This window comes from Eucyclogobius newberryi, unplaced genomic scaffold (assembly GCF_026437365.1).
Source record: "Eucyclogobius newberryi isolate DKJ021-1_F unplaced genomic scaffold, fEucNew1.0.hap1 SCAF_7, whole genome shotgun sequence".
NCBI lineage: Eukaryota > Metazoa > Chordata > Actinopteri > Gobiiformes > Gobiidae > Eucyclogobius > Eucyclogobius newberryi.
Window position 1 is genome coordinate 16,196,057 of NW_027316389.1, and position 72,089 is coordinate 16,268,145.

A 72,089-nucleotide genomic window follows, 5' to 3' on the forward strand; every position below is an offset into this window, starting at 1 on the left:
GTTTACGTCAAACTTTGACGAACTCCTCCTAGGGCGTTTTGCCCACCGACTTCAAAATCGGCGTACGTCCTCTGGACAAGTGGGGCATCTAAAGTTATTCAATTTTTTGAGATACCTTTTACGGTCTGTGTGCGGCGCAGCCGCAAAGTTGGACAACTTATTTTGGAATATTGCAGGTCTAAAAATTGCTCCCATTTGATCAAAACCAGTCCGATTAGGACCAAATTTGAATCAGTTGTTAAACTTTCTAGTTTGGACCAGTTTAGGCTGACAAAATTGAAATGGCAGTGATAGCGCCCCCTACAGAGTGACCTTTGAATTAACATTGAAGGTCAAAAATTAGTTTTACCAAAATTGTCTAAACTTTACCCAAAATTCTATTTTGCCGTCCCGATCACAAAAGCCAATCACAAAAATGCCTAAATTTTTACGCCGTAGTCGTAGCGATGACAGAAACCTCCCATGTTATCCCTATGGGAAAACCACAAAATCTCTCAAATTACCACATTTTTATGTTTTACACTTTAACGAAGTCCTCCTAGTGCGTTTTGCCCACCAACCTCAAAATCGGTGTACGTCCTCTAGACAAGTGGTGTATCTAAAGTTATCCAAATTTTAAGGATAACTTTTACGGTCTTTGTGCGACGGAGCCGCAAACGTTTCCCAGAATTCTGACTATTTGGCCTTCAGAGTGGCCTATAAACAATAGAGTTTTTCCAAATGACATGATATTTTGAACGAAATTCTAATTTGCCATCCTGATCATAAAAGTATGAGAGCCAAAGTCATATTTTGTACGGCGTAACCGTAGCGTTGACAGAAACATCCCATGTTATCCTTATGGGAAAATCGTAGAATCGCTCAAATCACCACATTTTTACGCTTCACACTTTAATGAACTCCTCCTAGGGCGATTGTCCGATCAAGTTCATATTTGGAGAATATCATCTACACAAGCGGGGCATCAAAACTTACCCATATTTTGATTCTAAGTGCTACGGTCTCTGTGTGGCGGACCCGCAAATATATGTCAGAAATGGGAAAACAGCGAAATCTCTAAAATCACCACATTTTTACGCTTCACACTTTAACGAACTCCTCCTAGGGCGATTGCCCGATCAAGCTCATATTTGGGGAAAATCATCTACACAAACGGGGCATCAAAAGTTATCCATATTTTGATTTTAAGTGGTACGGTCTCTGTGCCGTGGAGCTGCAAATATACTGTCACAAATGGGAAAAACGCCAAATCCTTGAAATGTTCACATTTACGCTTCACACTTTAACAAACTCCTCCGTGGGCAATAGCTCGATCAAGCTTTACTTTGGGAAAAATCATCTACACAAGCGGGGCATCAAAAGGTATCCATATTTTTATTCCAAGTGCTACGGTCTCTGTGCGGCGGCGCAGCAAATTTGACTGACACTTGTGTTCATTTGCACTGGATTGGCCATGTCCAATGTGTCGCCGTCTGTCAAGTTCTTTTTTTATTCAAGACACAATAAGGGCGCCATCTTTATCAAGTCGAAAGCGCAGAGTCGGAAGGCCGGCGGCCCGCGAGGGCCGTTGGATGCCGCTTGCGGCTTTAATTTTTCTTGTTCTTCTTCAGCGCTTTGATCTCTAATTTGACCCCCTGAACATGCTCAAAAACTCACCAAACTTTGCCCAAAATTCAGAATCGGCGAAAAATTTTATTTTTTCTGGGCCATTTTTTTTTTCGTTAAAAAATGGCGCGACAGCGCCACCGACAAAAGTCAAAATACATTGCGCCTATGGGAGACGCCCCGAGGTCAACTTTGGCGTAAAGCTACGAAATTCGGGACACGCATTCCTCTCGTGAGGATAAACAAAAAAAATCATTGTGGCCACGCCCCCAAACTTACCCTATGGCCGCCATCTTCCTTTGAAAATGAAAACAAGCTGAGTTAGCCATTTTGTTTACGTCAAACTTTGACGAACTCCTCCTAGGGCGTTTTGCCCACCGACTTCAAAATCGGCGTACGTCCTCTGGACAAGTGGGGCATCTAAAGTTATTCAATTTTTTGAGATACCTTTTACGGTCTGTGTGCGGCGCAGCCGCAAAGTTGGACAACTTATTTTGGAATATTGCAGGTCTAAAAATTGCTCCCATTTGATCAAAACCAGTCCGATTAGGACCAAATTTGAATCAGTTGTTAAACTTTCTAGTTTGGACCAGTTTAGGCTGACAAAATTGAAATGGCAGTGATAGCGCCCCCTACAGAGTGACCTTTGAATTAACATTGAAGGTCAAAAATTAGTTTTACCAAAATTGTCTAAACTTTACCCAAAATTCTATTTTGCCGTCCCGATCACAAAAGCCAATCACAAAAATGCCTAAATTTGTACGCCGTAGTCGTAGCGATGACAGAAACCTCCCATGTTATCCCTATGGGAAAACCACAAAATCTCTCAAATTACCACATTTTTATGTTTTACACTTTAACGAAGTCCTCCTAGTGCGTTTTGCCCACCAACCTCAAAATCGGTGTACGTCCTCTAGACAAGTGGTGTATCTAAAGTTATCCAAATTTTAAGGATAACTTTTACGGTCTTTGTGCGACGGAGCCGCAAACGTTTCCCAGAATTCTGACTATTTGGCCTTCAGAGTGGCCTATAAACAATAGAGTTTTTCCAAATGACATGATATTTTGAACGAAATTCTAATTTGCCATCCTGATCATACAAGTATGAGAGCCAAAGTCATATTTTGTACGGCGTAACCGTAGCGTTGACAGAAACATCCCATGTTATCCTTATGGGAAAATCGTAGAATCGCTCAAATCACCACATTTTTACGCTTCACACTTTAACAAACTCCTCCTAGGGCGATTGTCCGATCAAGTTTATATTTGGAGAATATCATCTACACAAGCGGGGCATCAAAACTTACCCATATTTTGATTCTAAGTGCTACGGTCTCTGTGTGGCGGACCCGCAAATATATGTCAGAAATGGGAAAACAGCGAAATCTCTAAAATCACCACATTTTTACGCTTCACACTTTAACGAACTCCTCCTAGGCCGATTGCCCGATCAAGCTCATATTTGGGGAAAATCATCTACACAAACGGGGCATCAAAAGTTATCCATATTTTGATTTTAAGTGGTACGGTCTCTGTGCCGTGGAGCTGCAAATATACTGTCACAAATGGGAAAAACGCCAAATCCTTGAAATGTTCACATTTATGCTTCACACTTTAACAAACTCCTCCGTGGGCAATAGCTCGATCAAGCTTTACTTTGGGAAAAATCATCTACACAAGCGCGGCATCAAAAGTTATCCATATTTTTATTCCAAGTGCTACGGTCTCTGTGCGGCGGCGCAGCAAATTTGACTGACACTTGTGTTCATTTGCACTGGATTGGCCATGTCCAATGTGTCGCCGTCTGTCAAGTTCTTTTTTAATTCAACACAATAAGGGCGCCATCTTTATCAAGTCGAAAGCGCAGAGTCAGAAGGCCGGCGGCCCGCGAGGGCCGTTGGATGCCGCTTGCGGCTTTAATTTTTCTTGTTCTTCTTCAGCGCTTTGATCTCTAATTTGACCCCCTGAACATGCTCAAAAACTCACCAAACTTTGCCCAAAATTCAGAATCGGTGAAAAATTTTATTTTTTCTGGGCCATTTTTTTTTTCGTTAAAAAATGGCGCGACAGCGCCACCGACAAAAGTCAAAATACATTGCGCCTATGGGAGACGCCCCGAGGTCAACTTTGGCGTAAAGCTACGAAATTCGGGACACGCATTCCTCTCGTGAGGATAAACAAAAAAAAACATTGTGGCCACGCCCCCAAACTTACCCTATGGCCGCCATCTTCCTTTGAAAATGAAAACAAGCTGAGTTAGCCATTTTGTTTACGTCAAACTTTGACGAACTCCTCCTAGGGCGTTTTGCCCACCGACTTCAAAATCGCCGTACGTCCTCTGGACAAGTGGGGCATCTAAAGTTATTCAATTTTTTGAGATACCTTTTACGGTCTGTGTGCGGCGCAGCCGCAAAGTTGGACAACTTATTTTGGAATATTGCAGGTCTAAAAATTGCTCCCATTTGATCAAAACCAGTCCGATTAGGACCAAATTTGAATCAGTTGTTAAACTTTCTAGTTTGGACCAGTTTAGGCTGACAAAATTGAAATGGCAGTGATAGCGCCCCCTACAGAGTGACCTTTAAATTAACATTGAAGGTCAAAAATTAGTTTTACCAAAATTGTCTAAACTTTACCCAAAATTCTATTTTGCCGTCCCGATCACAAAAGCCAATCACAAAAATGCCTAAATTTTTACGCCGTAGTCGTAGCGATGACAGAAACCTCCCATGTTATCCCTATGGGAAAACCACAAAATCTCTCAAATTACCACATTTTTATGTTTTACACTTTAACGAAGTCCTCCTAGTGCGTTTTGCCCACCAACCTCAAAATCGGTGTACGTCCTCTAGACAAGTGGTGTATCTAAAGTTATCCAAATTTTAAGGATAACTTTTACGGTCTTTGTGCGACGGAGCCGCAAACGTTTCCCAGAATTCTGACTATTTGGCCTTCAGAGTGGCCTATAAACAATAGAGTTTTTCCAAATGACATGATATTTTGAACAAAATTCTAATTTGCCATCCTGATCATAAAAGTATGAGAGCCAAAGTCATATTTTGTACGGCGTAACCGTAGCGTTGACAGAAACATCCCATGTTATCCTTATGGGAAAATCGTAGAATCGCTCAAATCACCACATTTTTACACTTCACACTTTAACAAACTCCTCCTAGGGCGATTGTCCGATCAAGTTCATATTTGGAGAATATCATCTACACAAGCGGGGCATCAAAACTTACCCATATTTTGATTCTAAGTGCTACGGTCTCTGTGTGGCGGACCCGCAAATATATGTCAGAAATGGGAAAACAGCGAAATCTCTAAAATCACCACATTTTTACGCTTCACACTTTAACGAACTCCTCCTAGGCCGATTGCCCGATCAAGCTCATATTTGGGGAAAATCATCTACACAAACGGGGCATCAAAAGTTATCCATATTTTGATTTTAAGTGGTACGGTCTCTGTGCCGTGGAGCTGCAAATATACTGTCACAAATGGGAAAAATGCCAAATCCTTGAAATGTTCACATTTACGCTTCACACTTTAACAAACTCCTCCGTGGGCAATAGCTCGATCAAGCTTTACTTTGGGAAATATCATCTACACAAGCGGGGCATCAAAAGTTATCCATATTTATATTCCAAGTGCTACGGTCTCTGTGCGGCGGCGCAGCACATTTGACTGACACTTGTGTTCATTTGCACTGGATTGGCCATGTCCAATGTGTCGCCGTCTGTCAAGTTCTTTTTTTATTCAACACACAATAAGGGCGCCATCTTTATCAAGTCAAAAGCGCAGAGTCGGAAGGCCGGCGGCCCGCGAGGGCCGTTGGATGCCGCTTGCGGCTTTAATTAGGCCCGAGCCCCAGCAGGGGGAGGGCCTATTGCTCCCGCAACGCTGCCGAAGGCAGCGTTGCAACTGTCTGACCAAACATGCGGGCGCAGCCCGCATGTTTGGTACCCCGTCGCCCCTGGCAAGTACAGTGAACTAGCCAATGCCGAAGGCATGGATCATGCATACTTACTCCTGCTATGACAGAAATAGTCAACAATTAGTGAATGGGCGTAGCCCATTCACTAATTGTTGACAACAGCAGCGCGAAGCGCTGCATTCCTCCAAAAACCCTCCTGGCATCGTCCCGTATGCGAGAATCCATGCCGCAGGCATGGGCCATGCTTGTATCTGCTCAAATCAATGGAAGTCTATGGGGAGTGGGCGGGGCATCCCGACGGAATAGGGAGTGACGAGCGCGTAAGCGCTCGTAATGATAATTCCACCCCATGGCGGCATCGGGAAGGCTTAGAGCTTTCAAACGATGTATCATTTGTTGTTATAGTAAAAACGGCTATATTGTTTTTGCTAAAAATATTATTATTATTTTTCTTGTTCTTCTTCAGCGCTTTGATCTCTAATTTGACCCCCTGAACATGCTCAAAAACTCACCAAACTTTGCCCAAAATTCAGAATCGGTGAAAAATTTTATTTTTTCTGGGCCATTTTTTTTTTCGTTAAAAAATGGCGCGACAGCGCCACCGACAAAAGTCAAAATACATTGCGCCTATGGGAGACGCCCCGAGGTCAACTTTGGCGTAAAGCTACGAAATTCGGGACACGCATTCCTCTCGTGAGGATAAACAAAAAAAAACATTGTGGCCACGCCCCCAAACTTACCCTATGGCCGCCATCTTCCTTTGAAAATGAAAACAAGCTGAGTTAGCCATTTTGTTTACGTCAAACTTTGACGAACTCCTCCTAGGGCGTTTTGCCCACCGACTTCAAAATCGGCGTACGTCCTCTGGACAAGTGGGGCATCTAAAGTTATTCAATTTTTTTGAGATACCTTTTACGGTCTGTGTGCGGCGCAGCCGCAAAGTTGGACAACTTATTTTGGAATATTGCAGGTCTAAAAATTGCTCCCATTTGATCAAAACCAGTCCGATTAGGACCAAATTTGAATCAGTTGTTAAACTTTCTAGTTTGGACCAGTTTAGGCTGACAAAATTGAAATGGCAGTGATAGCGCCCCCTACAGAGTGACCTTTAAATTAACATTGAAGGTCAAAAATTAGTTTTACCAAAATTGTCTAAACTTTACCCAAAATTCTATTTTGCCGTCCCGATCACAAAAGCCAATCACAAAAATGCCTAAATTTTTACGCCGTAGTCGTAGCGATGACAGAAACCTCCCATGTTATCCCTATGGGAAAACCACAAAATCTCTCAAATTACCACATTTTTATGTTTTACACTTTAACGAAGTCCTCCTAGTGCGTTTTGCCCACCAACCTCAAAATCGGTGTACGTCCTCTAGACAAGTGGTGTATCTAAAGTTATCCAAATTTTAAGGATAACTTTTACGGTCTTTGTGCGACGGAGCCGCAAACGTTTCCCAGAATTCTGACTATTTGGCCTTCAGAGTGGCCTATAAACAATAGAGTTTTTCCAAATGACATGATATTTTGAACAAAATTCTAATTTGCCATCCTGATCATAAAAGTATGAGAGCCAAAGTCATATTTTGTACGGCGTAACCGTAGCGTTGACAGAAACATCCCATGTTATCCTTATGGGAAAATCGTAGAATCGCTCAAATCACCACATTTTTACGCTTCACACTTTAATGAACTCCTCCTAGGGCGATTGTCCGATCAAGTTCATATTTGGAGAATATCATCTACACAAGCGGGGCATCAAAACTTACCCATATTTTGATTCTAAGTGCTACGGTCTCTGTGTGGCGGACCCGCAAATATATGTCAGAAATGGGAAAACAGCGAAATCTCTAAAATCACCACATTTTTACGCTTCACACTTTAACGAACTCCTCCTAGGGCGATTGCCCGATCAAGCTCATATTTGGGGAAAATCATCTACACAAACGGGGCATCAAAAGTTATCCATATTTTGATTTTAAGTGGTACGGTCTCTGTGCCGTGGAGCTGCAAATATACTGTCACAAATGGGAAAAACGCCAAATCCTTGAAATGTTCACATTTACGCTTCACACTTTAACAAACTCCTCCGTGGGCAATAGCTCGATCAAGCTTTACTTTGGGAAAAATCATCTACACAAGCGGGGCATCAAAAGGTATCCATATTTTTATTCCAAGTGCTACGGTCTCTGTGCGGCGGCGCAGCAAATTTGACTGACACTTGTGTTCATTTGCACTGGATTGGCCATGTCCAATGTGTCGCCGTCTGTCAAGTTCTTTTTTTATTCAAGACACAATAAGGGCGCCATCTTTATCAAGTCAAAAGCGCAGAGTCGGAAGGCCGGCGGCCCGCGAGGGCCGTTGGATGCCGCTTGCGGCTTTAATTTTTCTTGTTCTTCTTCAGCGCTTTGATCTCTAATTTGACCCCCTGAACATGCTCAAAAACTCACCAAACTTTGCCCAAAATTCAGAATCGGTGAAAAATTTTATTTTTTCTGGGCCATTTTTTTTTTCGTTAAAAAATGGCGCGACAGCGCCACCGACAAAAGTCAAAATACATTGCGCCTATGGGAGACGCCCCGAGGTCAACTTTGGCGTAAAGCTACGAAATTCGGGACACGCATTCCTCTCGTGAGGATAAACAAAAAAAAACATTGTGGCCACGCCCCCAAACTTACCCTATGGCCGCCATCTTCCTTTGAAAATGAAAACAAGCTGAGTTAGCCATTTTGTTTACGTCAAACTTTGACGAACTCCTCCTAGGGCGTTTTGCCCACCGACTTCAAAATCGGCGTACGTCCTCTGGACAAGTGGGGCATCTAAAGTTATTCAATTTTTTGAGATACCTTTTACGGTCTGTGTGCGGCGCAGCCGCAAAGTTGGACAACTTATTTTGGAATATTGCAGGTCTAAAAATTGCTCCCATTTGATCAAAACCAGTCCGATTAGGACCAAATTTGAATCAGTTGTTAAACTTTCTAGTTTGGACCAGTTTAGGCTGACAAAATTGAAATGGCAGTGATAGCGCCCCCTACAGAGTGACCTTTAAATTAACATTGAAGGTCAAAAATTAGTTTTACCAAAATTGTCTAAACTTTACCCAAAATTCTATTTTGCCGTCCTGATCACAAAAGCCAATCACAAAAATGCCTAAATTTTTACGCCGTAGTCGTAGCGATGACAGAAACCTCCCATGTTATCCCTATGGGAAAACCACAAAATCTCTCAAATTACCACATTTTTATGTTTTACACTTTAACGAAGTCCTCCTAGTGCGTTTTGCCCACCAACCTCAAAATCGGTGTACGTCCTCTAGACAAGTGGTGTATCTAAAGTTATCCAAATTTTAAGGATAACTTTTACGGTCTTTGTGCGACGGAGCCGCAAACGTTTCCCAGAATTCTGACTATTTGGCCTTCAGAGTGGCCTATAAACAATAGAGTTTTTCCAAATGACATGATATTTTGAACGAAATTCTAATTTGCCATCCTGATCATACAAGTATGAGAGCCAAAGTCATATTTTGTACGGCGTAACCGTAGCGTTGACAGAAACATCCCATGTTATCCTTATGGGAAAATCGTAGAATCGCTCAAATCACCACATTTTTACGCTTCACACTTTAACAAACTCCTCCTAGGGCGATTGTCCGATCAAGTTTATATTTGGAGAATATCATCTACACAAGCGGGGCATCAAAACTTACCCATATTTTGATTCTAAGTGCTACGGTCTCTGTGTGGCGGACCCGCAAATATATGTCAGAAATGGGAAAACAGCGAAATCTCTAAAATCACCACATTTTTACGCTTCACACTTTAACGAACTCCTCCTAGGCCGATTGCCCGATCAAGCTCATATTTGGGGAAAATCATCTACACAAACGGGGCATCAAAAGTTATCCATATTTTGATTTTAAGTGGTACGGTCTCTGTGCCGTGGAGCTGCAAATATACTGTCACAAATGGGAAAAACGCCAAATCCTTGAAATGTTCACATTTACGCTTCACACTTTAACAAACTCCTCCGTGGGCAATAGCTCGATCAAGCTTTACTTTGGGAAAAATCATCTACACAAGCGGGGCATCAAAAGGTATCCATATTTTTATTCCAAGTGCTACGGTCTCTGTGCGGCGGCGCAGCAAATTTGACTGACACTTGTGTTCATTTGCACTGGATTGGCCATGTCCAATGTGTCGCCGTCTGTCAAGTTCTTTTTTAATTCAACACAATAAGGGCGCCATCTTTATCAAGTCGAAAGCGCAGAGTCAGAAGGCCGGCGGCCCGCGAGGGCCGTTGGATGCCGCTTGCGGCTTTAATTTTTCTTGTTCTTCTTCAGCGCTTTGATCTCTAATTTGACCCCCTGAACATGCTCAAAAACTCACCAAACTTTGCCCAAAATTCAGAATCGGTGAAAAATTTTATTTTTTCTGGGCCATTTTTTTTTTCGTTAAAAAATGGCGCGACAGCGCCACCGACAAAAGTCAAAATACATTGCGCCTATGGGAGACGCCCCGAGGTCAACTTTGGCGTAAAGCTACGAAATTCGGGACACGCATTCCTCTCGTGAGGATAAACAAAAAAAAACATTGTGGCCACGCCCCCAAACTTACCCTATGGCCGCCATCTTCCTTTGAAAATGAAAACAAGCTGAGTTAGCCATTTTGTTTACGTCAAACTTTGACGAACTCCTCCTAGGGCGTTTTGCCCACCGACTTCAAAATCGGCGTACGTCCTCTGGACAAGTGGGGCATCTAAAGTTATTCAATTTTTTGAGATACCTTTTACGGTCTGTGTGCGGCGCAGCCGCAAAGTTGGACAACTTATTTTGGAATATTGCAGGTCTAAAAATTGCTCCCATTTGATCAAAACCAGTCCGATTAGGACCAAATTTGAATCAGTTGTTAAACTTTCTAGTTTGGACCAGTTTAGGCTGACAAAATTGAAATGGCAGTGATAGCGCCCCCTACAGAGTGACCTTTAAATTAACATTGAAGGTCAAAAATTAGTTTTACCAAAATTGTCTAAACTTTACCCAAAATTCTATTTTGCCGTCCCGATCACAAAAGCCAATCACAAAAATGCCTAAATTTTTACGCCGTAGTCGTAGCGATGACAGAAACCTCCCATGTTATCCCTATGGGAAAACCACAAAATCTCTCAAATTACCACATTTTTATGTTTTACACTTTAACGAAGTCCTCCTAGTGCGTTTTGCCCACCAACCTCAAAATCGGTGTACGTCCTCTAGACAAGTGGTGTATCTAAAGTTATCCAAATTTTAAGGATAACTTTTACGGTCTTTGTGCGACGGAGCCGCAAACGTTTCCCAGAATTCTGACTATTTGGCCTTCAGAGTGGCCTATAAACAATAGAGTTTTTCCAAATGACATGATATTTTGAACAAAATTCTAATTTGCCATCCTGATCATAAAAGTATGAGAGCCAAAGTCATATTTTGTACGGCGTAACCGTAGCGTTGACAGAAACATCCCATGTTATCCTTATGGGAAAATCGTAGAATCGCTCAAATCACCACATTTTTACACTTCACACTTTAACAAACTCCTCCTAGGGCGATTGTCCGATCAAGTTCATATTTGGAGAATATCATCTACACAAGCGGGGCATCAAAACTTACCCATATTTTGATTCTAAGTGCTACGGTCTCTGTGTGGCGGACCCGCAAATATATGTCAGAAATGGGAAAACAGCGAAATCTCTAAAATCACCACATTTTTACGCTTCACACTTTAACGAACTCCCCCTAGGGCGATTGCCCGATCAAGCTCATATTTGGGGAAAATCATCTACACAAACGGGGCATCAAAAGTTATCCATATTTTGATTTTAAGTGGTACGGTCTCTGTGCCGTGGAGCTGCAAATATACTGTCACAAATGGGAAAAACGCCAAATCCTTGAAATGTTCACATTTACGCTTCACACTTTAACAAACTCCTCCGTGGGCAATAGCTCGATCAAGCTTTACTTTGGGAAAAATCATCTACACAAGCGGGGCATCAAAAGGTATCCATATTTTTATTCCAAGTGCTACGGTCTCTGTGCGGCGGCGCAGCAAATTTGACTGACACTTGTGTTCATTTGCACTGGATTGGCCATGTCCAATGTGTCGCCGTCTGTCAAGTTCTTTTTTTATTCAAGACACAATAAGGGCGCCATCTTTATCAAGTCGAAAGCGCAGAGTCGGAAGGCCGGCGGCCCGCGAGGGCCGTTGGATGCCGCTTGCGGCTTTAATTTTTCTTGTTCTTCTTCAGCGCTTTGATCTCTAATTTGACCCCCTGAACATGCTCAAAAACTCACCAAACTTTGCCCAAAATTCAGAATCGGTGAAAAATTTTATTTTTTCTGGGCCATTTTTTTTTTCGTTAAAAAATGGCGCGACAGCGCCACCGACAAAAGTCAAAATACATTGCGCCTATGGGAGACGCCCCGAGGTCAACTTTGGCGTAAAGCTACGAAATTCGGGACACGCATTCCTCTCGTGAGGATAAACAAAAAAAAACATTGTGGCCACGCCCCCAAACTTACCCTATGGCCGCCATCTTCCTTTGAAAATGAAAACAAGCTGAGTTAGCCATTTTGTTTACGTCAAACTTTGACGAACTCCTCCTAGGGCGTTTTGCCCACCGACTTCAAAATCGGCGTACGTCCTCTGGACAAGTGGGGCATCTAAAGTTATTCAATTTTTTGAGATACCTTTTACGGTCTGTGTGCGGCGCAGCCGCAAAGTTGGACAACTTATTTTGGAATATTGCAGGTCTAAAAATTGCTCCCATTTGATCAAAACCAGTCCGATTAGGACCAAATTTGAATCAGTTGTTAAACTTTCTAGTTTGGACCAGTTTAGGCTGACAAAATTGAAATGGCAGTGATAGCGCCCCCTACAGAGTGACCTTTAAATTAACATTGAAGGTCAAAAATTAGTTTTACCAAAATTGTCTAAACTTTACCCAAAATTCTATTTTGCCGTCCCGATCACAAAAGCCAATCACAAAAATGCCTAAATTTTTACGCCGTAGTCGTAGCGATGACAGAAACCTCCCATGTTATCCCTATGGGAAAACCACAAAATCTCTCAAATTACCACATTTTTATGTTTTACACTTTAACGAAGTCCTCCTAGTGCGTTTTGCCCACCAACCTCAAAATCGGTGTACGTCCTCTAGACAAGTGGTGTATCTAAAGTTATCCAAATTTTAAGGATAACTTTTACGGTCTTTGTGCGACGGAGCCGCAAACGTTTCCCAGAATTCTGACTATTTGGCCTTCAGAGTGGCCTATAAACAATAGAGTTTTTCCAAATGACATGATATTTTGAACAAAATTCTAATTTGCCATCCTGATCATAAAAGTATGAGAGCCAAAGTCATATTTTGTACGGCGTAACCGTAGCGTTGACAGAAACATCCCATGTTATCCTTATGGGAAAATCGTAGAATCGCTCAAATCACCACATTTTTACGCTTCACACTTTAACAAACTCCTCCTAGGGCGATTGTCCGATCAAGTTCATATTTGGAGAATATCATCTACACAAGCGGGGCATCAAAACTTACCCATATTTTGATTCTAAGTGCTACGGTCTCTGTGTGGCGGACCCGCAAATATATGTCAGAAATGGGAAAACAGCGAAATCTCTAAAATCACCACATTTTTACGCTTCACACTTTAACGAACTCCTCCTAGGCCGATTGCCCGATCAAGCTCATATTTGGGGAAAATCATCTACACAAACGGGGCATCAAAAGTTATCCATATTTTGATTTTAAGTGGTACGGTCTCTGTGTGGCGGACCCGCAAATATATGTCAGAAATGGGAAAACAGCGAAATCTCTAAAATCACCACATTTTTACGCTTCACACTTTAACGAACTCCTCCTAGGGCGATTGCCCGATCAAGCTCATATTTGGGGAAAATCATCTACACAAACGGGGCATCAAAAGTTATCCATATTTTGATTTTAAGTGGTACGGTCTCTGTGCCGTGGAGCTGCAAATATACTGTCACAAATGGGAAAAACGCCAAATCCTTGAAATGTTCACATTTACGCTTCACACTTTAACAAACTCCTCCGTGGGCAATAGCTCGATCAAGCTTTACTTTGGGAAAAATCATCTACACAAGCGGGGCATCAAAAGGTATCCATATTTTTATTCCAAGTGCTACGGTCTCTGTGCGGCGGCGCAGCAAATTTGACTGACACTTGTGTTCATTTGCACTGGATTGGCCATGTCCAATGTGTCGCCGTCTGTCAAGTTCTTTTTTTATTCAAGACACAATAAGGGCGCCATCTTTATCAAGTCGAAAGCGCAGAGTCGGAAGGCCGGCGGCCCGCGAGGGCCGTTGGATGCCGCTTGCGGCTTTAATTTTTATTATTTTTCTTGTTCTTCTTCAGCGCTTTGATCTCTAATTTGACCCCCTGAACATGCTCAAAAACTCACCAAACTTTGCCCAAAATTCAGAATCGGCGAAAAATTTTATTTTTTCTGGGCCATTCTTTTTTTCGTTAAAAAATGGCGCGACAGCGCCACCGACAAAAGTCAAAATACATTGCGCCTATGGGAGACGCCCCGAGGTCAACTTTGGCGTAAAGCTACGAAATTCGGGACACGCATTCCTCTTGTGAGGATGAACAAAAAAAATCATTGTGGCCACGCCCCCAGACTTACCCTATGGCCGCCATCTTCCTTTGAAAATGAAAATACGCTGTGTTAGTCAATTTGTTCACGTCAAACTTTGACGAACTCCTCCTAGGGCGTTTTGCCCACCGACTTCAAAATCGGCGTACGTCCTCTGGACAAGTGGGGCATCTAAAGTTATTCAATTTTTTGAGATACCTTTAACGGTCTGTGTGCGGCGCAGCCGCAAAGTTGGACAACTTATTTTGGAATATTGCAGATCTAAAAATTGCTCCCATTTGATCAAAACCAGTCCGATTAGGACCAAATTTTAATCAGTTGTTAAACTTTCTAGTTTGGACCAGTTAAGGCTGACAAAATTGAAATGGCCGCGATAGCGCCCCCTACAGAGTGACCTTTAAATTAACATTGAAGGTCAAAAATTAGTTTTACCAAAATTGTCTAAACTTTACCCAAAATTCTATTTTGCCGTCCCGATCAAAAAAGCCAATCACAAAAATGCCTAAATTTTTACGGCGTAGTCGTAGCGATGACAGAAACCTCCCATGTTATCCCTATGGGAAAACCGCAAAATCTCTCAAATTACCACATTTTTATGTTTTACACTTCAACGAACTCCTCCTAGTGCGTTTTGCCCACCAATCTCAAAATCGGTGTACGTCCTCTAGACAAGTGGTGCATCTAAAGTTATCCAAATTTTTAGGATAACTTTTACGGTCTCTGTGCGACGGAGCCGCAAACGTTTCCCAGAATTCTGACTATTTGGCCTTCAGAGTGGCCTATAAACAATAGAGTTTTTCCAAATGACATGACATTTTGCACTAAATTCTAATTTGCCATCCTGATCATACAAGTATGAGAGCCAAAGTCATATTTTGTACGGCGTAACCGTAGCGTTGACAGAAACATCCCATGTTATCCTTATGGGAAAATCGTAGAATCGCTCAAATCACCACATTTTTACACTTCACACTTTAACAAACTCCTCCTAGGGCGATTGTCCGATCAAGCTCATATTTGGGGAAAATCATCTACACAAGCGGGCCATCAAAAGGTATCCATATTTTGATTCTAAGTGCTACGGTCTCTGTGTGGCGGACCCGCAAATATATGTCAGAAATGGGAAAACAGCGAAATCTCTAAAATGACCACATTTTCACGCTTCACACTTTAATGAACTCCTCCCAGGGCGATTGTCCGATCAAACTCATATTTGGGGAAAATTATCTACACAAACGGGGCATCAAAAGTTATCCATATTTTGATTTTAAGTGGTACGGTCTCTGTGCCGTGTAGCTCCAAATATACTGTCACAAATGGGAAAACGCCAAATCTTTGAAATGTTCACATATACGCTTCACACTTTAACAAACTCCTCCGTGGGCAATAGCTCAATCAAGCTTTACTTTGGGAAATATCATCTACACAAGCGCGGCATCAAAAGTTATCCATATTTTTATTCCAAGTGCTACGGTCTCTGTGCGGCGGCGCAGCAAATTTGACTGACACTTGTGTTCATTTGCACTGGATTGGCCATGTCAATTGTGTCGCCGTCTGTCAAGTTCTTTTTTAATTCAACACACAATAAGGGCGCCATCTTTATCAAGTCGAAAGCGCAGAGTCGGAAGGCCGGCGGCCCGCGAGGGCCGTTGGATGCCGCTTGCGGCTTTAATATTCTTTCTTCTTTCTTCTTCTCGGGACCAACCCCCCTATTTTTCACCCAGTGAACGAAAAGTCGAAAAGTCACAAAAATGTTCACACCTCTAAAAATCGTGCCTCTCTACATTCTGGCTATTTCCCTTTTCTAAAATAAAAAAAATTGGCGCGTCAGCGCCCCCAAATGTACCAAAAATGCATTGAGAGATGGGAAATGACCCAAAAAAAATCTGATCGTAGAATCATGAAATTTGGCGCCGAGGTAGATGGTGACAAGAGAAGTAAAAAATATTATTACGGCAACGCCGTCCGCCCAACCAAATGTCGGCCATATTGCTTCAAAAATGGCTAAACATGACTTCGGAGTTTTTCCAAACGTCGTACTTTTCCGAACTCCTCCCAGGGCGTTGGCCCTAAAAAGCTGAAATTTGGTGAAAATGCTACTGAGGAGTGGGACATCAAAAGTAATCCAAATTACATTGATACCTCTCACGGTCTCTGTGCGGCGAAGCCGCAAACTGTAGCTAGAATTTCAGAAATCTCCCATATTTAAAATTTCTGCCGTTTGCGCAGATAAAGTCCGAATTGCGTCAAATTAGAATCAGTTGTTAAACTCTTTGCCCTAAACCTACTTGAAGTGAAATAAATTAATTTGGAGCCACAGCGCCCCCTACAGATTTTATATGGAGGTTAAATGTTTAGTTTTGCGAAATTATATGAAATTTGACACACAACTCAATTTTAGAATGCCCATCAAAAAAGTCAATGAGACCCATGTCATAATTGTTATGGCGTTGCCGTAACGATGACCGAAACCTTCCATGTTATTCCAATGGGGAAATCGCCAGAACATGTTTACACTTTAGACTTTCACAAACTCCTCTTAGGGCGTCAGCCCTATTAACCTGAAATTTGGTGAGACTCATCTTCAGGGGTGGACCATCAAAAGTTATCCACATTTTTATTCAAAGAGTCACGGTGTCTGTGCGGCAAAGCCGCACATTTTGCCAAGAATTCAAAATAAAATTGCTTTTTGATGGTAAAACAAAGGGGAGAAGATGTGACAGCGTCACAGATTCAGCAGTAGGCGTAATAAAAGGACAATTGGGGCGCGTTAGCGCCCCCTCCTCTTGCGGCGTGGCGGCGGCGTAGCGAGGGCCGATCATTGCCGTACATACTTCCATACTTTACAGTGATGTAAAGTCTGGATACCGGTTTTATCTTGAGTTCAGGTAGGTGTGATTGATAGGTGGATTAGCCAATCAGGAACATGCATGGTCTGTCCATTTAAACTCATGTGGCTGCTTATGAGGAGAAAATAAGGAGGGGAAATCACAGATTCCTGCTGAAAACGTGAGCAAAGCTCAAAATGCTGTTAATCTGAGGTGATTTAAGTTTGATTTAGGTTATAAATGATGGATGACCAATGACGTTATTAGTTTCCCATGTATCAATTAAATAAGATAACCTGATTGCATGGCTCTGTATGAGTTTGGCCTAAGATGAAGGGAGGAGGTGGTGACCAGACTTTTGAATAGAATATATAAAGAGAACCAGTCTGGATCCCGGGCAACATCCAAACAGCACGCGACAATGTTTTGGTCCAAAACTAAACTCTATTATTTAGAATTACACGTTGTATCTTCTCACATTAGTGTTAATCAAGTAAATTTGACAGATTAAACAGCATATTATAACATAATTCTCTGTGGAGCCAATCTCATGGATTTACAGCCAGGGCCTTACAACCACTTCAGTTCAATCAATAAGATCATTGAGAGTCATTTTAATTCTGGCAGCAACCTGGAGCAGAGGACGATCGCACACCCTGATGTGCTGGAAGTATTAGCAGCCACATGTTGTGCATGTTTTAGATTGATGAAGTGAACGTGAGTAATGGTAAATAAAAAAACTCTAAACATACAACTAATCGAGGTAGTTTTCAGACATAATCTTTTGACTACTTGTGTAATATATTTAACAGTACAGTACATCTTTGTGGTGTATGCTTTGGAAATACCATTCATTGTGTCTTATTTACGGTAATGTTCTGTCAATCAAATTACATGAACTTTAAATCATAACTCAGATGTACAGACAGTTACTTTGTACTTCTACTTGAGTAATAATACTTTGAAGTAACGCTACTCTGGTTATTAGGAATCAAGCAGAGTATTAATGTGAAGGTGTACAGAAGATGAGCAGCCTAAAGATGCAAGATCACACAAACATGGGCAAATCTACACACAACCACAGCTCAGTTTTTGATGAGAAAACAACAGCATTCACCCATAAAACAACATGTGAGACTCATTTGCGTGGTATATTTTTACCCCTAGAATTCGTCTGATTTATTCTCAACAAGGCCCTCCAGAACCCAGCCAACTGCACTTGTACGGCGTCTCGGAGGAGCTGTAATTTCAGCAGGAAAAGTGTGTGCGTGTGCCGTAAGGTTAAAGAGTGGCTGACAAGTGAAGGCAACCACAGCGGAATGCATTAATTAGTCTGAACTGAAAGCATATTTATCAAAGGGTAGGCCATATGGGAGGGTCGGAGCGCACCGCGGTTCAGGTTAAGAGAAAAGGCGAGATTCAAACGTGTGTTAATTCATGAAATACGCATGTAAATGGATTATTACAATGGTGCTCTAGTCTAGGCCTCCTGCTGCCCAGCTACAGTGTTCTCTCCGTGTTCCCTGACAGCGAGAATGGCCTGCTTATGTTAGGATCATTTCAAATGTCAAAACCTCTGACTTTGCTCACGAGGACCTTTTAAAACATTATTCTACAATCAATATTTGTGCAGATAAGGAGACTGTTCAAATGTATTATGGATATTGCGAGTGTAATGGACTGAGACTTCATGAACAAGAGAATATAAAAATGCTTTGACAAAACAAAAGATAAATTAGTAACAGATGAAACGTGCAAATTATTGGAGATAAAATGTAACTTGTTTATTGTTAATGAGAGCACTTTTGCATGGTTTTGTTGTGATGAGTTGCTGTTTTTGCAGATGATGTCACACTAGTTTATTAGTCTTGACTGAGTTGATTGAGAGGAGTTAGACAATGTGAGCATGTGACACAGAATCTGACAACATTTGTGTTTGAATGTGTTACTTAATTTAGGCCGAGAGCAATCATTTTAAAACCTGGTCCAGGATGGCATGATTTTCATTTCACATAGTGACATCATTTATCAGTGTTTCCCAACCAGACGTATAGCACACACGCACTTATGCAAGTGTACTTCTGCAATTTGATGAAATGTATGTTAAGTTATTTATTTATAGCATATTTTAATTATAATGATGGTAATAGTTCTTAATAACACAGTGCAAAAAAAAAACAATACAATAAGGTCCAAATAGTAAGATTTGTATAAGTACTAGTAAAACATAAATGGTAATAAAAATAATAAAGAAGCAAGAGCCTGTCATTAGCAGTCACTGGGGATCAATGATCAGAGTACAGGGCTTTACTTTATGCATGTGCAGTCACCACTCACTCCTGTTCATCTGGATCATTAATTCAATCTGTGTGCGCGCTCAGGTCTCAGAGGCGTCTTTGAGATAATTGTTCTCATCGACTTGAATAATTATTTGTTTGCTGATTTAATTATTCTCACATTTAGAAAACAAATGAACAAGCCAGTTTTGTATGTACCTGCTTAGAACATTGATCAAATTCACAATGTGCATGTTACGAGTTAAAGATGAATAGCTTCTGTTGAAAACAGCCTCATGGGATTGATAAGAATAACTGTGTTCATAAGCACAAGGTGCTAGTTTTTACCTTGTCCATTTCAGTAAAACGTGAATGTATGTGACCTTAGAATAATAAAGACAATAATGTGCAGAGTGGTACTGTTTTTGCTGGCTCTTTACTCATTTTCCTTAATGTTCTCAATTTAAATTTGAAAACCCAGATCATAAAAATGGAATATAATAAAAAGATTTGTGTCTAATTTTGAGTGGTGTTTTCTTCATGCACCTCAGTATTAGACTATTCAATGATATTTAGAACTTAAAATCCTTTTTTCTATATGTGTTAATTTATCTATTTTACATTTAATGTGTTAAATGTTTCTTGTGCTGTTGAGTTCTTTTCTCTGTTAGGAGCTATGTACCAAGCCAAATGATCAGACCTCTTAACCACTCTCATTCATCGTGCCCTTTAAATGTTTTGCTCATTTGTTTCCATTAAATATTTCATCTTCCCTTAAATATTCATTTAACTTCCTCTTTAAATTTTTTACCACTTTCTTTGTGGTTGCATCTCCTCGCCTCCCTTTTAGGCTTTGCAATCATGAATAATTATTCATCAACAGCCAGAAAGAGAGCGCATAAAACATGCAGACGGCTCCTTCCTTTTTGTCTTTTCTCATTAGTGATATACTGGAGTTGCCTAAACACTTCCCGCTACCCCACATATGGAAATATGGAAATTGTCAGAGGATCTAGCTAATGACTGTGCCTCACAGAAACATTCTGGTCACGTGTGAACTCATGAGCCCATCACTATTTATCTACTTTAGAGATTAGTGAAAACAACATCAGATTACGTTTTATGTGGCTCTGTAGTCCTCCTCAAATGTATCAAATAAAACAAAATAATAATAATAATCATGATAATAATGATAATAATGAAAATATTAATCATAATAAAATGAAGACTATATGAACTACATAAGCAACGTGTTAATTTTGCCTACAAATTATTTGGACTCGTCTTCGAAGAATTCTTAAGAGATTTGCCTCCATCTTGTGGCCAAAAGACTCAAATGAGTTTTAGGACATTTGGCCTCTTCCAGTTAATGATGTAAGTGGTTGATGTTAGTTAGAGGCCGATAGCACTTACTGGCTGCTCACTTCTGTCAGTCTGCCCCAGGGCAGCTGTGGTTGGTAGTAGTGCACTAATAAGATAAGATAAGATAAGATAAGATATTCCTTTATTGTCCCACATGGGGAAATTTCATTGGTGCAACGCAGGTAGATACAGAGGTAGATACAGAAGAACAGATCACTTATAGGAAGTCTGAAAAACACTTTCAGTAGAAGATCTCCTATAAATAAATAAAAACTCCCATAGACAAATAAATAAATAAATACCATTGCATAATAAAGGAGTGTCTCTAAGGGTGAGGTTATGACAAAGACTTGAGCAGGTCTAAAGCAATGGCCTGTTCAGTCTTTGTCAGAGTGACTTCTCTTGCAATTTTGGGAACGTTCTAATATAAAGGAAAGGCTTAATATACAGGTAACTAACAAATATGCCTATAATAGTTGCCTGGGATCCAGAATGATTCTCATATTCTATACAGATGTTCCCTTTTCCCTCAGTTTTGTCTCATCTCACCCTGCTCTTCTCATTCTGCTACTCTTGCCAAGACTTCTTCTGTTTTTCAAGGCACATAGACAAGTCTTTTCTCCTGCTTAGGACTCTCAGCTCACATAAAAAATATATATTTGTTACAGAACAGGTGGGGCCAAGTCCATGTTTTGCAAGTCTCAAGTCTGAGTCAAATGCAAATCTGCTTTGAGTTTCAAGTCCTTTCAAGTAATTACCAAATGACTGAATACAGTTGATACTTTTTCCATTTATGTGATTTTTGAGGTGGAAAATCAAGTCCCCAATCACTCCATTTAATCCATGTCAAGTCCCAAGTCTCGTGGTGACTCCTTGTCCCTCTTAATGTTTGAACATGTCACACTTTTTCATTGATACACGAATTTGCTAAAAAAGTAAGATTTGCACAAAGATAGGTGTATTGGCCTTCAGGATGATGTTATTATGATATATTAAGTTGGCACCTATCTTTCTGTGCGTTATGATTGATAAAAACGTAATTCATCTGGTGTTACTTTGATAACTGCAATAACAAACACAATCATCAAAAAAAAACTAAATAAAATAATAAATACATCCAAAATAATACATCCAAATACACAAGTGAATAAATACATGCAATAAATTAAAAATAAATAGCAAGCAAATATACCCACTTGAGCTAGTACTATGTTTAAGCAGAAATGGCGATGTGCTCTGGCGCCCTCTGCCGTTTGTCGGTGGAAACGCCGCACCGGAAGCTGAGCTAGCGCACAGAGCCCTGGCAGCTAATAACAAACTTCTGCTCATTCAGGGAAACTCGGCCTGTGGTAAAACAACCGAGCGTGTCAATTATCGATTAACAAGTGCATAAACGCGCAAACTCAGTGGCCATTTATTTCGCACCAAATGAATAAGGCATGCAGTAAATTAAAGCTCTGCCAAATGCTACTTTGTTTATGCTAAGTTGGCTAATGCTAAGTAGCGTGACGGTAGCGCTGAGGAGGAAGGAAGGAAATTGAGCTCTTCTCCGAGCTGGGGCACACTTTGGGGCTCTGACGCACTTCGGGAATGATTCTGCCCCAACTTTTGGTCAGAAATTACTTTTAGTGGATTAGTTATGACTTTCACGTGTCCAACTAAACACCCAGTGACTAGTTCTACTCATGCTCAGAGCCAACGGGGGAAGTTGTAGCATGCAGCAGTCTCTTCTTCTCAGGAACAGATTTTCACCAAACTGGTTATTCAAGACGCTTTTTTGAATAGTTTTGACAACAACAAGCCATGGCATCCGATGTACTCGAGGGTGACTCAGTGTTGAAGGGTGGAACGACGATAAGCGATAGGGCTGTGAACAATAACACCGGCGGCGGCGGGTCAGAGGCAGCGGGCACGCCCAGGATCAGCGCGCCGGAGCGGGGCAACACAGGAGCGTCCAGCCCGTCCACCTCAGGAGTGTCCGAGGAAGAAGGAGACGAAGACAACAACAACGACAAGACCGAGCCGGAGGAATCGCAGAGTAGTAGTAATGTATCCACAGCTGCTGATAATAATGGGCTAGGTTTGATCCAGACGCAGGAAGCAGAGCCGAGACGTGAGGAGACTGCAGCCGGGAAAGGGAGCGCGATCCCGGTCAAACGTTCTCCGCTGAACTCCGCGCCCTCTGGAAGGTGTGTGTGTGTGTGGGGGCTGTTTTTGTGCTTTAATTACTCTGTCTGCTTTGGTGTTGTTCAGTGTTGTATGGAAGATCTTCAAGGTAAACCACCTTATGAACCTGTTTTGTCTCTGTTTTCCTGTTTGCTATTTTTAAACTTGTTTGACAGGTCGTTGATTGCAAACACCAACCACACACGAGCCGTTCATGCACATGTTGATGTAAAATAGCATGGGAAATGTGTCCTACTCTAGTTTTAGTTAAAAAGAAAGAAAAAAAAGAAGCTGTTCACAGGTAGAGATGTAACAATAATCGAAATATCATGATATAGTATCGCCAACAGTCTCAATAATATCGTGGGCTGTCTCAATTCATCAACTTACAAGCTTCTTTGCTATAAAGCATTGTTTTGGGACACAAACGGCTAACAACATGGACCATGATCCTTTGCTTCATCGCCGTGCTGACTACATGAAGAAATCGCTGTTATTCAGTAGTTGTATATCTATTATTTCATTAATGGTTCACACTAAAGGCTTGTCAATGTATTTTAAATGGAACAAATAGAATTTATATAAATCTGCACATCCAGTCTCCAATATTGCAATAAATATAGTACCGTGAAATGAATATCATGTGATGAAAATATTGTAATTTCAGATTCTTATCTTTGCACCCCAGGTACAAATGTGCCTGCGCTTTAACATTTGCATCTTAACTGTATGTGAACGTCAAGTTTACTTCAGTGTTGCAAGAGAAAGCTCAGTACTTGCTCTCTGACTTGGTGCTTGTTTGAAATCCTCAGAGGATTATTTGTATACATAAGCATCAAGTATGCAGCTTGACTAATACTGAGCAGTAATGTTCAGAGTATCTGAGAGTCTGGTCAGGTGCACAAGTAGTGCAGAGCTGATTACCCTTCAAAGGCAGCACTGTGCCACCATGAACGTAGTGATTTGATGTACACGGGACAAGAAGGGCTAAATGTTCAAAGTTGTTTCCATAAATCTGCCATAGATTAGTTTGCATGTCTTATTTAAAAGTTGTCATTCTTTGTCGTTATTTGAGATTTTCTGAAAGTCTCTCATAACCAACATATGTAAAAACTGTATGGTAAAAGTAAAGGAGGATAATGTCGATGCTTACAGCGGAATTACAATAAAACCATTGCATCACAAAGTTAGACCAGCTATTTTGAACTGTATGATTATGGGATATGCTCATCTGTGAAGACGTGTATTACAAATGTATATTTGTATAGTGGTTAGTGGTTTATGGCATTATGCATAAGTGGTTACCACTTTGGCTTCGTTGGTTCGCCACAAGGAAATGCTTTTCTATATTATTAATTGTATTATTATTGATAATTTATTTTTAAACGTTTCTTGAAAAATAAACACAATAAACAAAGAAGATGCTATACGACGTAATTTAAATAAATAAATAACAGGTCACAAAAAAAAAAGTCCCACACTTCATCCAAAGTGTGTCTACCAAAAACATGGAATTGTGCTTGTAAAATAGAGTAACACCGTTTCCAAAAGTGCACCAGAAAGTCAAGCTTTTCTCAAGCCCCTTGACTCTTGTTGATGCAGCATCAGTTCACACTCATAATCCTGGGCAGATTTACAAGTCACAAGCCTCAGCGACAGATTTCCATGGTAGATTTGTGGTTTTCCACTGATGATCTCTAAAACTCTGCTCCTGTTATTTGTACCTCAGACATTTTAAGCTTTTGGAGTCGAACATAATGCGTGACATTTCTCCTCCGCAGCCTGGAGCGCCAAGAGTCCATTTCCACAACAGAGGCCCGTTTACGGATGGAAGGAGTAGAACTGAAGGAGGAGTGGCAGGATGAGGACTTCCCTCGGTAATATTTTAGTTTTTTTTTATACGTATATTTTTAAATATAATGTAAAGCACTTGAACACCTGTCTCTTCAGGCCCCTTCCAGAGGAGGAGCTTGAAGATGAGCTTTTTGCTGGAACCTCTGGAGAAGGGGATCATGGTACGTCTCCTCTTAATGGTCACAGTCAAGTCAAGTCAGTCAAGCAGAGTAGAATTATAACATCAATAGTTATATCTTTCAAACTTTTAATATAAACATTTATATTAAAAATTGTATTGGAAAATTATTTAATTTAATCTGAATCTGAAATTAAGTCTCTAATCAAAAGTGTTGCTGTGAAAGGAGAAATAATACATCCAATCACAGTTAGCAGGGGGAGTGGCTCAAATGTTATATACAGTATATACATTTTAGACTTTTGTTTTGCACAAATGATGCAGTACTAACTTTGGTAAACATAAATACATTCTGTACTTAGGTTATGAGTACGACCAGGGGACGAAGCTGAGGAAGAAGCTGGCAGCTCCAGACATCAGCCTGACGCTGGACCGCAGTGATGGCTCCATCCTCTCTGATGAACTGGACGAGAGCACAGAGCTGGACCTGGACGCCATCGACACGCCCTCGGACAACAGCAACGAGTTTGAGTGGGAAGGTACGCTTTCCTCAACTCTGCTCTCTGACATGCTGAAGCTCAGTGCAGTGACTGAACCAGCCACTTCCGAGCTTCCCTCTCAAATTAAAAGCCACCGCAGCAGTTGGGTTTGAATACAGTGTTTCAGCTGACACTCACTCATGCTGCAGTTATCCAGTGACTGACAATATGTTGAAGTATTTAATGGAAATCTACAGGAACATCAGTATTACTCTGTATTAAAAAGAAAGTTGTCTTGTTTCTGCAAATGTACCAGTATTAGCTGCAGTTTAGCTAGTTTCCAAATGTCCCAGTCAGGATGTGAAATACCATCAATTATGTTTTCCCCTCACTAACCTTTGTTTTCAGCATAATGTGACAATAAGTTGTGTTGTTTTTGTTTTTTACACCGCTGCCATCTTTTTGTCTTTGGATGAAAAGTGCACAGCCTGGAAACAGGCTGCAGGTCTCTGCTTGTGGTAAGGTTTGTCGAGAAGCTGATGATCAATCAACCACAACACCACAGTTAAAATTAGCCCGTCTCAATGTGACAAATGTGTGACATACATTTCATCCACTTTGGTGCATGTTTTTATTATAAAATACAAAAACTATCCACTATTTCCCAATGGATGCACAAACCCTTCCATGCATGAAACTGGACAGAATTAAGCACTCATCTGTGGGTGATTTGTAATTACTGTTTACAGTTGTTTTTATCTTGAAATTTTGAAACAATTTTATAAATAAGATTATGATCCACAAATTTGTGATGCTATTTAGTGACACTTTTGAAATAATGACTCTGTTTTTAATATTCCCGCCGGTCATAATTGGATCAGGTGAACCCTGATTCCTGTTGCCTGCATGACTTACGTGCGTAAATAAACCCAGTGTCGGCTGTGAACTTGTAGTGTGCTCTGTCAGATGATCTACCCAAGCCCAAAGCCACGGAGCTGCTGGAGAAGGGCGTAAACTCAGTGCAAGAGTTGGCGGCCTCAGAGGAGAGGGAAGAGGGGCGCAGGTGGAGGCTCTTCAGAATCGGAGACCAGGAGCACAAGGTGGACATGAAGGCCATCGAGCCCTACAAGAAGGTCATCAGCCACGGAGGTCTGCACAACACATTTACACCAGCAAAACCAACATATTTAAAGTATTTGTAAGGCTTTAATAGATTATTCGAAATTATAGACTGGAGGCTAAAACAAGTTTAACCATAACACATTTTCAGTATTAAACCAACATCACATCAAAAGGCCAAAGGGTTTAAGCCATTATAAAGAATACCTTTGATCTATTGTAATCTCTAAATAAATTAACTTAAAATACAACAGTAAATGTCTTTAAACCAGGCTCTGATATAACGCACGTGTGTCTGAGTGGTTTTCATTTGCCAAAACCGCCTTGATTTTTCATATTTTGTGATATTCTGTGATTAATCCCAGTTTTCCCATTGAAAACCAGTTATGTTCCGCTTCACCGTTGCCACCATTCAGAAAGTTTGATAAAGCCCACCAACAAGACAAAAACACTGCCTCTGCTTTTTCAGGTTACTATGGCGACGGTTTGAACGCCATCATCGTATTTGCCGTGTGCTTTATGCCTGAAAGCAATCAACCAAACTACAGATGCATTATGGACAATCTATTCAAGTGAGAACATCTGATCTTCTTCCTTTATGTCTGTATTCCTCTCTCATAGATATGTCATGTATGTCTGTGTTCTGATGCTGAAAACAATCCTCTCATAGATATGTCATGTATGTCTGTGTTCTGATGCTGAAAACAATCCTCTCATAGATATGTCATGTATGTCTGTGTTCTGATGCTGAAAACAATCCTCTCTCATAGATATGTCATGTATGTCTGTGTTCTGATGCTGAAAACAATCCTCTCTCATAGATATGTCATGTATGTCTGTGTTCTGATGCTGAAAACAATCCTCTCATAGATATGTCATGTATGTCTGTGTTCTGATGCTGAAAACAATCCTCTCATAGATATGTCATGTATGTCTGTGTTCTAATGCTGAAAACAATCCTCTCTCATAGATATGTCATTGGAACGTTAGAGCTGCTGGTGGCTGAGAATTACATGATCGTCTATTTGAACGGAGCCACGTCACGCAAGAAGATGCCAACTGTCGGCTGGCTGCGAAAGTGTTATCAACAAATCGATAGGAGGTGAGTTCATTTAGCACGTCCTGAACCAGAACAGAACCGCTCCGAACCTGGAAGACCTCTAAACTTATAACCACTCCAAACCTAGAACAGCTCTAAACCTAGGACAGCTCTAAACCTAGGACAGCTCTAAACCTAGGACAGCTCTAAACCTAGGACAGCTCTAAACCTAGGACAGCTCTAAACCTAGGACAGCTCTAAACCTAGGACAGCTCTAAACCTGCCCCACCAGAGAGAATAGAACATTGGACTTGTTTTTTTGCCAACACCAAGGAGGCTTATTCCTCTTCCCCCCTCCCTCCCCTGGGCAGCTCGGACCACAACCTTGTACATCTGAGGCCTGTGTATGAACCCATCGTGCGCAGGCAGCCTGTGGTGTCCCTTGAGGTGAGGATGTGGTCTGCTGAGAGCGAGGAGGCTCTGAGGGACTGCTTCAGCACCACTGTCTGGACTGAGCTTTATGACCCACATGGGGAGGACATCAACACCATCAGAGTGCATCACGGACTACATCAACTTCCGTTTTGAGAACATTGTTCCCTCACGGACGGTGCGTTGTTTTCCAAACAACAAGCCATGGATTAACCGTGAACTGAACTGAAGGCTCTGCTGAAGGAGAAGAAGAGAGCCTTTAGGTCAGGGAACAAGGAGGAGCTGAGGACTGTGCAGAAGGAGCTGAGGAGGAAGATCAGGCAGGCTGAGGCCGGCTACAAGAGGAGGATGGAGGAGCAGCTGCAGCAAAAGAACATTCAGGGAGTGTGGAGGAGCCTGAAAACCATCTCGGGCTTCAAAATCCCCCCTGCCCAGACAGAGGGGGATCTACAGTGGGTGAATGATTTAAATGCTCACTTCTTGAGGTTTGATCGGTCACCCGCCCCTCCCCCTGCACAGCTGCATGCTCCCTCTTCCACAGCTGGACAATGCCCTGCATCTGTTCCTCTTCGCTTCTCTGCCCCGGACCATCAGCTCCCCACTTCGCCTGGACTCACCCATACCCCCAGCACACGGTCCCCCTGCCAACCACTGACTGTCCCAGCAGCACAGGTGAGGAGTGAGCTGAAGAGGATTAAAGTGAGGAAGGCAGCAGGACCTGACGGCATCAGCCCCAGGCTCCTTAAGTCCTGCGCAGATGAACTGTGTGGAGTTATGGAGCATGTCTTCAACATGAGCCTGAAGCTGAGGGTGGTACCACAGGTCTGGAAGACCTCCTGTCTGGTACCTGTGCCTAAGACGCCGCGCGCCAAAGACCTCAACAGCTTCAGGCCAGTGGCTCTCACGTCCCACCTGATGAAGACACTGGAGCGGCTGGTCCTGGACCACCTCCGCTCCACCGTGAGCTCAGCCATGGACCCGCTGCAGTTTGCATATCGGTCTGGCATCGGAGTGGAGGACGCCGTCATCTCCCTGCTGCACCGCTCTCTCTCTCACCTGGAAAAGCCTGGCAGCTCTGTGAGGATTCTGTTCTTCGATCTTTCCAGCACCTTCAACACCATCCAGCCGCTGCTCCTGAGGGACAAGCTGGAGACGGCTGGTGTGGAGTATGACCTGGCAGAGTGGATCCTGGACTACCTCACAGACCGACCCCAGTTTGTGAGAGCACGGGACTGTGTGTCTGACACTCGGACCTGCAGTGTGGGGGCGCCCCAGGGCACTGTCCTCGCGCCCTTTCTCTTCACCCTTTACACTGCAGACTTCAGACATGACACGGACAGCTGTGTCCTGCAGAAGTTCTCTGACGACTCTGCCATCATCGGACTCATCACGGACGACGATGACGAGGAGTACAGAGGACTGGCGCAGGACTTTGTGGACTGGTGTCAGCGGAACCACCTCCTCATCAACGCGGGGAAGACAAAGGAGATGGTGGTGGATTTCCGCAGACGCCACCCCACTGCCCCCTCACCAGTGAACATCCAGGGACGGGACATTGAGAGAGTGGACTCATACAAGTACCTGGGTGTTCATCTGAACCACAAACTTGACTGGACTCATAACACAGACGCACTGTACAGGAGGAGACAGAGTCGGCTCTACCTCCTGAGGAGACTCAGGTCTTTTGGAGTGACAGGGCCACTCCTGAAGACCTTCTATGACTCTGTGGTGGCATCAGCTCCTGTACGGTGTGGCCTGCTGGAGCAGCAGCATCACAGAGAGGGAGAGGAAGAGGCTGGACAGAGTCATCAAGAAGTCCAGCTCCGTCCTGGGCTGTGCTCTGGACTCGGTGCAGGAGGTGGGGGACAGGAGGGTCCTGGCTAGATTCACATCTATGCTGGACCATGAGTGTCACCCCCTGCAGGACACTCTCTCCGCTCTGGAGAGCAGCTTCAGTGAGAGACTGATCCACCCTCGCTGTGTGAAGGAAAGGTTTCGCAGGTCTTTCCTTCCTGCTGCTGTCAGACTTTATAACAAAAACTGTTAGTACTGAACACTCGCAATACTGACTTAACCTAATACTGATGTGCAATTCTGTCATATGTGAAATTGCTTTTGGAATTCATGTGCAATTACTGTGAAATTCATGTGCAATCTATGTGCTGTCGTGACACATATTCTATATTCTATATTCATAGTCGTGATCACATGCAATGGTATTTATGTATTTATTTATTTGTCTATGGGAGTTTTATTTATTTATAGGAGATCTTCTACTGAAAGTGTTTTTCAGACTTCCTATAAGTGATCTGTTCTGTTCTTCTGTATCTACCTCTGTATCTTCCTGCGTTGCACCAATGAAATTTCCCCATGTGGGACAATAAAGGAATATCTTATCTTAAACCTACAAGACCTCTAAACTTATAACCGCTCTAAACCTAGAACAGTTTACAGTGATCCCTCGTTTATCGCGAGGGTTACGTTCCAAAACGAACCCACACTAGGCGAAGTAGAAACCTTTTATTTTTTTACAGTTATTATACAATAGTAGAAAAAGCTTCAGTTGTAGTCATCTGGACTCAGTTTGCAAAAATAGACGTTTCGACTCTCATCCAAGAGTCATTGTCAATAACAGAATTTAGGTCGAGAACTCCGATATTAATACTGTTCTGTGGTAAGACCCGCCCATTGGGAGGAACCTTCCTGAAGTAGAAAGAGTTGTTTGTTTCAACAGAAACTCCCCCCTTGTATCTACAAACAACTCTTTCTACTTCAGGAAGGCTCCTCCCAATGGGCGGGTCTTACCACAGAACAGTATTAATATCGGAGTTCTCGACCTAAATTCTGTTATTGACAATGACTCTTGGATGAGAGTCGAAACGTCTATTTTTGCAAACTGAGTCCAGATGACTACAACTGAAGCTTTTTCTACTATGGAACACGCCTGGACGAATGAGGGATTACACCGACGTTATTATACAATGAAATACTCCATAAAACATTGAAGCTATCACGCGCTCTCACCGGCCTCTCACGCGCACCGGCCTCTCACGCGCACCGGCCTCTCACGCGCACCGGCCTCTCCCGCAGCTCACGCGCGCCGCTCTCACCGGCCTCACGCGCGCCGCCGCTCTCACCGGCCTCTCCCGCAGCTCACGCGCGCCGCTCTCACCGGCCTCTCCCGCAGCTCACGCGCGCCGCTCTCACCGGCCTCGCAAACTTCAATTTGGCAAGCGGTTTTACGTACGTGTACATATTAATCCATAACGTTATTGACCCACAGGTAGAGAAGACGTGGAGAGACTGTTTAGCCAATCAGAATGCAGAACACAATGCATGATGAAAATCCGCGAAGCAGCGAGACCGCGAAAAGTGAACCGCGTTATAGCGAGGGATCACATGGACTTTTTCACGTTTACTATTATAGTTTATCTGAATGTTCTTCCATGTATCTAATTTAGACTTGGTTTGGTGGGAAGGCACCTGTGGTTAATATTTATCATAGTTTTACATCCGTTAAGTTGCAGTTTGCGCAGACATTTTGAAGAATAAGAGTTTAAAGCTGAGTTGTGAAACAGAATCCCTCTGTGATGTCATCAATGTGCGATGGGCCATTGAAAACAGTTGTTTTTGACATAAACCAAGATTACCAGTATTTGATTAAGCGATAATCGTGATTATTTATGTCATTGTGATTCAATCTATAGTTAAAAAAATACATCTAAGTATGAAGTACTTTTAATCTGGCTTTTTTGTGCCACATTTACTTTATTTCAATTCCTGTTTGTAATTGATGACATCACACTAGGAAATTACCCATCCAAAGTCACAACTTTATTTATTTGACAAATACGAGAGCATCTTTATTTTGTCGAATTCATGTTTAGTGAGTCCAAAATGTGTTTCTTTGTGTAAAATCTGCCTAAATTTTGACTGGAACGAGTGTGATGTCACTTCCTGTCATTTTCTACAGATTTTCTCTCCACAAATACCGACTCAAATGGTGTAAAACTATAATTTATATGTACAAAAATCGTACAAACCTGTCCATACGCACTTTAAATGCAGTTTTACCTCTGATCTTATTCTTTTCACTTAGATAAATGTGGTGTCATTGTCAGATCTATGCACGTGTCATTTAACCACTTTGTTTTTCAGATTAAGAAAGAATTTAAAGTCCCTGATCATTGTGCATCCGTCATGGTTCATCCGCACGCTCTTGGCCCTGACCAAGCCTTTCATAAGGTTCGTGACATGTCCGCGTTTAACCTCAACGGAAGTGGAAAAAAACATTTACGAATCCCAAATCTGCCGTCTCTTATTTTGCAGCTCCAAATTTACCCAGAAAATCCAATTTGTGTACAGCCTGTCGGATCTGGCCGAGCTGGTCCCAATGGAGTACGTGTCCATCCCAGACTGTATCAAAGAGTAAGTGTTCACATCTGTTCCGATCCATTTGTTCAGGTTATTAGGGCGGAACCGATAATTACTCAGAATTCCTGCTCTTTATTTTTGCATCCCTTGAATAAAAACCATCACATTTTCACAGTACGCAAACATGGAAGCTCCTCGTTACTGTCGGAACACGTTGGTAACGGTCGTCCTGTCGCGTTGGCACATTATGAAGTGCGATTTATTTGCCATATTGTGCCATATTTGCCAAACATAGAATCATTTTTAGTAGTTAATAAATATAATACATTCATTTGAGAAGTTTATTGTTTGTCGTTAAATGTTGACATGCCACACTTTCTCTTTTATACAGTACATGCTACAACTTTACTCGCATATAGTAGTTTTTTGATCCAGAAAATGTATAATTTGAAATGGCGCACTGCTCTACATAAGTATAAATAGTATAATGATAATATTTGTAGACATCCACAGCCCTGTTTTAAGACTATAACCCATGAGAGAGCAGTGCAGTCACGTGTCCAGATAAAGCTTATTGTATTTCCTTTAGTCCAGGAATCGGCCCAAGCTAAATATTGGCCGTTTGTTGATTTAAGGCCCTGTAATCAGCTTTGTCCCGTCATTACGGAACAGACGTCGAGGACATTCAAACACTCCAAAGCACGTTCTTTTGACAGCCGTGAAACTAAAGCGTCGTTATTGTTCTTATCCCTGTACATCTAGCGTTTAACTCCCTTTTCCTGCCTCCTTTTTTAAGGTTTGACCGGGACAAAAATAAGAAAAGTCGTAAAAGGTAGAGGCATTTCACCCGGGCTACTCTGCGTTTTTACGTGTGACTAACAGGACGCACAGAGCACCTTTTCATGTCAGCGCAGGAAAAACACGGCGTTCAGCTCTTGTGACCCGGTCTCCACGGTGTGTGGCGGCGGCGCTCATGTAGAGTAACTTCACTGCACGTCTGACTCACTGCCCACAATGCACCTGTTTGCTCACGGCCTCACCTTTGCTTCCACGGCAGACGTAGTTGTGTTTTTTTTGTGCGTAATGCTTCTTAGCTTCAGGTTTCTGTTGAATGCTTGGTAATAAATAATAAATACGAGTGGCAAATTAAAAATACTAACTTTGTGCGCTTCATAAAATGCTTGGAGTTGTTGTCATTGCAATGTGAGTTCTAGTTGAGTGAAATGTGTTTTGTTTGCAGTAAATGATTGAAAAAGAACCACTGGGTTGTCACGATACTAAAATTTCAAAATCGATCACTCAACACCGTTTTTGATAGCACAATGAGAACAAAAATAAACTGTTTTGCACGACTTTGATTGTGATTTTCAACATAAAATATTACTTTGTAGGCCTCAAGTTGATTAGTCGCTCGATTGAGTCTTAGTCAAACAACATTTTTATTAGACGACCAATTACTTTATTTGGATTAAAAACATAAAAGCAGAAAGGAGAACATTTAAGTGAGTTAGTTTGAGACTTGGGGGTGAATTGCGTGTTTAATCTGCCAATTTACAGGCAAATACACAGTTTACTAGTAGTTTTTTGCACATATTTGTAAAATCTCCAGGTCACGCTTGAAAAACAAGTCTCAAACTCAATCTTACCTGGTTGATAAAGTAATTCTGTGAACTCATTTGGTGGTGTCGGTGCAGTTTGCGTCAGACACACGCTCGATCAGTGCACGGAGAATCAGACTTTCTTTGTTGCCATGTGGTTTTATACAGCACTGGATCTGATAAAGCTCAAGATCATTTCAATGTCACTTTTATTTCAGTCATCACCTTATAATTTATGCATGCCTTATGTGATCACAGTTGTACCCTTTTGTAAACTAGTGCAGTAAAACCTTCCCGTCACTTGCACACTTTGCACCGAGCGCACTCACATTTCACATTTTCCTCTGGTAACGTTTCTGTTTTTGGCGTCCTCAGAATTGACCAGGAAATGCACGGCAAAGTGGAGGTGGCGGCCGCTGCTGTTCCCGAGTGAGGCCTCCCCCCCCTCCGTCTTCAGTTTTTGAGGACCACCTACATGAAGGAGGTCTCGTCAGCCCCAGAACTGACGGGATAAAAGACTGGAAACCCTGCTGCCTGTTACTCCGCGGAGCCCTCGCCCACACGCCGTCTCCGCGTCGACTTTTAATCTTTTTTTTTCCTCCGCTGGAATCGTGTTGAATGTTTTTGGACATCTTCCCGTTACTCACACACTTTCTTCAAGACACTGCTGTTACTGGTGCATGTTCTGCTAAAGCTCTATTTATCTGCAAGAGGTCACTTAGGAGAAATAATTAATATATATTTTATGATCAGATTTTTAACCGTTTTTCTTTTTTTTTTGTATACATTTTCATAGACGTGGCATGGAGCACTTTTTCACAGTTCACTGCCGGTGTCCTGCTGGAATATTATTATTTTTTTGGCCCCTCACTGGAACGGCTCCTTCTCCAGAGCCGAGCAACACTTTTGAGACACAACTCCATGAGCTTTTATTCAAGTAAAAACCTTTCTTTCACACAATCAACGAGTCTTGTTCATGTTTTCAGAACGTGCAGTAACCACATTTGTCCATAAGGTGGCAGCATTGTCGTTAAAAGTTACTGTCCAACTGATGTCACGTGTTGTTACTGAGAGAAAAGAGCCTTGACACCTATTTGTTTTACTATAAATGACAATTATCCTTCAAAAATGATGTAAAACTGTGACATGAGTAATGTTAACCATAATAAAATATGAATAATGAATAATATTTGGCTCAAAGGCGCGGCTTCAGGACTGATATGGAGTCAACTTAACCTCACGAGTTTAAACAGTCAAAACTACCGATAGTCAAAACATTTACAATATTATTCTACTTTTTATCATGTTCCATTTCAGATCCACTGCACAGAAATACTGCTGCAGTTGTTTACAGATACTCAGGGTTCTACTGCTTGTCGTGTAACTGGGAGAGCTGCAGAAGACTTGGGGGCAGGACTCTGAGAAGATGAAGTTAACCACCGCTTCAGTGCACATTTTGAGAAAGATACTGTATGAAACCCAATATAACCCCACCCAGCTCCGTTATGTCACAAAAACCCACACGTTACAAATGACACAATGTTGAATCACACTGAAGCAAGATCTAAAGTCCAGTCAATACTCTCCTATAATTAATGACAGACACAAAATGTTAAAAATCCAAAATCAGATTCTATTTCAAGGGTAAATGCCAAAACCAAACATGTATCAGGTGGGTAGTTTAATTTTCTCTTTACATTATTACATAATCACTTTTAGGAGAAATTGTACTTCAAATAACAAATTAGTATTTTTTTGTTCTTGAGTAACATTTTTTCTTAAATTAAATTTGTTTGAAGAAACAAGACTCATTTGAATACACTTAAATACTTATGTTGATATATTTGAATGTAGGCAATATGTGTTCTGCCCCATTTGCATATTATTGCCAGTATTTTGCTAGATGATTACATTAGTATGTGTGAAAACATTTGACTATAGATTACATATACTGTACAGTACTCCTAATAGTAACACTACTTCTACTTAGCTAAACAATTTTGGCTACTTCAGCCCTCTGTAAAATATATACACAGTGAATATGTCCTTTACGGAGGCCCCCGGCCTTGTAAATACCTAATCATACTGTTTCAGCAGTGGCACAGGTAGTGACGGTGTCTTGGCAGTGCCATATATTGTAGAAAAGGGCAAACATTGAACTGACTTGCTGCCTGGCTTTAAATAATGAGTGACGTCTACATCTCTGGCTCAAAACTGAAGCTGTAGCGTCTGTACACACACCCTCCTTTGCTCGTGTACACCACATCTGCATCGTCGCCGCTGTCAGGCTCTGGGACGCCGTGCGGCATGTTTGCCACAGGACTGCCACTCAGCTTCTCGTAGCTCTGCCTCCAGCACAGCGTCCTCCTGGAGTGGGCCCTGTACAGGACCACGATTCCACAGGCCAAGCCCAGAGCGAGCAGCAGAGCGAGGGGCAGAGCCGCTGAGGTGTGCTTCAGCACTCTGGAGGCAGAGCTCAGGTCTGTGCCCTGCTCGGTCTTCAGTCTGGGCACTGGAGCCTCCACACAAAGGGCTGGAGAGAAAATCATTGTAGATCAACTTAAAACAAATCTATTTGAGTGATTTCACAATGTCAATCTGAGTGTAAAAAATAGGCCGAGTTACAGTTCACAAACTGCAGTGGAGGAAATCCACAGTTCGAGCAAGAAAACATGTCTTGTTTATTTTTTTGCAATGACATCTGTAAATTAACTAGTTTATGCATTTTAGCTCTTTTTGAGACACTCCTGGTGGTGGTAAGCTACTATTCACCTGACCACCACCTGACCACCACTGCCATTCATTCACTAACCAGATTCAAGGTGGGTCAGTGTTTTGCCTAAAGACACGATGGCACTGGGACTTCAGCAGTCGCCCACGTACTAACCAGGCCCAACCTTGTTTAGCTTCAGAGATTTGTCGAGGTCGGGCATTCTCAAAGGAGTGGCACAGATAAATTCAATGCCACGGTGTGGAACATTCCAGGCAAAGCAAATGATTACAAACGGTGACCACTCACCAGAAGAGTTAATGTACCTTTAAATCACATATGTTTGACCGAGCTGCATGTCTGACGGTGCGTGTTGTGTACCTGTGCGGATGTCACACACACAGCAGCCTGTGGTGTTGCTGTTGCTTGAGCAACAGGGGGCACAGCGGCCCTCCACCACATGGAGACCCCCGTGATCGTGGCAGCTCACACACTGCTCCGGTCCAGGGCCAAAGCAGTGACGGCAGGAGCGCTCACACGGCTCACAGCTCTCCTACAATGAACACACCTCCATGAGCTGCAGAGATGGCCCCTCCCTTTACACACATACGTGGACATAACACTCAGATAAGAGTCCCACTCCCTGGCTGCCCCGGTGACGACCCTGATCCTCCCCTTCACCAACATGCTGGACGTCCCACTCGTCATCCTGGATGAGACACCCTCCATCCCTCTGTCTTTGAACTTATTTTACTAATATATACATATCAATAAATAGATAACATACAGTGTCATATTATAAAATATACGGTATATCTTCAAAGTCATCTTGCGACCCTGAACAGCAGACATGTCCACACTGCAGCCATCAGACCAATTTTTCAAGTTGGTCCAAACATCAAAAAGTAGTACTTTCTACTGTGAAATTGTTAATGTTCCAAGTCTTATATCAAAGGTGTGGAGGCTCATTGAAACTGTATAAGTTTCAAAATGAGGCCCTCAGTGAACCCTCAGTTTGGACACCCCTGCTTTACAGTGTGCGACCCCCTCTTTGGGAACCCCCTGTTCCATCACATTCAAGTACAAACAGAACAAAGTGGTGCATTTGATTTGAACTTGAAGCCGATAGTGCTTTTACTCACTTGTTCTGAAAAGTACGTGCCCTCTTTGCAGGTCGGGTAGCAGACGTTGCCCTTCAGAATGCTTCCATAATCACACGAGAGACAGGCCTGAGGCGACGTGTCTGCAAACACAAGGACAAGCTCAAGCACCACTGGATCCTTGTCATCCCGGGTCAGTGTGTCATTTTGTGGTAAATGCCCTGCACTCTGTCTTCATCACAAAACTTCAAGGAGCCCTATGTAATTTTTCTTGTGGGGGGGTCCGCCACCTGCTCGAGTCCTTGTTAAAAGCTTTGCCAAGGATGTTCACGTTCTTCAGTGTTATGGCTGTAGTCGACTGAAGAAAAATACATGTTCTGTGCGTCAATTAGTCCGCTATTAAAAGCTCTCAAATCTATTAAATATCTATGTTTTCACCATCAATCTGTAAACAAATGCACTTTCTACAGATCTTACCTGTAACTAGTGAAGTTACTGACGTGGGACACATAAAGGTTCTCTTATCTGCTCATTACGGTAGTTTAATGCCATATTGTGGAACATTCCAGGCAAAGTAATAACATAGTAAGTTACATAGTACACCTTTAACCCAATCCAGGCACAGATTAAAATTAATCTTTCATATGATTTAATGATTGACTTTGTTTCAGTATCAATCAGTTAAAAGTTTGGAAGAAAATAGTAAATTATTGAAATATGCAAAAAGGCTGTTAAATACTGCAATAACAATATTATATGTATAGTTTTTGGCATAATCATTTTAGTAATATTAAAACTAAAATGTGCATGCGTTAAATGATTAATCAAACTGCAAAAATCATACAAAATTAAGACACTAATTAAGACTTAATCATGACTAGATCAGTCTTTTCCACAGTTTTCTTTTTAAATACAGTGCATTTCTGGTGGTGGACCTTTGTGTTATTGTGCATCGTGCCGACCTGAGCACGTCTTGCAGCTGATGTGGCATTGCCTGCACACGTCCTTGCTCTGATAGAAGCGTTGAGGACAGCGCTGCACGCACAGGTTTGTCCCTTGTAACTCCAGGAGGGGCGGAGCACAGACCCGGCAGGACTCTGGACCGGGCCCCGAGCACAGAGCGCACGAGTGATGGCACTTCTCACAGCCAGAGCTCCCTTTATAATACCTGCAAACATTTAGTATGTGAACACTATGTCTGTTGTATTTAAAACGCCAAAAACATATTCAGTAAGTCTGTTCATTCTGTGTGAAGTTTTTTTAAAGAGCTTTGCCCTCGACTAAAATGTAACTTTATACAATTCCAGTTGAAGTGGATCAATAAATTATGCTATTTAACCCTCACCTTCACAAAAATAACTCTCAGGGCCATTTATAATGTCTCTTCTGAACTGAAATGTGTTTTTACACTCTGTAAACTGAACAAAATAGACAATTCTTCATTTATTTCGTCATTAGGCTTGTTTCTCTTTGAAGATTATAATCAAACAAAATTTTGCAGCTTAACATGTAGAGAACGTCAAAGTGCTGCTTACAGCTCTTACTTCTGGGTTGGCAAAAATAAAATACTTTATACTACTTTATGATACTAAGGTGGGAAAATTAAATAATTTACAAGAAAAAGGTTGGGTACCACAGCCTTAAGTGCTATCATTACTGCAAGTAAAATAAATATACATGTTAAAAAGACAATAATATTTGATCCAGGCATCGATAATGCCTTCCATTTGTCATCTAAAAGCATCGTGTCTCCTTTACCCTGTGGGACAGTGGCTGACACAGAGGTGCAGGAGGCGCAGGTGTCCCGGAGAACAGGTCAGACAGTCTTTGGCCGATGCGCCGGTGCAGGAGGAGCAGACGGGGTCACACGGCAAACAGAAGCCCAGCTGTTGTCCATCTGCGTCCTGTGTGGAGCTGTATGAGCCGAGAGGACATGTGCGGACGCATGTGCCATCTGAGGAGAACGAGAGCGAGACAAGCTGCTTTATGAGACAAAACTACAGTCCTGTGTGGAGCTGTATGAGCCGAGAGGACATGTGAGAACGCATGTGCCATCTGAGGAGAACGAGAGCGAGACAAGCTGCTTTATGAGACAAAACTACAGTCCTGTGTGGAGCTGTATGAGCCGAGAGGACATGTGAGAACGCATGTGCCATCTGAGGAGAACGAGAGCGAGACAAGCTGCTTTATGAGACAAAACTACAGTCCTGTGTGGAGCTGTATGAGCCGAGAGGACATGTGAGAACGCATGTGCCATCTGAGGAGAACGAGAGCGAGACAAGCTGCTTTATGAGACAAAAACTACTGCTTTTATCAAAGTAATTTGTCCTGAATGCAACTCCATTTACTTTACACAGTATGAAGTATGTTACAATGTTTTTCTTTTCTCTTAAATAAACCTTGTCAGCTCTAGTAACTGCAGATATGAATTTGCCTTTTAGCTATAACCCGGGATAGTTATATATTTATGTTCAGTAATGTAATGTCCCTGTTAAATAAATAAATGCATAAATACATACAAGCCTCCATAACATAACATGATTCTCTTTCCACTGAAATAATTATGTTATCATCATGTTTATCATATCAATAAATCTAAAATACACAATATCAACCTGCACAGGCTCTCGACGAATCACGCGTCATGATGAATATTTGAATCTGATTGGTCAAAGCGTCACCACAACAGGAACAAGCGGAGGAATCAAACTGTTGTTAAAAAACGCTGTGCTGTGATTGGTCAAGCTCACAGCAGTCGTAAACTTCACTCACCTTATTTTATTTTGTAATGACATGTGAAAATGACAGTAATAAAAACTGGCTGTGTGCTCACTGTGCAGGTAATGGGGGGCCGCGCAGGTGGAGCAGAGCTGGGGCCCCTCGCAGGAGAGGCAGCCCCGGTGGCAGCTGGAGCAGGTGAACTGGTCGTGTTGCAGGTAAGTCCCTAGGGGGCAGTGTGCGTCCCCCGTCACGCCACACAGCATGGAGTTTGGGTCCAGCACGAGGCCCCGCTCACACTGGGTGCACTGGTGAGGCTCGGGCCCCTGACAGCTGGCACACGTCTGGTGGCACTCTGCACACAAGGGTCAAAAGAAGAGATGCAGCGCGCCAAACGGAACAGGGAAGAGCGCAGTGGATCTTTTAAACCGCTACCAATATGTGGCCGATAACCGATATTTGCAGATACTTATATTTGCATGATGGAAACCATAGAAATGTGAGTAATTTGTGGTGGTCAGAAGTTGCTGGCCACCACCAAGTGAAGAGAGAGAATGAGTAATAAAGACAGTGTTATTGTCACATACGTCATAAAGTTAAAGTGGGATTAAACACTTTAAACACATGCTGCCTTCATGTGCTCTGGAAAAGATGATCCTTTCCACGTGTGAAGCCGTAATAATGAGTTCAAGTCGTAGCCAAAGGAAACGCACTATCTAGACAAATATTATGTGAATACAGCGTAAATTCACAAGAGACAATATCTTACAGATCGCAAAAATGCAAACAATTCAACATTTAATTTTATTACGTGTAAATAGAGATTATGTTCAACTTGTGTAAGATATTTAATTATGCAGCATCGAAATATCTCGCTAACAGGTGGAAAAACATTTCATATTTTCTGTAATTTTATCTCATTAACTCGCGCATCAAAATGATTTCCCAGATTCCCAGTAGAAATGAGGAGCTGAGGAACAGTGTGATTGGTCCGACAGGCGTAAACACTTTGAACTCCGCCTCTTCGGCCAGGCGTCTCCAATCAGAGCGCGTGATGTTCTTGAGGGGTTCTTATTTTGCTCTAAAACAGTAGAGGAACAGTAGATAATGCTATAAATAACCTTGCACACGTTAGGAGCTAAAATGTCCCACTTTAAATAAAAAGGCTATATTAAGTATGTCCTTAATTTAATTTTTAATTCAAATTTTATTTTGGCACACTAAATCCTCCAGGCCAGAAGGTCCATATCACAATTGGGAGCAAATTGTTAACACATTTTTTTCAAATTACATGTAAAATAAACTGCATAAAAGATGGAAGGAGAAGAAAACACAGAAGTAAAGATATAAAAATAGGAAATACCGATAAGTACATATCAATTACAAGTTTTGGAACCCATAGATACTTCCAGCCAACAAATGACTGAGATCTGATTTCTAAGTAGACAAATTAATGATTTCTGTGATAATGTTGTGAATTTCTGTGATAAACAGTGAGCCTTTATAATTATTTTTCTGCTTTAAAAAGCAAAAGTGCAGTATACGTGTAATTAACTAAGCTTTTTGAACATACAAACGTGTGTTTTTTGGGTGGTACCTTGACACTCATTGGCAGCGGTCTGGTAGTATGTTCCAGCGGGGCACTCTCTGAAGCAGGTGCCTTTGTAGAGCATGGGGCTGGTTGTGGAGCAGGTTTCACAGTCGTCTCCCAGGGGCCCGGAGCAGGAGGCACAGGTCGGGTGACACGGCCCACAGCGGCCCTCCTCCATGTCCTCGAAGTATCCCTCAGGACAACTGGCCTTGCACAATGCGTTCAGCATGAGGTAGAGGAAACTGCACTCTGCAACACGAGGAAAAGACATTCACATCAACAAACTGCATCGTCGAGGTTGTTTAGAAATATTTCCTTTCAAAGATCTTTAGACTATTTGCTCATACAGTTACAGTTGTGCTTTATCACCAACAATGGGACGATTGTTCAAAGACTTAATGTATTTCTAATTGTACGTACACAATTTGGGAGCATTTAAAGCTCTAAAATGATCACAATGAGATAAATATATTGATATGTGGTTAAAGTCAGGCCAGAGCGTCTCACATAAGGTTTGAAATGCGACTGGTTTCGGTTTCTGTCTCATGCGACTGTTTATTTGTGTTTTTGCTCGTTTTAACCTGTTTATTTGGTCTAAAACCCCTTAAAGGCCCCCTATGGACAATAAGCGCTTGTACTATAACACTTAAAATAATGCATCGGGTGTCAACCAGTGTAAATTTCTATATCAAACAAAACATAAATACAATTAAAATGATCCCAGTACTCCAATTAGTTTTTAATCAGTTCCCAATCTGGACGTTAAAGTGCGTCTGATAGGTTTACAATTTTCAAATTTTTACTTAATTTGGTGTATTTATACCTGTTGTACATACAAATTATAGTTTTACACCAATCAAGTAGATATCTGTGGTGGAAAACATTGTGGTAGAAAATGACAGGCAGTGACATCACACCAGGACACTCATTCCAGTAAAAGTTTATGGATAATTTCCACAAAGAAACAACTTTTTTTGACTCTCTAAACATGAATCCTGCAAAATAAAGGCACTCTCATACATTTTTATTTGTCAATTAAAAACCTTGTAATGAGTTGGATGAGTTTGGCCCAGTTTTTGCTGGGTAATTTCCTAGTGTGATGTCATCAATTACAAACAGGAAGTGAAATTCTATAATTATAAAACTTTTTTTTAAAATAATTCTTAGCAAAATTTAAAATATATTTATATATTTATCTATATGAACTACATTTTAGTTCCATGAGTCAGCCGACCTGACATGGGCACTGTCCAGTTACTCGCTGGGCCCCAGAGGTTTCTAAAAATGAGGTCCAAACTAAATTATAATGAAGGAATGTCAAGTGAATTGCTTTGTGAAATATTATATAATGATTACTGTTGTATTACATGTAAAAACCATTGTATCTTTCCTTATCAGACAGTAGCTTGTAAGGTAGAAGAATGTTGGAGTTTCTTTCTTCATGAAGACACAACGTAATCAAATTCATGTGGTTCAAATCTGAAGATAATGTGGCTAAATATGGGACTTCTGATCATATTAAAAAGCACGGATTGGAACATTGTGGTTGATTCTGGTTGAAACTCACTCAAACATGTGCGCTGGTCGGCGCAGACGTCGCAGTGGGAGGGGCAGCGTCTACACGTCCCGTCCTCAGAGGCAAACGTCCGGTCAGAGCAGTTCAGGCTGCAGGCCCGGCCCTCCAGGAAGTACCCCTCCGAGCAGGACAGGCACTGCGAGCTGGCCCCGTCACACGTCTGACACGGGGCCACACAGGGGTCACAAAAGCCCTCCTCCGACTCGAAGAAACCACTGAAACAAACAGAGAGTAGAGTGCCCACAACTTTAAAAAAACGTGGGATTAAAGGTCCAAAAACATAAACTTATAGACCCTTTAAAACACTGTGTGATCAGAATGTTCTAAATGCCAGTGTGGAGGCGACTTTAGGCTACATTAAGCAGATCATAATAAACTTTCAATGATAGCAAACATTTTTGTAACAGATTTACAAAAGCATAAAGCAACTATTTTGAAATTCCAAGTGTCGGCTAGTGTACTTTTCTATCACAAAAGATGAAAAGAAAAAAAATTCCAGCCTCAAGATTGTATTTGAACTTCAGAAAGGTTTTTTTAAATGTGTCATATGTGTAACTATTGTTGAATGAAGTATTGGTCGAGTGAAACCTAAAAAAGGATTTTATTTGCACTCTTCTCTTTTATGTTTTAAACCTCTTTGTGATTTTAATGCATTTTCTCATTTTAAGTAAACACTTTGAATTGCCTTGAGTACGAATTGTGCTCTACAAATATATTTTAACTTTTAAAGGATGTATTGGCAACATGTAAAAAACATTAGCATTAACCAAAAACAAAAAATAAATAAACAAAAGAGCTGTGGAACCACCCGAAAAGCGGCTGCGTCACCACTGGTAAAAACATTTACAAATTGGTGTTAGAATATTTTTGAATGAACACGAAGGTTAACAATTATGCTGAAAAGATAGATATTGTTCTGAGATTTAAATTGAAAATATCTCAATCGCTGCTCGTATACTAGAGATTCCCTCAGGATTATAATATCTCCAATACAACATGATTTACCAGAGGTGGAAAGTAACAAAGTACCACAGTACAACAGTACAACAGTACAACAGTACAACAGTACAACAGTACAACTGTACAACAGTACAACTGTACAACAGTACAACAGTACAACTGTACAACAGTACAACTGTACAACTGTACAACAGTACAACAGTACAACAGTACAACAGTACAACAGTACAACAGTACAACTGTACAACAGTACAACTGTACAACAGTACAACAGTACAACTGTACAACAGTACAACTGTACAACTGTACAACAGTACAACAGTACAACTGTACAACAGTACAACAGTACAACAGTACAACAGTACAACTGTACAACTGTACAACAGTACAACTGTACAACTGTACAACTGTACAACAGTACAACAGTACAACAGTACAACTGTACAACAGTACAACAGTACAACAGTACAACAGTACAACTGTACAACTGTACAACAGTACAACTGTACAACAGTACAACAGTACAACAGTACAACAGTACAACAGTACAACAGTACAACAGTACAACTGTACAACTGTACAACTGTACAACAGTACAACAGTACAACAGTACAACAGTAAAAAATACAGTTTTGAGTCCTGACTTTGAGCAAATTAAAATATATAGAAAAACATTGAAAAATTGATTGACTAAATACCGTATTTTCTGGACTATAAGTCGCACCGGAGTTTAAGTCGCACCAGCCAAAAAATGCATAATAGAAAAGAAAAAAATATATATAAGTTGCACTGGAGTATGAAATGCGGTTGCAAGTGTGAAAATAACAAATAATATCACATAAGTCGCTCAGGAGTATAAGTATATAAGTATATATATAAGTATAAGTTGCAACCCGGCCAAAACTATGAAAAAAGGTGCGACTTACAGTCCGGAAAATACGGCAATTCTTAAGATAATCACCTTTCACTCTTTGATGATTAAATCTGCACCGGTACTTTTAATATACTTTGATAGAGTAGATACGTGATATGTGATACTTTAACTTTACTTTCATTTGACTGACTGTCCCACACCACCACAGAATGTCTAAAGAGTGACATAAGAGCACGTTTCCAGACTCACTCGGGGCATTGGGCCCAGCACTTCCCCTGGTGGAGGAACGGCGTGTGTCCGTGTTTGGAGCAGCTCACGCAGACGTCGCTGGAGCCCTCGCACAGCTGACAGTTCGGAGAGCAGTTCTCACACACGCCGAGGGCAGAGTTGGAGAAGGAGCCGGAGGGACAGCGCTCCACACACGAGCCGTCCTGGTCCAAGAAGAACCCTGACAACACGACCGTCATGTCAAACACACTTCAAAAACCAAAGCCTGCAGTAGATCCGTGTACCTTTGAAACAGGAGGAGCAGTCCAGGGACGTGGGGCCGAAACAACTCTTACAGGAAATATCACACCCTGAGCACGCACCAGCTCTCACTGAAAACAAGAGCCAAAAGAGCTACACTTAGTAAAGCATAAGTTTATTAAAAAATCAGGTTAACTCAAAATGAAGTAGTTACAATGCCTGAATTAGACATGTTTTATTATGAATTTATTCTATGTCCATGCTTTATTATAAGATAAGATAAGATAATCCTTTATTGTCCACACATGGGGAAATTTCATTGTTGCAACGCAGGTAGATACAGAGGAAAAGGACAGATAATATATAGGAAGTTTAAAAAACACTCTTAATAGAAGAACTCTTATAAACAAAAACTCTTATAAACAAAAACTCCAATAGACAAAACCTCTCATTAAGGTGTATTTGTTGTAAAGTGGTTCCAAAGCATCTGACCAGAAGTTTTTGCCCCATCCCTGATTTGTCATGTTTGTCACACTTAATGTTTCAGATCGTCACACAAACAGTCAAAGGAAACAGTGTTTTTTATCAACAGTTTATCCAAACCTACATGACCTTGTATGAAAATAACTGGTTGGGCATCCAAGCATTTACAATAACTTGAAATGAGTCAATTACAGCCGTATAGAGAGGTTTTAGCCCACTCATCTTTGCAGAATTGTTGTAATTAAGCCAAACTGGAGGGTTTTTGGAGAATGAACCGTATTTTAAAAAGGTCATGTCGTAGCATCTCATTAGGATTCAGGTCAGGACTTTGACTGGGCCAGTCTGAAGTCTTTCTTTAGTCATTGAGAGGTGGACTCACTGATGTCCTGCAGAACCCAAGATAAGATTAGATGAGCCTTTATTAGTCGACACAGTGGGGAAATTTCAGTGTTATAATGCACAAGTAGGTACAGAAGTGAGAGAACAGATAACTTATAGAAGACTTAAAAAAAAAAAAAAAGTTCAAGTTCGCTTCAGCTTGAGGTCACGAACAGAAGGCCAGACATTCTCCTTCAGGATTCATTGGTTCCATTTATCACAGCAGGTCTTTCAGGTCTTGAAGCAGCAAAACAGCCCCATCACCACCATCACACCACCACCACCACCATCACACCACCACCACCACCACCACCATCACACCACCACCACCACCATCACACCACCACCACCACCATCACACCACCACCACCACCATCACACCACCACCACCACCATCACACCACCACCACCACCATCACACCACCACCACCACCACCACCATCACACCACCACCACCACCATCACACCACCACCACCACCATCACACCACCACCACCACCATCACACCACCACCACCACCATCACACCACCACCACCACCATCACACCATCACCACCACCACCACCATCACACCACCACCACCACCATCACACCACCACCACCACCACCATCACACCACCACCACCACCATCACACCACCACCATCACACCACCACCACCATCACACCACCACCACCACCATCACACCACCACCACCACCATCACACCACCACCACCACCATCACACCACCACCACCACCATCACACCATCACCACCACCATCACACCACCACCACCACCATCACACCACCACCACCACCACCATCACACCACCACCACCACCATCACACCACCACCATCACACCACCACCACCATCACACCACCACCACCACCACCATCACACCACCACCATCACACCACCACCACCACCATCACACCACCACCACCACCATCACACCACCACCACCTCCATCACACCACCACCACCACCATCACACCATCACCACCATCACCACCATCACACCACCACCACCACCATCACACCACCACCACCACCACCACCACCACCATCACACCACCACCACCACCATCACACCACCACCACCACCATCACACCACCACCACCACCATCACACCACCACCACCACCATCACACCACCACCACCACCATCACACCATCACCACCACCACCACCATCACACCACCACCACCACCATCACACCACCACCACCACCACCATCACACCACCACCACCACCATCACACCACCACCATCACACCACCACCACCATCACACCACCACCACCACCATCACACCACCACCACCACCATCACACCACCACCACCACCATCACACCACCACCACCACCATCACACCATCACCACCACCATCACACCACCACCACCACCATCACACCACCACCACCACCACCATCACACCACCACCACCACCATCACACCACCACCATCACACCACCACCACCATCACACCACCACCACCACCACCATCACACCACCACCATCACACCACCACCACCACCATCACACCACCACCACCACCATCACACCACCACCACCACCATCACACCACCACCACCACCATCACACCATCACCACCATCACCACCATCACACCACCACCACCACCATCACACCACCACCATCACACCACCACCACCACCATCACACCACCACCACCACCACCATCACACCACCACCACCACCATCACACCACCACCACCACCACCATCACACCACCACCACCACCATCACACCACCACCACCACCATCACACCACCACCACCACCACCACCATCACACCACCACCATCACACCACCACCACCATCACACCACCACCATCACACCACCACCACCACCACACCATCACACCACCACCATCACACCACCACCACCATCACACCACCACCACCATCACACCACCACCATCACACCACCACCACCACCACCACACCATCACACCACCACCATCACACCACCACCACCACCATCACACCACCACCACCACCATCACACCATCACCACCACCACCATCACACCACCACCATCACACCATCACACCACCACCACCACCACCACCACCACCATCACACCACCACCACCACCACCACCACACCATCACACCACCACCATCACACCACCACCACCACCATCACACCACTACCACCACCATCACACCACCACCACCACCATCACACCATCACCACCATCACACCACCACCATCACACCATCACACCACCACCACCACCACCATCACACCACCACCACCACCACCATCACACCACCACCACCACCATCACACCATCACCACCACCACCACCATCACACCACCACCATCACACCATCACACCACCACCACCACCACCACCACCATCACACCACCACCACCACCACCATCACACCACCACCATCACACCACCACCACCACCATCACACCATCACACCATCAAACCACCACACCATCAAACCACCACCACCACCACCATCACACCACCACCATCACACCATCACACCACCACCACCACCACCATCACACCACCACCATCACACCACCACCACCATCACACCATCACACCATCAAACCACCACCACCACCACCATCACACCACCACCATCACACCATCACACCACCACCACCACCATCACACCACCACCACCACCATCACACCACCACCACCACCATCACACCATCACACCATCACACCATCAAACCACCACCACCACCACCATCACACCATCACACCACCACCACCACCACCATCACACCACCACCACCACCATCACACCACCATCACCATCACACCACCACCACCACCACCACCATCACACCATCATCATCACACCACCACCACCATCACACCATCACACCACCACCATCACACCATCACACCATCACACCACCACCACCATCACACCATCACACCATCACACCACCACCACCATCACACCATCACACCATCACACCACCACCACCATCACACCATCACACCACCACCATCACACCACCACCACCATCACACCATCACACCACCACCACCATCACACCACCACCATCACACCATCACACCACCACCATCACACCACCACCACCATCACACCATCACACCACCACCATCACACCACCACCACCATCACACCATCACACCACCACCACACCATCACACCACCACCATCACACCACCACCATCACACCACCACCACCACCACACCACCACCATCACACCACCACCACCATCACACCATCACACCACCACCATCACACCACCACCATCACACCACCACCACCACCACCACCACTATATTTTACTGTTGGTGTGATGTTCTGTTTCTGAAACGCGGTGTTACTTTTGCCAGCTGTAATGGGACACGCGCCTTCCAAAATGTTCAACTTTTGTCTCGTCACTCCACAAAGTATTTTCCCAAAAGTCTTGGGGGTCATCAAGATGTTTTCTGGTAAAAATTGATGGTGGTTTTTGTCTTTAAAGTCTGGGTTATTTCTGCCCAGTGTGTTTCATGAACACTGACCTGACACTGAGGCAAATGAGGCTCGCGGTTGTTTGGATGTTGTTGTGGGGTCTGTTGTGACCTCTTGGATGAGTCATCGCGGTGCCCTCGGGGTCTTTTCTGTCGGCCGGCCTCTTCTGGGAAGGTTCATCATTGTTCCATGTTTTTGCCATTCGTGGATAAAGGCTCTCATTGTGGTTCGCTCCAGTCACAAAACTTCGGAAATGGATTTATAACATTTTTTCAGACTGATAATTCTGTCACTTTATTTCTCAGTTCTTCCTGAATTTCTCTGGATCTCGGCGTGATGTCTACTTCCTGTTTGAGACATTTCTGGATGGAGAACAGGTGTGGGTGTGGCTAGAGAAACTGAGGTGCGATAAACCCCAGTTAAGGAGGGACCAACACTGTTCCACGGGGCCATGTAGGCTTGGATTTGATTTTCCATTAATAATAAACAACTTAATAACTTAACTTTAATTTGTTTGATCATCTGAAACATGTAAGTGTAACAAAAAAATCCAGAAAACACTTTTTCACACCACTGTCTTGCTAAATGCTGGAGTGATATGTCCTACGCTCTCTCTAAATACTATGTACTACTACTTTACTTTAAATGTGTTTGGTAAATTCCATAGATTTATTGTGCTGACCTTCAAAGTACTTTCCCAGAGGACAGCTGAACCCTGGACACTGGCCCCCCACAGGAGCGGCCCCGCCCTGACACAGGATGCAGTCTGAGGGCCCCGGATCCCGACAGGACAGACAGGAAGAGTAACAGGGATGACAGCGCCCCCCACTGGTGTCACTGAAGGTCTGCTGAGGGCACTGCTTCACACACTTGTCATCTGAAAACAACTCAATACACTAAATATCTGGAGTCATAAAAGACAATAAACAATGTACTAAACTGGGGTGTGTTTTTTTCCTATTACGTCTCATTGAACTGATCACGGTTTCAAACTGAAGCTGTTTCTGAATCTTTTGGAGTAAACACATGAGCTCTTTGTTCTGTAAGTGAGCCTATTATTTGTGAATAGATTAGAGAGTGTTTGTTTATGTCCTGTTGGAAACTATATATGTATGTATATATATGATTGTTTATATATTGTCATTTAAGTAATCACCGTTTATTAGTATTATTATTAGTATCAGAGCACTGCCTGTGTTATTGCTACTGGATTACTTTATATGAAAATTGTTCTAATATTATGTTTATCTGTTTTGTTTACAGAACCACACACACACACACACACACACACACACACACACTATGTATGCTCATTATCTTCAATAAAAGGAAGCAACAATCCATCCTGCTTCAGTGCATTCTGACCGATGCCCACTCCACGATCACAACTCTACTGAACTAGCCAGTAGTAGTGAAGCCCTCTTATAAGATTGAGGTGTTTCAGAAGCCTATTTTTATGTTTTATCCTATAGCAGATTTAAATTGTTTTTTGTTTTTGACTTATACAGGTTTATCATTGTTCATTGTTTTATGGTGCACCGTATCACCAGAATCAGAGTCAGAAAGGGTTTATTGCCATTGTCTATGAACAGAATTCACAAACATAGGAACTTGTCGTGTTGATTCGGTGCAACATAAAACAATGAACAATTAATAAAAGAGGAACAAAGCAAGTTTCTATGTTTGTGAATTCTGTTTATTGACAATGGCAATAAACCCTTTCTGACTCTGATTCTGTACGGAGGAATGGACTGATTGACAAAAAAATGGACTGATTTCAAAGCTGAAGCCAGATCACTAACAATTAGATTTAGAGAATTATATTAAGGGGAAAAGTCCAGGCGGAATTTTTATCAGGCATATTCACATTGTGTTAAGGCTTATTAGGCTTTATTCAGGCTTATTTTTGTTTTATTTATGGGTTTTCGAGTACAAACTGATCCCGATTCTTTCCAGAATTGTATATTTGACTGAAAATAAGTGGGCTGCAGTTTTAGTTTTCTTACTTTCAAAGCTTGATAGTTCCATGTCATTAGACGGTTGACAAAAAGGATCAAATGAAGAAAACGTTTATTAGCACATCAAGCTAAATCCTGATCACTGCAAAGGGAAATGTTTGCATTCCCAGAGCATCTCCATGGTAACTCTGTGGACCTGACCTGGTCTGAGTCTGACTTTAGTCCCATGTGGAGGAGGAGGACAGGACAACACACCAGGTCAACACCACACTGTTCTCCCTCTACATTTGCATTCACAGTCCTTTGCATGTTTTCTAAGAGTGACCTGGAGCTGATTTACAATCCAAATGAACTCTGTGAACATATTAAATAATGAGAAACAAAAGAATAAGCACTATATGGTCAGTGTGTTTGTGTTACCGTGGAGGAAGTACCCGGGCATGCAGGACAGGCACGTGCTGCTGCTGCTACAGTCACTGCAGGGGAAGGGGCACGCCGGGCACGCCCTCCGCTCAGGGTCTCCATATGTGCGCTGTGGGCAGTGCCTCCGACACTTGTACCTGAAACTGTAAACAGCATCACACTCATTATGTCGATTTAAACTCAAATACCTGGAAGGACAACAGGTATAAAGTAACATGCAGACTATTTAATGTTGTTTAATCACCTTTTGTGAACGTAACAATGTCCAAATCACACAGTACAATAATGTTCTGATCTCACAGTATGATATTTATTGCAGTATTTTGGAAATGAGCTATATTCTGCAAGAAATGTCCCATAATGCGTTTTGTTCTGCAACCACTATAATCATATTCTAATGTTTATGTCCAATTCATGTTAAACTTTTTAAACAGGTGCTTTCAAGTCAACATAACAGTCCGTCTATTGAGACTTACAATTGTATTATTATGTTATACCTATTATCTTTTTACATTCTCTCAGGCGTCATAGTGCAATGCCTGTAATACTAACAATACAGCTTACAGTCATCTTAACTAGCATTTTTCTCATTGTAAAAATCTCCAAGCTATAAGTCAAAATTCATGATGTTGATAATGATTGGCAGCTGGTGGAAGTGTGAAGATAAAAGCTAATGACTTTGTACTTTGAGAAAACACAAAGCAAATCTAGGACAAAGACGCACCAACAAATCACAAGTAAAAGGTTCAAAAAGAAAGACGACCTCAATAAAAACACTAGTCGTTGGACCGGTTTCTGTGCTCTAAAACATCAAAGTGAATTTAGGTCTTTGTATCAAAGACTGGGGAAAAAAAAGACATATATACATCCCAGCATGCACTGCTCCAGTCCGCGACACTCCCAGCTCCATTGTCCATATGAATCATATGAATACACTGGTGCTCGGGGACACGCCCAGCTGAGGCACCTCAACAGTTCGAGTCACAGCTCCTGCTCCAAAGAAAGAGCATAAGTGTCATCAAACTGCCGATTGTCAGACTGCACAGAATATTGTGCACGTTCCTATTTGTATTTGGCCTTTCTCCACGTTGACACTTTAGCCCCATATGTAAAGAAACTGGCACTAAACTTTGTGTCTATTTTGCCATTTGCTCAGCGGCACAGCAGCTGAGTGTGTGGAGTTTCACCTCATGTCTGGGTTTCCTCTGGGCACTCCAGTTTCCCCACTGACAGGTCAAAGGAGACGACAAATGAAGTGTTCCTTAACCTCATGCCACTTTAACGTGCATGTCGGCCGGTTTGATAGAAGATTCCTTTGAGAGCAGAGCTCTTTCACCTAAACAGTGCAGTGTGGTTTGTGTCTGACCCTGAGAACACACTCTATCTGAGCAGAAACTATTACAGCAGCAGTTTACAGTATGAGCTTAATGTTCCACTGACACAAAATATCTAACACATTAAGGCACATTGTTTTGAATTTCAAATATTATGTCAGTCCAGTCCTTGATTGTCGGTGCAGTTTGTGTCATTATTTTTTTGTGATGGCCTTCTTTCCCACCACAAATAGTGCACTCCAAAAGTCTCCATTTACTGTGATCATGGCCAGCCTAATTACATAGTTCTGAAAACCTAACTGAATTCATGGAGCTCACACAGAGGCTGACGATTCAGAAGAGCTTTGGGTCATTCAGAAAAACATGTAATATTTGGAAAGGAAATACAATAGGAACAAGAGACTGAGGCATTTAAATGCTAAGAATTGACTCCCTAATGATATTATATTCATATTATATATATAAGTGTATAATATAATTACATTATATTTAAATCAGTGCAGCTCAGTTTGTGTGTTTGTGGATCAGCTCTTGATGTTAGCTCATTTGTAGCAGTTTTTTTGTGTATCTCTTGGAGACAGCAAACGTGTCAGGGGTCAGTGGTGTGTTTAAGGACCCTCTGCAAACACTCGTCCGTCCAATTGCATTTCTATATCAGCTTTCAATATAAGCGAGGACGGGAAGAATTTGAGGAGAATGGAGAGATTATTAAATTATTGACTAAAATGAGAAGATAAATGTCAGCGAACACCAAACATCCATCATGTTTTTCACCTTTCAATTGCCCTTTTTTCCTTCACTAACTTCCTCCAAAATACGGCCACATAATAATGCTATTTATTAGACAGTGTAATTGAGATGGCATTATTAAATCAAAATGTCAAACAAGGATAAACTATTACCGGTAAATAATATCTATCTGGAATCCTTCAGTCACCACATTTCATTGTATTTATTTGGTTGAAATTTGTTCAAAAAGTATCAAATGTATTTGACTAGTCGACAAATTGAATAATGAAATGTTAACTACAAAGATAATTGTTAGTTGCTGCCATAAAAAGCATACAATATGAATAAATAATAGACCAATCAAATACTCACAGAAAGTAGCCCTCACTGCAGCTGTTGCGGCGCGGTTTTCTGTGGACACAAGAGAAAGATGTGTAAACAGTGAAACATGGATGACGAGCTGCACATTTAGCATGATCACACAGACTGAAGCGCTGACCTGTGGAGCACGTCTTGCAGCCGGCCTCACAGCCCACACACTCCCCTGTGTCCGGGTCCTGCACCTGGCCTGGCACACGGAGGGAAAAACCTCAAATCATGCCAAAAACACTGACACATTATGATATTTTGTCTCACACGTGTGACGACATCTAACAGTCAGTGCAGTTCAGAATCAAGAACAACATGGATATTTGGAACTTTTTGTCAAACAGTTCCACATGATGTTGATTTGAAAACCCGTTAGGGGCGAGTGATACTGACAAAATCTATACTGGTATCTAAGTATTTTTGATAATCAACGCAATAAGAATACTCAGACTATTTTTTCTTTTGTACAGTGCATCAGTAATGTGCTAAAATGTGCTTGTAAATGTTGAGGTTCCACATAAAATGTGAATGGAGTCTAAAGTCAACCACAAGAGGGCAGAAATATTGGGAGAGTATACTAGATCTTTTTGAGGTCATTTTAAATATATATATATATATATATATATATATATATATATATATATATATATATATATATATATATATATATATATATATATTATAAACAAACAGAAACCAAACAAAAGCAACGGGTGAAAGGCAAAAAGAGTAGCTCAAAAAATAGTCCAGAAAATAAAATGTCAGTCAGAGGGGCTGTGTACCTGTCCCATCTGCCCCAGTGTCTGGTAAATAAAGAAATATATATATTAAATAAAAGTTTATCGTAAAAGTCAGTTTCCCATTTCGTAAATCCTGTCCTCCACAAGTATCCACCAATCATCTCCATCATCGGTGCCCAACATCCAAAATATTTTTTATAAGTCAAATGTCTCTTTGAGTTTTTTTTAAATAGTTTTAATTATAGATTACATGCTCGGTATTCTAATATTGTACATCCAAAACAATAACGATACAATAATTGATATATATCAGATCTATAAGTAGTTACTGTTAGAAACAGACTATGAAAGAATAAACACTTGTGTGTGTGCAGCACCTATGTCACAGGTGGTCTTTTGGCAGCGTCCGCTCTGGAGCTTGAAGTTGTCCTGGCACTTGGCGCAGAGGCTGGCGTCGGTGCACAGCTCACAGTTCTGGATGCAGGGCAGGCAGGAGGACAAGCCCCTGTCAGAGTACAGGCCGCGGGGGCAGTGGGTGACACAGTGACGGAGGTACAGGAAACGCTCCACACCGTCTTCATCTGAGGGCACACACACACACACACACAGAGAAATTATTTTACAGAACTCGTTGACAGATACAGACGAAAACAAAAAACAACAATAGAAATATTCAATAAGAGCGAGGCCTGTTGTTCTGGGATGTGATGGTCGAGGGAATCAGGGCTCTTCTAAAGTTGGCTCTCCTGCACCTGAGCGCCCTGTACCTCCGTCCTGAGGGCAGATGAGCGAGGTGTACCTCCGTCCTGAGGGCAGATGAGCGAGGTGTACCTCCGTCCTGAGTGCAGAGGAGCGAGGTGTACCTCCGTCCTGAGTGCAGAGGAGCGAGGTGTACCTCCGTCCTGAGTGCAGAGGAGCGAGGTGTACCTCCGTCCTGAGTGCAGAGGAGCGAGGTGTACCTCCGTCCTGAGTGCAGAGGAGCGAGGTGTACCTCCGTCCTGAGTGCAGAGGAGCGAGGTGTACCTCCGTCCTGAGTGCAGAGGAGCGAGGTGTACCTCCGTCCTGAGTGCAGAGGAGCGAGGTGTACCTCCGTCCTGAGTGCAGAGGAGCGAGGTGGAATCCTGTTCTATGAAGCCTGGTGGTTAATGTCTTTTCAGCTGTGTTTGTTACTCTTGTGAGTTTGGTCCAGTTTTGAACATAAGCTGTTTTGCAAGTCTTTGTTTTCACTCAATAGAGCACAAAAGTCCTGTGCTTTGAGCTTCAATTCCTTTCATGTCTTTACACAAAATTACAGAACAATCCATTAATCTGTCTATATATCTACTAGACAATGACTGTTTTATAAACACTTCAACTGAGAAGTTTCAAGTCTTCTCAAGTCACAGAGCTCCAAGAACAAGTCAAGTCCCAAGTCTTCCTCTTGATCAAGTCCAGTCTTTGTGTCCTGTTATCATGTTGTGTTTTATGTTACATTCAAGGACACGCCTCCGGTAGCAGGAAAATGACAACTTAATCTTATTATTTCATGAAAAGGGGAAAGTTAACATACAGACTCTGATTTAGCTACAGAATGGAAAATAAGTTTAAAAAAATAACAGATTAAAATAATAATAATAATCCAGTAATATTGGTCCTTACAGGTTGCCCAGCCCCCAGCGACAGTATAAAATGGGTCAAATGACAATTTATTTTTGCCTCTTTGAACTTCACAGTCTCCACTTTAATCTCATCCTTGGTGACCACAAACACACAGCATGAATCATACAAATCAAATGACACACTGAAAAAGTGTTGTAGGAGAAACTCAGTGAAATGCAACAGTAGGTGCAGCCTAGGGCCAAATTTCCTCATGTCCTTTAGTTAACAAAGACTCCATTGGAAATGATCAGATTACACTGCAAAATCAGAGTTGTTACGGATCCACACACTGCTGCCTTTATGAAACAAACCTGGGCTCAGTCTTTAAACCAGAGCTCAATAGTCAACCTACAGATGACTTATAAACTTTGAAATGTGAAGTTGATCATTAGCCTAGTATTAGTATTCTAGTTCACATTGTCCTGCACTTGACAATGTAGTCTAACTTTATCAACGCAAAACATAACGTCACATCTTGCACATTTGCCTCAGGAACACTTGGCACACAGAAATAAACTGACATAAAGTTTGTGTGAATCAGAAACGTACCCACTCCACAGGCAGTGCACTGGAAAAGCTCGTGTCCGCTGCATTCAGAGCACGTCGGGTGACACAGGACGCACTGGTTTCTCAGTAGAAATTGACCGCTCGGACACAACGAAGAGGATTCACAAAGCGCCACGAACCCGAGCAGGGTCAGGACCGTGCGCAGGGAGAACATGGCTGTGCGTGCCTGAAGACGAGCTGTGCGGCAGGTGGACTCCGCCGGGGCAGGTGCGCTCCGCGGGGGCAGGTGCGCTCCGCGGGGGGTGCAGCAGGTACGCGCGGTGTGGGCCGGAGCTCGGACTCACTGCAGCAGGGACGGGCTCAGCTTACACCCACTTCACAAGAGAGAGACTTCCCCTGCACAGTGACGATGATCTGCCTGTTTGTCTGTGGCTTGAAAAGTGGTCTACAGTTTTTATTAGATCCATTTTATATCTTACACATTATACTTATATCGTTGACGTGTGCAAATTTAAATATATATGTATGGTTGTGAGATAGTTTTAAATGTGATGAATGATTATAGTTACCAGTGTAAGACAGCAGTTTAGGATAAATGTTGTCAAGGTTAGAACTATTTAACAATAGATAATTGAATTTCTAAAAACGATCAATCACTGTGGAATATTTATCAATAAAATCTGCAAAAAAGCGTATACATTCCTTTTCTTTATTTTATTACAAACATATTTTTTTGTCATTTTCGTCCCACTTTACCATGACAGCACCTCCTAAAATCTGACTAGGGACCAGCATGTGGATCAGAAGGAATACCTACTTCATTTAAAACAATAGGCCAAGCAAAAAAGTTACATGTTCAAAACCAGCCTTTCTCCCCCTAATCAAATTAAATCCAACCCTGGATAATTGGAAACACAAGATTCTACAAAGAAAAGGCCAAAACGGAAAGCAAAAGATCACGTTGTCTTCACAGGCAAACCAAAACAACACAAACTGCTACTTCAAACCAACAGGAATTTGGCAAATGGCAACACGTGAAAATGTGAGCGTGTTTTGTCTTGTCTTCTTGTTGTTTCGCGCTCACGTACACAGCGCCCTCTGGCGGCACCGTCGCGCAGTCGCGTCCGGTGCGCGCGCATGACGTCAGACGGCGGCGGAGGAGGCGGGCATCGGTTTCTGCTGCAGCGGAGAAATCTGACATGGGGCAGAGCAGCGCCAGGCGCACGGCCCCGAGAAGAATGAAGCTGAGCCCGGTCTGAAGCTTCACCCGGTGATGGGGGAATGAGCGGACGCGGTGCGGCGAGGACCGGACGCCTCATCTCTCCGTGCGCGCCGACACAGCGGCTCCTGCCCCGGAGGAGAGAGACACAATAGAGCGCTCCGCAGACAGGTGCACCTGCCTCTACGCAAGTACGTGCCCCGATGGATTCACATTATGATGATGAGCGACGAGCTTTCATGTTTAAGTCAAATCCAATAATGCCGTTATTATAAACGCGTGGGATTTACAGCGCGGCGCCGGTCCGTCCCGGGCTGTGGACGCGGCTGAGAGACATGATGTATGCTTAGTCACAGACCGCAGGAGCCACATTAGCCGGACAACGCGTCTGATAAGCGCTCCACAAAAAAAAGAGCAAATGACCCGCGCGAGACAGTGACGCGAAGTCTTTCTGCGATCGTCCGGAATAGGCCGTGATCATCACCTTGCGCGGAAAAAAACACACACACGTAACCGGGTTTTAATTGATGCACGGGTGTCACGTTGTGTTCATTTTGAGACACATTTTGGAACTAGCACAGCGCGCTCTAATTCTGCCCCGCGCGCGTTAGTGTGTGTGTGTGTGTGTGTGTGTGTGTTTGTGTGTGTGTGTGTGTGTGTGTGTGTGTTTGTGTGTGTGTGTGTGTGTTTGTGTGTGTGTGTGTGTGTGTGTGTGTGTGTTTGTGTGTGTGTGTGTGTGTTTGTGTGTGTGTGTGTGTGTTTGTGTGTGTGTGTGTGTGTTTGTGTGTGTGTGTGTGTGTGTGTGTGTGTGTGTCCGGGCTGGCCTCATTTATGAACCACACTACTGCCTCCCAGACGAGTGGACAAGGCCTCACTCTCCATCACTGTCCGTCCTGCACGGTGGACCAGTGTGGGACACGTTTGGCCTGTTCCCCTCATCATATTTGGGTGTTTGACTGTGGCTTTAAATCACGTTGGTAGCTCCATGTGTGTTATATATATATATATATATATATATATATATATATATATATATATATATATATATATATATATATATATATATATATATATATATATATATATATATATGTGTGTACACAAAGTAATCTCATGGTGTCTAAAAGCATCTCACTGCAGCCCACACAAGGATCCACAGTGGAGCTCAACAATGGGCCGTTGTCTTGTGTATTTACAGTGTTCCGTTATTGTGGTGTGCAGAGAGGAGACGTTACACCGGGGATCGGCCGTAGTGAACGGGATGTTACAGCAGATGTGACATTTGAGAGGCGCACGGGAGATGTCTTTACACTGACCGCGCGCGCCACTGACACTACCGGCACTGAACGCGCGGGGGGAGGACAGGATCCGCTGTCACTGTGGGGTGTTCTCTCTCCCCTCAGGTGGTTTTCGGGCTGCACGCGCATGGGGAATGGGTTTGTTGTTGGGTGCGCGGTGAGAAATGGCACCAGAGGTGGATAAAAGGGATGATGTTGCGGTTGTTGTTTTGGATTTACGGTAAATTTGAATATAGAGTGTGTCGTCTGTGGATGAAAGTATTGAAATGACATCCTTTTTGAGGTAAAACTCAACACATTTTTGCACATTCCTCCTAATATAATGTAAGGTTATGGAAATAAGTCACATGTAAGAGATTATGTCATACTTTCAAGTGGAATGTGCTATGGTTTGTTTAAAGAGGCCTATTATGATTCCTCTTTTACTCTTTAATATTTCTTATGATGTCATTCTTTATTTGCAGTGTTAAGAGCAATATAGATCAAATGTATTGTTATTCATATTATTATTTCCAATGCGATGAGAAGGGGACATCACGAGGAAAGTTACGTAAAGCACCCTTCAGACTGTATTTAATAATTTTAATCATGTTATTTGTAGTGAAAGAAACGTAAGTGGCAGTTGTTATAGTAACGGAATATAAACATTTGGACTTTCACCTCAGTAACGTGCAGAGGATGATGCAGTTTTGACAGAAATATCTCTCTTTTGGCCTGGAATCTGCTGCTGCTGTGGAAGTGGGAGATGGAGAGGCTGAGGTGGCTGTGGTTCTGCTGCTGTGGAAGTGGGAGATGGAGAGGCTGAGGTGGCTGTGGTTCTGCTGCTGTGGAAGTGGGAGATGGAGAGGCTGAGGTGGCTGTGGTTCTGCTGCTGTGGAAGTGGGAGATGGAGAGGCTGAGGTGGCTGTGGTTCTGCTGCTGCTGTGGAAGTGGGAGATGGAGAGGCTGAGGTGGCTGTGGTTCTGCTGCTGTGGAAGTGGGAGATGGAGAGGCTGAGGTGGCTGTGGTTCTGCTGCTGCTGTGGAAGTGGGAGATGGAGAGGCTGAGGTGGCTGTGGTTCTGCTGCTGTGGAAGTGGGAGATGGAGAGGCTGAGGTGGCTGTGGTTCTGCTGCTGCTGTGGAAGTGGGAGATGGAGAGGCTGAGGTGGCTGTGGTTCTGCTGCTGTGGAAGTGGGAGATGGAGAGGCTGAGGTGGCTGTGGTTCTGCTGCTGCTGTGGAAGTGGGAGATGGAGAGGCTGAGGTGGCTGTGGTTCTGCTGCTGCTGTGGAAGTGGGAGATGGAGAGGCTGAGGTGGCTGTGGTTCTGCTGCTGCTGTGGAAGTGGGAGATGGAGAGGCTGAGGTGTCTGTGGTTCTGCTGCCGTGGCGACGGTAGAGCGGAGGAGACTGTGAATTTGAGAGGAAAAGGGAAGCTGGCAGTGACTGTTGTGTAGCAGTGATTGTGTTGTACAGTAGTGATTGTGTTGTGTAGCAGTGACTGTGTTGTGCAGCGGTGACTGTGTTGTCTAGCAGTGATTGTGTTGTGTAGCAGTGATTGTGTAGTACAGAAGTGATTGTGTTGTGTAGCAGTGATTGTGTTGTGTAACAGTGATTGCGTAGCAGTGACTGTGTAGAACAACAGTAATTGTGTTGTGTAGCAGTGATTGTTTTGTTTAGCAGTGATTGTGTTGTGTAGCACAGTGATTGTGTTGTGTAGCAGTGATTGTGTAGTACAGAAGTGATTGTGTTGTGTAGCAGTGCTTGTGTTGTGTAACAGTGATTGTGTAGTACAGAAGTGATTGTGTTGTGTAGCAGTGCTTGTGTTGTGTAACAGTGATTGTGTAGTACAGAAGTGATTGTGTTGTGTAGCAGTGATTGTGTTGTGTAACAGTGATTGTGTAGTACAGAAGTGATTGTGTTGTGTAGCAGTGATTGTGTTGTGTAGCAGTGATTGTGTAGTACAGAAGTGATTGTGTTGTGTAGCATTGATTGTGTTGTGTAACAGTGATTGTGTAGCAGTGACTGTGTAGAACAACAGCGATTGCGCTGTGTAGCAGTAAATGTGTTGTGTAACAGTAACTCTGTTGTACAGCAGTGATTGTGTTGTGTAGCTGTGACTGTGTTGTGCAGCAGTGATTGTGTTGTGTAGCAGTGATTGTGTTGTGCAGCAGTGATTGTGTTGTGTAACAGTGATTGTGTTGTGTAGAATTGACTGTGTTGTGCAGCAGTGACTGTGTTGTGCAGCAGTGATTGTGTTGTGTAGCAGTGATTCTGTTGTGCAGCAGTGATTGTGTTGTGTAGCAGTGATTCTGTTGTGCAGCAGTGATTGTGTTGTGTAGCAGTGATTGTGTTGTGTAGCAGTGACTGTGTTGTGTAGCAGTGATTGTGTTGTGTAGCAGTGATTGTGTTGTGTAGCAGTTACTGTGTTGTGTAGCAGTGATTTTGTTGTGTAGCAGTGAATGTGTTGTGTAGCAGTGATTGTGTTGTGTAGCAGTTACTGTGTTGTGTAGCAGTGATTGTGTTGTGCAGCAGTGAATGTGTTGTGTAGCAGTGATTGTGCCACTTTGCTTTTATGTCCAGCTTTTCATGACGTCTTTATTCGTCTAAAGTTGTATACTTTATTATGTTTATTATTAGTTTACTTTGTTCACAGTTATTTTCAGACGTTACTCCAGAGATTAACACGTGTGTGAAACCTTTTGTAATTCACAAGAAGCAAAAGGAAACGCTCTATAACAGATGCTTTATTGTCAGAATTCATGTTTTCACCGAGAGTTACACTTTTAAACTTATTTTTAATGTGGAAGAGAAAATGTGCAACTGTGCGAGAGATTTAGCAAAACGTCTAAAGATAATACAGTAAAACATTAGAACACATTTTGAAGTATGATGCATTTTACTACAGATACAAATACCACAATAAACGATATTATTGAAACCACTTTATTCCACTGAAACGATAACTTAACTTTAGTCGCTGCCACAACAGAACAGCCGGTATTGTGCACACAGACCAGATATCATTCATAAAATATTCAGACGATATTCTGTCAATCAAACAGCAATGTGCTTAAATATGTCTTTAAACGTGTTAGTTGAGGTTTAATCATCAACAAATGTGAAATGTCTGTAAAATAAATCGCAAAAGTGCAGAACTATCATCTCATATCTTTATTCAGAAGTTTACAACGTCGCTATTTTTTTCATTTAAATTTTTAATCAGTTCTTTCTGTGACTTTTTCTTAGTAAAAACAATGTAATCAATATTCAGATTTAGCACATCTTCAAAACAACATTCATTATCTAAACTCTGAGCTATGGCCCACCTTTAACTGACAATTATAACTGATGCGAGACAGAATAATTAAAGATGACATCCATAATACTTGTACAAACCTGTTCAAGGATTGTTAAATCATATACCGTATTTTCCGCACTATAAGGCGCACTTAAAAGCCTTTAATTTTCTCAAGAAACGACAGTGCGCCTTATAATCCAGTGCGACCTATATATGGATTACCGGTAGTTCTGGTTGTGCTGACTGACCTTGAAGCCATTTTGTGTGGAACACGTTTTGTTTCGCTTAATGCGCTTTATGGTCCGGTGCGCCTTATAGTGTGGAAAATACGGTAAATTGTGCTTCCACTCACACTTTATCCGAGTTTTGAGTGTCCGCAGCCTCCGCAGTTCATCAGTTTCAGTCTCTGCCTCCCAATTGTGAAGCCGCAGATTTTCCTTTTCCAAATTTTGTATCGCCCTAGAAAGCATCAATGATAGGTCACTGTGTAATTGTGACTATTTTAAAAGCGAAAATCTGTAGTGAAAAAAAACATAAAAAAACAAAAAAAATATAAAACTAAAGTACCTTTTATTCAGATGTTTTTTAAACCATATTTTGTCATTCAGACGGTTTAGTTTCACAAAGCTGGTCACAAACCTGAGAAATAATAATGTGTTTAATGAGATTTTGCATAGTATCGGTAATAAGTCAAGTTTTTCAATTTAATTCTACACAATACATAATAACGGGGGACATGAACTGAGATCAAAGAAAAATGATAACAATAATAATAATACAAATGATGAGAATAATAATATTAATGGCACAATGTGATAAAACATAAATGAGGTTACGGCATAGTGAGTCCAACAGAAACATCCCATCTCGCCCAAGATATTTCCAATTTTTACCATTTCAAGTCAAGTCTGAAAGTATTTTTTTCCATATGTCTGTTATAATTTCAATACCGTTAATCGTCAGGAGGATTTGCGTCATCCATTTCCTTGTGATGGACATGTACTTTGCATGGCATTGGTCTATAACTTTTCACATCAGCGCACTTATATCCACGGCTGACTCAGAATGACAAGTCTCCGCAAACATCAGCTCAAACACGGAACAGCTTCTGGAACTGTCCAGGTTCACGTCGTTGCAAAAGGGTCTGACACACTCGGAATGTAAATAAATGATTGATAACACGCCCACAATGATAAGCATGCGGCCATTATATACATGTATGCGATCGTGATACGTGGATAAAGCGTGTAAAAACATTCTGCTTTTATGGATGACAAATATACATAAAATACTCCTGGAAAATGTTTTGTTGCAAAGGCCGATTCAGAGCTGCTTCAAAGGGCCGCGATTAGATTTGCAATTTGTGTTTGAATAATTGGATTCTGTTCAAAGTGCACATTTTAAACACGACCAGGAGAAGTAGAGTTTGAGAGAAGACTGAAATATGAGCTGCTAAACTGCTCGATTACGGCAAAAATTATATTCACAGTTTCTTTTTTGGCTTTTTGAACTCACAGCTGTTTCGAACAATTACTTTTATACTGCCAAAAAAAGTATATTGTATTAGTAAATCAGGTAAAATGGGACACTTCTTTGGTAATAGCGTCAGGAAATCTCTTTAAATCGACTCCACTTGCATTAATTTTATGTTTTCCATTTGTTTTAGGTCTTGTTGTCAGTTTAAATGATCCTTTTAAGTAATACGCCTAATATTTTTGAAACTGTCGCCTGAAAGTAATAAGAAGAATAAATTGGTTTTCATTTTCACATGTAAAAATACTTACTACTAAATAATACTGAATTCTCTCATTTGAGGCAGAACAATCAGATATCATTTGAAAATAAGCTAGTTCATTGTATTTTCATTTTTGTAACTGAATGGAGTAATATTTGAAATCATTATTATACATTTGATTAATTGCACAGCGCTATAGAATCCCATACATTTCAGAAAGTGTTTGTTGAGGTTTAAACTACAAAGTTTGCAGGTTTTATACATAATAAGACAGGATATTTTGCAAAGGGCTTTAGTAATTGCGGTCTTTGCCATGATTCAATTGTGATTCTTTGCGATAAATATAAACGTAGCCACAAAGTAACATCACTCCCAATCAAAAGAATAGAAGTAAATGTGAACTTCACCCTTCTGCGTTCATTACATAATCATAAACACACTGAATAATGAATGTAAAAGCTTTGAGCAGCATGTAAAGCGCATTTTCAGTGTAATCTCTGTCTCTTATTGTTGACTCAGATATAAAAGTAAGGCTCCAGACAGAAGTACGACTGGTGCAGGTTATTTTTTATACAGCATTTGTTCATCGGAAAGAGTATTTGGACAACTCTTTTTCCACCAGAACCGTGTTAAAGTAGTAATTCTACTGAGTTTTTGTACTGAAGTTTGGGAGAGAATGTAAGCATGAGGCTAGTTTTGGCTCATGGATTTGGCTGGACTTTAGAGAATGTAACTGTCTCTTAGTAACCAAAAACTGTTACTATTGGTTCTCAGAATTTTGGAGGGAAATCTTGCCCATTGCTCCTGCTCAAACCGGGTGTTCTCCTCCTGGGGCAGAGCGTGTGACCTAAAACTACACCGTGTCTGTGTCTGTGCCGTGCCTGTGTCTGTGTCTGTGTCTGTGCTGTGTCTGTGTCTGTGCTGTGTTATGTCTGTGCTATGTCTGTGCTGTGTCTGTGCTGTGTCTGTGTCTGTGCTGTGTCTGTGCTGTGTCTGTGTCTGTGCTGTGTCTGTGCCGTCCCTGTGTCTGTGCCGTGCCTGTGTCTGTGTCTTTGTTATGTCTGTGCTGTGTCTGTGCCGTGCCTGTGTCTGTGTTATGTCTGTGCTGTGTCTGTGTCTGTGCTGTGTCTGTGTCTGTGCTGTGTCTGTGTTGTGTCTGTGTCTGTGCTGTGTCTGTGCTGTGTTATGTCTGTGCTGTGTCTGTGTCTGTGCTGTGTCTGTGTTATGTCTGTGCTGTGTCTGTGTCTGTGCTGTGTCTGTGCTGTGTCTGTGTCTGTGCTGTGTCTGTGTCTGTGTTATGTCTGTGCTGTGTCTGTGTCTGTGCTGTGTTATGTCTGTGCTGTGTCTGTGCTGTGTTATGTCTGTGCTGTGTCTGTGCTGTGTCTGTGTCTGTGCCGTGCCTGTGATGTGTCTGTGCTGTATCTGTGTCTGTGCCGTGCCTGTGTCTGTGTCTGTGTCTGTGTCTGTGTCTGTGTCTGTGCTGTGTCTGTGTCTGTTCTGTGTCTGTGTTATGTCTGTGCTGTGTCTGTGCTGTGTCTGTGTTATGTCTGTGCTGTGTCTGTGCTGTGTCTGTGTCTGTGCTGTGTCTGTGTTGTGTCTGTGCTGTGTCTGTGCTGTGTCTGTGTCTGTGCTGTGTTATGTCTGTGCTGTGTCTGTGCTGTGTCTGTGTTATGTCTGTGCTGTGTCTGTGCTGTGTTATGTCTGTGCTATGTCTGTGCTGTGTCTGTGCTGTGTCTGTGTTATGTCTGTGCTGTGTCTGTGTTATGTCTGTGCTATGTCTGTGCTGTGTCTGTGTCTGTGCTGTGTCTGTGTTATGTCTGTGCTGTGTCTGTGTCTGTGCTGTGTCTGTGCTGTGTCTGTGCTGTGTCTGTGTCTGTGCTGTGTCTGTGTTATGTCTGTGCTGTGTCTGTGTCTGTGCTGTGTCTGTGCTGTGTCTGTGTCTGTGCTGTGTCTGTGTCTGTGTCTGTGTTATGTCTGTGCTGTGTCTGTGTCTGTGTCTGTGCTGTTATGTCTGTGCTGTGTCTGTGCTGTGTTATGTCTGTGCTGTGTCTGTGCTGTGTCTGTGTTATGTCTGTGCTGTGTCTGTGCTGTGTTATGTCTGTGCTGTGTCTGTGCTGTGTCTGTGCTGTGTCTGTGTCTGTGCTGTGTTATGTCTGTGCTATGTCTGTGCTATGTCTGTGCTGTGTCTGTGCTGTGTCTGTGCGGTGTTATGTCTGTGTTATGTCTGTGCTGTGTCTGTGCTGTGTCTGTGTTATGTCTGTGCTGTGTCTGTGTCTGTGCTGTGTCTGTGTTATGTCTGTGCTGTGTCTGTGTCTGTGCTGTGTCTGTGCTGTGTCTGTGCTGTGTCTGTGCTGTGTCTGTGCTGTGTCTGTGTTATGTCTGTGCTATGTCTGTGCTGTGTCTGTGCTGTGTCTGTGTTATGTCTGTGCTGTGGCTGTGTCTGTGTCTGTGCTGTGTCTGTGCTGTGTCTGTGTCTGTGCTGTGGCTGTGTCTGTGCTGTGTCTGTGTTATGTCTGTGCTGTGTCTGTGCTGTGTTATGTCTGTGCTGTGTCTGTGCTGTGTTATGTCTGTGCTGTGTCTGTGCTGTGTCTGTGTCTGTGCCGTGCCTGTGATGTGTCTGTGCTGTATCTGTGTCTGTGTCTGTGTCTGTGCCGTGCCTGTGTCTGTGTCTGTGCTGTGTCTGTGTCTGTTCTGTGTCTGTGTTATGTCTGTGCTGTGTCTGTGTCTGTGCTGTGTCTGTGCTGTGTCTGTGTCTGTGCTGTGTCTGTGTTATGTCTGTGCTGTGTCGTGTCTGTGCTGTGTCTGTGTTGTGTCTGTGTCTGTGTCTGTGTCTGTGTCTGTGCTGTGTCTGTGTTATGTCTGTGCTGTGTCTGTGTCTGTGCTGTGTTATGTCTGTGCTGAGTCTGTGTTATGTCTGTGCTGTGTCTGTGCTGTGTTATGTCTGTGCTATGTCTGTGCTGTGTCTGTGTTATGTCTGTGCTGTGTCTGTGTTATGTCTGTGCTATGTCTGTGCTGTGTCTGTGCTGTGTCTGTGTTATGTCTGTGCTGTGTCTGTGCTGTGTCTGTGTCTGTGTCTGTGCTGTGTCTGTGCTGTGTCTGTGTTGTGTCTGTGCTGTGGCTGTGTCTGTGTCTCTGCTGTGTCTGTGCTGTGTCTGTGTCTGTGCTGTGTTATGTCTGTGTTATGTCTGTGCTGTGTCTGTGCTGTGTTATGTCTGTGCTGTGTTATGTCTGTGCTGTGTCTGTGCTGTGTCTGTGTTATGTCTGTGCTGTGTCTGTGTTATGTCTGTGCTGTGTCTGTGCTGTGTCTGTGTTATGTCTGTGCTGTGTCTGTGCTGTGTCTGTGTTGTGTCTGTGTCTGTGCTGTGTCTGTGCTGTGTTATGTCTGTGCTGTGTCTGTGCTGTGTCTGTGTTATGTCTGTGCTGTGTCTGTGCTGTGTTATGTCTGTGCTGTGTCTGTGCGGTGTCTGTGCTGTGTCTGTGTCTGTGCTGTGTTATGTCTGTGCTATGTCTGTGCTATGTCTGTGCTGTGTCTGTGCTGTATCTGTGTTATGTCTGTGCTGTGTCTGTGCTGTGTCTGTGCGGTGTTATGTCTGTGTTATGTCTGTGCTGTGTCTGTGCTGTGTCTGTGCTGTGTCTGTGTTATGTCTGTGCTATGTCTGTGCTGTGTCTGTGTCTGTGTTATGTCTGTGCTGTGTCTGTGCTGTGTCTGTGCTGTGTCTGTGTTATGTCTGTGCGGTGTCTGTGCTGTGTCTGTGTCTGTGCTGTGGCTGTGTCTGTGTCTGTGCTGTGTTATGTCTGTGTTATGTCTGTGCTGTGTCTGTGCTGTGTTATGTCTGTGCTGTGTTATGTCTGCGTTGTGTCTGTGCTGTGTCTGTGCTGTGTCTGTGTCTGTGCTGTGGCTGTGTCTGTGCTGTGTCTGTGCTGTGGCTGTGTCTGTGTCTGTGCTGTGGCTGTGTCTGTGTCTGTGTCTATGCTGTGTTATGTCTGTGTTATGTCTGTGCTGTGTCTGTGCTGTGTTATGTCTGTGCTGTGTCTGTGCTGTGTCTGTGCTGTGTCGGTGCTGTGTCTGTGTTATGTCTGTGTTATGTCTGTGCTGTGTCTGTGTTATGTCTGTGTTATGTCTGTGCTGTGTCTGTGCTGTGTCTGTGCTATGTCTGTGCTGTGTCTGTGTTATGTCTGTGCTGTGTCTGTGCTGTGTCTGTGCTGTGTCTGTGTTATGTCTGTGCTGTGTCTGTGTTATGTCTGTGCTGTGTCTGTGCTGTGTCTGTGTTATGTCTGTGCTGTGTCTGTGCTGTGTTATGTCTGTGCTATGTCTGTGCTGTGTCTGTGCTGTGTCTGTGTTATGTCTGTGCTGTGTCTGTGTTATGTCTGTGCTGTGTCTGTGCTGTGTCTGTGTCTGTGCTGTGTTATGTCTGTGCTGTGTCTGTGCTGTGTTATGTCTGTGCTGTGTCTGTGCTGTGTCTGTGTCTGTGCCGTGCCTGTGATGTGTCTGTGCTGTATCTGTGTCTGTGTCTGTGCCGTGCCTGTGTCTGTGTCTGTGTCTGTGCTGTGTCTGTGTCTGTTCTGTGTCTGTGTTATGTCTGTGCTGTGTCTGTGCTGTGTCTGTGTTATGTCTGTGCTGTGTCTGTGCTGTGTCTGTGTCTGTGCTGTGTCTGTGTTGTGTCTGTGCTGTGTCTGTGCTGTGTCTGTGTCTGTGCTGTGTTATGTCTGTGCTGTGTCTGTGCTGTGTCTGTGTTATGTCTGTGCTGTGTCTGTGCTGTGTTATGTCTGTGCTATGTCTGTGCTGTGTCTGTGCTGTGTCTGTGTTATGTCTGTGCTGTGTCTGTGTTATGTCTGTGCTATGTCTGTGCTGTGTCTGTGTCTGTGCTGTGTCTGTGTTATGTCTGTGCTCTGTCTGTGTCTGTGCTGTGTCTGTGCTGTGTCTGTGCTGTGTCTGTGTCTGTGCTGTGTCTGTGTTATGTCTGTGCTGTGTCTGTGTCTGTGCTGTGTCTGTGCTGTGTCTGTGTCTGTGCTGTGTCTGTGTCTGTGTTATGTCTGTGCTGTGTCTGTGTCTGTGCTGTGTTATGTCTGTGCTGTGTCTGTGCTGTGTTATGTCTGTGCTGTGTCTGTGCTGTGTCTGTGTCTGTGCCGTGCCTGTGATGTGTCTGTGCTGTATCTGTGTCTGTGTCTGTGCCGTGCCTGTGTCTGTGTCTGTGTCTGTGCTGTGTCTGTGTCTGTTCTGTGTCTGTGTTATGTCTGTGCTGTGTCTGTGCTGTGTCTGTGTTATGTCTGTGCTGTGTCTGTGCTGTGTCTGTGTCTGTGCTGTGTCTGTGTTGTGTCTGTGCTGTGTCTGTGCTGTGTCTGTGTCTGTGCTGTGTTATGTCTGTGCTGTGTCTGTGCTGTGTCTGTGTTATGTCTGTGCTGTGTCTGTGCTGTGTTATGTCTGTGCTATGTCTGTGCTGTGTCTGTGCTGTGTCTGTGTTATGTCTGTGCTGTGTCTGTGTTATGTCTGTGCTATGTCTGTGCTGTGTCTGTGTTATGTCTGTGCTGTGTCTGTGTCTGTGCTGTGTCTGTGCTGTGTCTGTGCTGTGTCTGTGTCTGTGCTGTGTCTGTGCTCTGGCTGTGTCTGTGTCTGTGCTGTGTCTGTGCTGTGTCTGTGTCTGTGTCTGTGCTGTGTTATGTCTGTGTTGTCTGTGCTGTGTCTGTGCTGTTTTATGTCTGTGCTGTGTTATGTCTGTGCTGTGTCTGTGCTGTGTCTGTGCTGTGTCTGTGTTATGTCTGTGCTGTGTCTGTGCTGTGTCTGTGTTATGTCTGTGCTGTGTCTGTGCTGTGTTATGTCTGTGCTGTGTCTGTGCTGTGTCTGTGTTATGTCTGTGCTGTGTCTGTGCTGTGTTATGTCTGTGCTGTGTCTGTGCTGTGTTATGTCTGTGCTGTGTCTGTGCTGTGTCTGTGCTGTGTCTGTGTCTGTGCTGTGTTATGTCTGTGCTATGTCTGTGCTATGTCTGTGCTGTGTCTGTGCTGTGTCTGTGCGGTGTTATGTCTGTGTTATGTCTGTGCTGTGTCTGTGCTGTGTCTGTGTTATGTCTGTGCTGTGTCTGTGTCTGTGCTGTGTTATGTCTCTGCTGTGTCTGTGTCTGTGCTGTGTCTGTGCTATGTCTGTGCTGTGTCTGTGTTATGTCTGTGCTGTGTCTGTGCTGTGTCTGTGCTGTGTCTGTGTTATGTCTGTGCTGTGTCTGTGTTATGTCTGTGCTGTGTCTGTGCTGTGTCTGTGTTATGTCTGTGCTGTGTCTGTGCTGTGTTATGTCTGTGCTATGTCTGTGCTGTGTCTGTGCTGTGTCTGTGTTATGTCTGTGCTGTGTCTGTGTTATGTCTGTGCTGTGTCTGTGCTGTGTCTGTGTCTGTGCTGTGTTATGTCTGTGCTGTGTCTGTGCTGTGTTATGTCTGTGCTGTGTCTGTGCTGTGTCTGTGTCTGTGCCGTGCCTGTGATGTGTCTGTGCTGTGTCTGTGTCTGTTCTGTGTCTGTGTTATGTCTGTGCTGTGTCTGTGTCTGTGCTGTGTCTGTGCTGTGTCTGTGCTGTGTCTGTGTTATGTCTGTGCTGTGTCGTGTCTGTGCTGTGTCTGTGTTGTGTCTGTGTCTGTGTCTGTGTCTGTGCTGTGTCTGTGCTGTGTCTGTGTTATGTCTGTGCTGTGTCTGTGCTGTGTTA

General features: G+C 42.9%; 3 protein-coding genes across 6 annotated transcripts in view; 2 read left to right on the forward strand and 1 right to left on the reverse strand.

Annotated features, from left to right (window-relative positions):
- Nucleotides 1–22,143: 22,143 nt before the first annotated feature.
- Nucleotides 22,144–34,813, forward strand: bnip2 (BCL2 interacting protein 2). Of its 4 annotated transcripts, XM_072434874.1 has the most exons (12): nucleotides 22,144–22,859; nucleotides 24,618–24,713; nucleotides 24,787–24,851; nucleotides 25,171–25,347; nucleotides 26,254–26,436; nucleotides 26,876–26,978; nucleotides 27,377–27,508; nucleotides 32,036–32,122; nucleotides 32,207–32,305; nucleotides 33,048–33,083; nucleotides 34,225–34,283; nucleotides 34,315–34,813. In XM_072434874.1, exons 1-11 carry the CDS (start codon nucleotides 22,474–22,476, stop codon nucleotides 34,280–34,282), a joined length of 1,422 nt encoding a protein of 473 aa, XP_072290975.1. In that variant the 5' UTR covers nucleotides 22,144–22,473; the 3' UTR covers nucleotide 34,283; nucleotides 34,315–34,813. The 4 variants fall into 4 exon arrangements, with proteins under 4 accessions (XP_072290975.1, XP_072290972.1, XP_072290977.1 ...); XM_072434871.1 differs by having other exon boundaries at nucleotides 34,225–34,813; XM_072434876.1 differs by lacking the exon at nucleotides 33,048–33,083 and having other exon boundaries at nucleotides 22,147–22,859.
- A 1,052-nt stretch (nucleotides 34,814–35,865) lies between these two features.
- LOC140349329 (uncharacterized) lies at nucleotides 35,866–56,262 on the reverse strand. The gene is made up of 15 exons (XM_072435623.1): nucleotides 56,111–56,262; nucleotides 55,124–55,192; nucleotides 54,997–55,035; nucleotides 52,559–52,704; nucleotides 50,863–51,057; nucleotides 45,891–45,977; nucleotides 45,628–45,826; nucleotides 43,536–43,759; nucleotides 41,975–42,217; nucleotides 40,493–40,732; nucleotides 39,418–39,613; nucleotides 38,622–38,827; nucleotides 37,702–37,802; nucleotides 36,941–37,112; nucleotides 35,866–36,382 (listed from the first exon to the last, which is right to left on the reverse strand). Exons 4-15 carry the CDS (start codon nucleotides 52,578–52,580, stop codon nucleotides 36,045–36,047), a joined length of 2,223 nt encoding a protein of 740 aa, XP_072291724.1. The 5' UTR covers nucleotides 52,581–52,704; nucleotides 54,997–55,035; nucleotides 55,124–55,192; nucleotides 56,111–56,262; the 3' UTR covers nucleotides 35,866–36,044.
- A 2,862-nt stretch (nucleotides 56,263–59,124) lies between these two features.
- The window catches only part of otud7a (OTU deubiquitinase 7A), a 57,154-nt gene continuing 44,189 nt past the window's right edge, over nucleotides 59,125–72,089 (forward strand). Inside the window, exon 1 of the mRNA XM_072435243.1 lies at nucleotides 59,125–59,288. The gene's annotated coding sequence lies outside the window, so the exon portion shown is untranslated. The remainder of the gene's footprint in view (nucleotides 59,289–72,089) is intronic.

What these genes read in the sequence shown, in the direction of transcription:
- bnip2 (XM_072434871.1), top strand. Translation starts at nt 22,474, where the DNA reads ATGGCATCCGATGTACTCGAGGGTGACTCAGTGTTGAAGGGTGGAACG. An exon ending in GAAGGTCATCAGCCACGGAG is followed by an intron (nt 26,437 to 26,875) that starts GTCTGCACAACA and finishes CTGCTTTTTCAG; the next exon opens with GTTACTATGGCGACGGTTTG. An exon ending in AATAAGAAAAGTCGTAAAAG is followed by an intron (nt 33,084 to 34,224) that starts GTAGAGGCATTT and finishes TGGCGTCCTCAG; the next exon opens with AATTGACCAGGAAATGCACG.
- LOC140349329 (XM_072435623.1), bottom strand. Translation starts at nt 52,580, where the DNA reads ATGCCCGGGTACTTCCTCCACG. An exon ending in TCTGGGAAAGTACTTTGAAG is followed by an intron (nt 45,978 to 50,862) that starts GTCAGCACAATA and finishes TCTTGTTTTCAG; the next exon opens with TGAGAGCTGGTGCGTGCTCA. An exon ending in GGCCCCCCATTACCTGCACA is followed by an intron (nt 39,614 to 40,492) that starts GTGAGCACACAG and finishes CGTTCTCCTCAG; the next exon opens with ATGGCACATGCGTCCGCACA.